The sequence below is a fragment of the Atractosteus spatula genome, chromosome 6 (genome assembly GCF_055471065.1).
Source record: "Atractosteus spatula isolate fAtrSpa1 chromosome 6, fAtrSpa1.hap1, whole genome shotgun sequence".
NCBI classification, from domain to species: Eukaryota; Metazoa; Chordata; class Actinopteri; order Semionotiformes; family Lepisosteidae; genus Atractosteus; species Atractosteus spatula.
Window position 1 is genome coordinate 29,590,490 of NC_142711.1, and position 72,089 is coordinate 29,662,578.

Consider the following 72,089-nt stretch of genomic DNA (forward strand, 5'->3'; position numbering starts at 1 on the left):
GAATTAGCATGATGGTATCCTGCATTACACCATATGGTGTATTCATTGGTTACAAATGTGCATGCCTATCTCTAAATCCATCCTGAGGCCATTAGTGAACTACTTTCGTATGATGAAGCATCACAACCATAAAATGAAGGGTTTCTGTAAATCAAAGGGGCAGAAAAGTCTGAAGATTGCAGCAACTTCTTTGAGGGTATAAAATCCATATCTTTCTCCTTATTCCATAGCCAAGGGACATTTTGCACAGGAGGAAATCTATTGGGGCAGCACAATTGTAGCATTTGGTAGGATCATGAGAAAAATTAATATCATTCCTAGGTAAGATTTTAATCCAGTTGAATCCCGTTGTGCAGGAATATAGGTGCATCATCAATATCAATCTTGTGCCCAAAGCACTTTTCTTTTGGAGCTCTGAAGACACATTTTTTATGTTTCAGTTTCATCTCAGATAATCTCTATACAACCCAGCTTTTGTAAATAAGCCTCTGCATTGAGACAGAAACATTATTATTTTTTTTGTCACCACCAATGGGAACAGAGCCATCAGCCTTTACTAAAAATTCAACTTCTGCAGCCAAGCATGAAGCCTGTACAAGTTCAAAGATGTCAGTGCTTCCAAATTATCCAGTTTCATTTAAACTTTTCTTTAAGGGAAACCACTTGTATAAAGAAGTGTACTATAGGCAAACATTAAAATATATGGTTTTGAATTATGAACTGTTATGAGCAGTTTATAATTGGATATGAATCAAATGTCAAAACAGCAATCTTTAATCTTGAAGGACCATAAAGTATGAAAATGGAAGAAATTAATATTTTCCTTTTTTCTCTCTTATTGAAATGTCTAGATAAACATCATTATTACAGTATGTTTTAAAAGGAAATCAGCATACAGAGAAGGTTAAATAATAAGAATCCAAACATAAACTATTTATGTAAAACATGTTGGAATAAGAATAGAATAATGAGTGAATAACATATATACAAAAATATGAATACGTCTGTTGAATTATCTATTGTTCACCCCACAAAATGTTTAATTATACATTTGTTTCCTGATGGGGTAAAAACAGTGGAATTAAGAGTTTGCAACATGTGTATTAAATACCTGTTTCACAAGAGGTTTGGGGCTTTGATAATGAGATAACAGATCAACTAGTATAGCTATTTACCCAGATATTTTTTTATCATTTCACACATTTTTTACAGTGATCAATAAATACAAGGTGAATTACTATTGTACATAAAGTGTAGAACACAATTCTAGTGCTCATTTTCTTTACTTTTTACAATTTTTTTCTTATTAGAAGCATTTTGAGGTCTCTATTGTTAACCATATAGAAAATGTTCTTTGGTAAAAACATATTTTTGAATTATACTAAATACAAAAGACATGACCCATCAAGCATGTCTGCAGTAATTATAAATTAATGGTGTATTATTAAAGCTGGGCAGTCTAACTTCTTCAATTATTAAACAATTCATTGGCTAAATTCCCAGTGGAAAAAATGTAATTGAAAGACTACACAATAGTTTCTTTCAAAATATTTGCTTGGTGCTTAAGTGTTACCAAGGTATCCACTTCAGATTTGTCAACTGTAAATTCCTTTTGTGCAATTATTATAACCTGTAAATGGTAAACAGACAATTAATAGGGTGTTAGTAGGAAGGAACAGATCACTACAGATCGGTTGATCAGTAACAGTAATTAATAACAAAGAATAATTGCTTTGTTATTAACAAAAGGCAGACAATTGCTCATAATTTGACAAATGTATGTTGTGCTACGATATTTTTCTTTGGCATCTCCAAAACCACATTAAAACTTTTCTTTTTATTGAATATCTTTTTAATGCCCATTTTTTTCAATATTTTTGAATTGTTAATACAACTCTGCAATAATTACAACAATTATGGACTTAAAATGTGTGAATATTACTAATTAGCATAATGAGTGGAATTACATTTTAATTTCCAGGTAAACTGCTGGCATTTACAATGACAGCTATTTAATTAAATTAATACTATGTCTTGTAAATGTATTGATCCCCATGTATTCATGTAAATCAGTTTATTTCACATAGGCAAGGATCATTGTTGATGTAGCCTTTGGCACATAAATTAATTTGGGTTTTCCATGGCAAAGGGAAGAATACTTATGCAAACAACATACTGTATTTTAGTTTTAGATAATTCCTTGCAGTTTCTGCTGACATTTAAGTTCTTTCACCATAAAATGTTTAGCCTAAACAATTAAATTTATATTCAAATATCTGCTTTAAAAAATGTTAATACATCATTGTAATTCAACAAATGGGACATCATTAGAAAGAAGTAAAGAAGTTTGTAAGAGTCCGTATCTGTATTATAAAGTCCAAAGTGAGCTCTATATTTTTACTGCAAAACAGTGAAATAATTTATCTGAATTTTAGCAGGGGGAATGCAGATACTGAAACATTTTAGGAAATCTAATTTGCATTTTATCCCTTATTTATAGTTTTACAGTGACATTGCATTGCTTTTGACCTGCCTTCAGAAATAAATACTAACTAAATAGTAACTTTCCAATCTTGTTCTTATCCATCCTTTTTCTAACCGTTTCATCCAATCCAGGGCTGTAGGGGAGCTGGAGTCTATCTGGGCAAGCAAAGGGTGCAAGGCAGGATATGCATGGGACAGGATGCCAGACCATCACAAGGCTGACATACAGACATGTACAGTACACACTTACAGTACACTAACGCCAAATATCCAAGAAGCCAATTAAACTACCGATATGTTTTAAACTATTGGAGGAAACCAGAGCACCCAGGGGCAACCCAAGCAATCACATGGAAAACACAAACTCCACACAGAGAGCACCCCGGGTCTGGAATTGAATCTAGGGCTCTAGTCCTGCAAGGTAGCAATGCTAACTGCCACACCACTGTACCACCCATCTCCATGTTATCTTTAAGTAGGAGATTTAGTTGGAGTTCCATACTTCAGATCCATATAAACTGGACCTAATGGCATTGCTCAGTAAAAGAGACAGAATCTGCCTTTGGAATTGTGGTGGAATGCTCCTTGCAACAAATGCAAATACCATTAAAATGCTTGTAATTGTGCACTTCCGTGCTGTGTTGCCAGTTCTAAGCTAAATCAAACATCTTTGGGACACTTTATACATGTAGGTCACAACTAAACATGATCAAATAACCTCACAGATCCGGTAGTTAGTCAACAGTTCGATTGCAGGAAGAACCCTTTGCCAAGCTATGTGATACCATTTGTTTACTTGTTTTTTGCCTAATGCAGGACACACCAGGGCTGATCACCAGGGTGTCTGATGTGCTATTGTACTACAGTATCTAGCACTTATCACAGTATACTTTAAGGTTTTTTAAAAGCTTTACACAGATGATGATCAGATGCCAAAGCAAAAACATATAAGATAATTTCATTTTTATCTAGTTTGTTTTTATCTGTGTTTCAATACAGTAAATGATCAAATAAAATTGGAGAATAAGAGTTCCTATTCTAAATTGATTCAAATTTGTGATGTATATATATTTAATTAATGTAAGCTATGTGGGCTATTATTAGCCGCAGTATATGAGTGTTGGGGTACTTTTTATCGATGAAATGTTTTTCTTAATCTGAATAAGGTCTTATACTGTATATCCTATTATGTGAAAAGCAATCACTAAATTGCAAAATTCGCACGGATTTCATCTTCCACTGTTTTTCAAACCAGACATATTCTGTATTGCCTCACAAACCTCTGATTCAGATACCAAATGTAATATTATTGTATGAATTGTTTAGTATATTCTTTCAATTGATGGCTTTCTATCAAGGATAAAGTAAAAAAAAAACAATATTAAAATGCAATTTTATCATACAGATGCAGCTAGAGCAGTTAGAATGCACAATATGTCAGTAGGTATAGCTTTGTATATACCACAGTGTCATGGACTCAAGTGTGTCACTGTTTTTTTTTCAAATAATCTGATGCAGGACTGCAAAACTGACAGGTGAATTCTTAAAGTACTACTGCTGCGTGGTTGTCATACAAGTCAGTACAGTGTTTTTATTATTAACCAATTTACTACACTAATCATATGTATGCATAATAGTGACGATTTCATTAAATACAGTGATTATTTTGTTGAGATAGAATGTAATTTCCAAGTTGCTACCACAACTTTAAATGAGATATGTCACAAAACTGTATAACAATAACAGAATTTCATTTTTAATTACAGTATATAGAATTTTTAGTAATTTTAGTAATTTTAGTAATTGTGTGTGAACTAGAACTAGAAAAATATTTTTTATGTTTTAATTTAATTATAAAAAAAATACTCCAAGGCTTTAAAAACATATCATATTTAAAAGAAAATAAATACAACAAAAAAGCCAGATGAAAATTAAAGCTTTGAGAAGGGATTTGAATGACTTTGTCTTGTACTGTAAGTTGCAAGTTGAAGTCTGCACTATATTTAGATCAATATATTTAAATTGTTAATATTGCAGTTTGCCATTTTAATGTTGAGGTATGCACCACATAAAATTAAAATTTTAATGATTACTTACAAAACAGTGTTGAAAATAATTAATCTAGATAAAGTCTGCAAGAATGTCATTTTTGATGTATGGATATCTACTGTATGGATATTACTTCATGAAAATCTTTAACTTGATAACATTCCTTATTTCGACATTTCTTTGCTCGAGCTGATTGATACTGTACAGTATGTGATCAATGGTTACTTTATTTGTGTGGGACTTTGGGAAATGTAGATTTTTGTATTTAATTTCCAGGTAAACTGCATGTATTTGGCTCACATGTATTTGCCTCACATGTTGGGTTTGATCAGGCATACAATTCCTGTTCTGTTTACATAGACCATTTAAAATAAATGTAAAAATCCAAAATTATTGTAAATGTTTGTATTTTGTCTTTATCCCTTCATGTTATAGCTGGGAGTCAAATTATATACAGTAATAAGTCCAAAGCAGAACCTGGAGGTCAGCATGGTTGAAAGTTAGATTAGCATGTCTGTGTGAAACATTATGTAACAATTTCTGAAATTCAGAAAACAAAAGCCATTGTCACTTGTGCTACTAATAACCAAAAGAGATTAGCAGCTGTCCAGCTCACAGAAGTGTTTCATACTCTTGTGCTCATCATTTGTGTTGGGGACATTTCAGATATTAAACTGATAAAAATATATGGTTTATTCAAATTCAAACTGGATTTAGAAAGCCAGGAGAATTGAGTACTGATTTCGGACACAGCACATATGCACTCATACTGAAGAGCAAAGACTATCAATAATAAAAGGGCAGTTTCTATTTGATGGAGAAGAAAGAACAAGAGACTCTGGTTGGAAACTATCATTTCCTTACTGATAGCTCTGGGGAAGCCATTAGTATTTCATGAAGTAACCAAAGAGCAGGGAGTACATCTGGGAACAATGTACAGGGAATGGGCCCAGGAAATCAGCCCTGAGTTCATTTACATCTGAAAAAACAGTGTACAGTAAGTCTAAGGGGTATGGCACTGAGGCCGGGCAGGATCTTCCCAGTCGGAGCAGTCAATACAGGACTGAACAGAACACACACTCAATTAGGGAGTCTCCTCCAGTGAACAGGCCAGGGTGCACCGTCAGGATGGACTGGGAACATAAGCTGAAGACCGGGCTGAGGGAGTCTTCTGCTGAGGTCCACAGCAGGTTCCTGAACTCGAATACATGGTAAGCAACCCTACACAGCACAGCCATGGACAGAGCCCAAGAGAAATGGAAATCAGGTAAAGCTCTGCTCAGACACTGAAGGTAACTCGATTTTGATGTGATCAACATCAATACCGGATCGCTGTGGAGCAGGATTTAAATACCCCAGAGCACATGGTATTGTGAGAGTTCTTACTGCAACCAGGTGCTCTGCCTAAGCTGTCTCCAAGGCAATCAGGGCAGAGCAGTGCATTGACTCCTACCACTGCTACTGTGACTTACACCACTGTGGCACTATAACATGCAGCAATCATTAGTTATTAATTTTACAGAATTCGGTATGTACTATTTTAATAACAAACAATTTGTAAACAAACTTGCAGTACGCAGGCAGTTGTCCATAAACATGTCTTATCAACTCTATTTCTTTCTAGCACCAACAAGGACTGCACTATATTTACTCTCAGAATATTGTGAGGTTAGTTCCAATAAGTCTAGTTATAACTTCTAGGTGCATTATATGGGAAGATGCTCAAATATAAATTCATGATTATGTGATAAACTAAAATACAGTTTTCATACAGTACATCCATAAACACTCTTTTCAGATACACGCAATGGACATATAGTATACTGTATGTTAGTGCTGCTGAGTAAGGACTATGATTCTCCACCAGCAAAGCAGGGACCACAGCATGTCAACATAAATTGGGGTTTGAACTGCATTAACCTTATAAAGTTGGCAACTCGCCAGCTTGCAGGGGGACTGCCTTGTAATAAGACTATACAATATATCCTGTAAGACTAATATGTTATGTTTTTGGAATTAAAACATTCATGTCAAAATCCTTAAACTAAGATGAGTGATGGCCCAGGGAATGGCAACCCCCATCTATCCCAACCATACATAACAGTTGGAAAGACTAAGTAAAAAAGTAAATAATTAGGTTACTACACTGTATTGCACAGATATGCTGTTCTGTATTGTATTATATTACTGTACGTTGAATGAATTATGAATTAAGCTTTATTGCCCCTAAGGGAATTTGTCTTCTATATCAGGAACTCATAAACATATAACATACAACAATATGACATACTGTATAACAATAAAATAACAATAAAATAATAAGAAGAAGAAGAAGAAAAAGAAGAAGAAGAAGAAATTAAGTAAATCTTGGATCTACTTCAAGATCCCTGCATGCCAAAACAATCAACTATTGAATGCTTTCGTTTTTTATAAAGGAAGTAAAAGCTCTCTTAGTCTTTAAACAGGGGAGCTGGTACCTCTCCCCAGAGGGTAGGAAAGTATATTATAAAAACAGTGGATGAGAGGGGTCATCCAAGATTTTATGTGTAAATTAATAAAATATTGCCCCATTAGACATTATTGACTCCAAGGATGCATTGATAATCTTGCCGCCAGTCCCAATCACTTTGTTCAACTTATTTCTGTTCTGGGAACAAGGCACCTCCCCAGTTCTGGATATTGGACTTATATGGTATTACAGTTATATTGAAACCATATTGTTTTATCCAGTACTGTACATCTTTGCTTTATAGCTTTATATTGCTAACATGCTTTATACTATACAGTATATATGACTCAACAAGTAATGGGCACAAGGCAGGATGCATCCTAATACAGGGCACACACCAATTAACCTAGCAGTATGTCTTTGGACTGCTGAACAGTCCTAGGTGAAAGAGGATGAAGTTAAAATCTGTTAAATAAGCACTTTATATAAAAATAAATCCACTGATACATTAATTCTAATAAATGCTTAAAATGAGGGCAAGCAATCTTTATTGATATTGTTTCCCACAGCAGCTAATCTCACTTAAGTCAAGTGATGTGTAGGAATGCAAAAACTGTGCCATGAATGGAGTACTACAAGTCACTGGGCTCTGTGTCACTTTAGCCCTTCCCTACTATCAAATACTTCAGTGTTCCATGTGTCTCAAAGTGTATCACATTACAACTAACATACACTTCACAAGTTCTCTGGGACAGAGTAGTTCAAACCCAGCTACTCCAGTCAAAACTTCAGGAGACAGAGGGCACTGGTTTAAAGAAGAAATATCCTGGACTTTAGAAGAGTTACAGTGAAAGAACGGGAGGACATTTTATTATCTCTCTATTTGCCTGCCATATCGTGGAACTGAGATTCATATTGAAGACTTTTGAATCTAATATTTTTGGCCTTGATACTGCGTTTTTTCTACTCATTCTCTTTAAAGAAAACAGATGATTGGGAGTCACTAACATCTATAAAACATACTGTATTAAACTGATGAAATTTAAAGTCTCTGTTATCTGTCACTGAACATAATAGTAACATCTTTCTAGGAATATTTCTATGTAACTCCAAAATCCAGAAGAAATTTATGACTGTAAGGCTGGATCCAGTGATGATCTGAAGTTTGTACCATTTTCTATTGTCCATGAAATGTTCAATTGACTGGAGTTATGATTGTCAATAAATGGATTATGGAGATATCAAATAGGCTAAGAGTTGCCTGGCTGACAACATGGATTTAAGAAAGATTATTTTCAGTCTTTTTGTGCTTTATGTAAGTATACGTTTTCATTAATTTTCTATTTTTTATGAAATGATGTCAAGATTACATACAGTATTTAATCATTGCATATAAATGATAAATGTACAGTATATACAGTAAAAATATAATGCAGTATATAATACTGCATGTAAATACATATAAACAATAACAGTAAGAATGTATACACCTGAAATGGTAATTAGGAAAGGGCAAAAGATATAATTAATTTAACATAATTTGTAATCGTTCTAACATAATCTAACAAATGTTAAAAGAGGTTACACAGCCATAAAGAGAGATCTAACTATTCAAAGAGTTCCACAACTTTTAATGCTCTTAAACAATAAAGTTCTGAGAGTCACATCTGAACTGCATAAGATATCTGAGTCAGAAAGCTTGTCTTTTTCAATTTTCAATACATGAATTATAAAGTTAGGCTTTTATTACTGCTCAAATGAAGACCTAAAGTCTTGTACTACAAGCCTGAAATATTGACAAATATTCTTATTATTGCAATAGTGCAAAGACAACAGTGCATGAAAATAGCTTAAATAATGCATTAAATAAAAAATGTTTGGATTTTGTACTAGAGGCACAATCTCTTAAAAACATTAAGTGCCATCTACCTTCATAAACAAACACTGAATTCAAATTTTAATTAAGTGTAAGTAAACAAACAAAATTGTTAAAGCAAATGGTCTTTGCCTTTAGTCATATTTTATCTCTTATTACTCATTTTCAGAGAGCAGAAAACAATTAATGTAATGTTAATGGTACTGTAGGTTAAATGTTCAGCAACACAGTAAAGCAAAATAAAAGTCCTCTTCTGAATATTTTTTTTTCTCAGAGCAAATTTGTTGCTATCATTATTCCTTTTTAAGGTTGTTCTTACAGTGTTTTGTTGCTATTTTTTCACAATAACTCTACAAACACATTTATGCAATGTGACTATTTTAAGTCACAGGAGTTTAAAACAACTCTTCTGGCAAAGTGTGGATCTACATAAAAGTACCTTTTTTATCAATGTAATATATTAAAAAGATGTGAAGGGATATTATAAAATGATTGCTGGAGGAAGCTGCTAGGATGTACAGTATTTGTAAGGTATGATCATACAGTTCTTCAAAGGTTGCTTTCTGCAGTGTGTTTCTTTAGTCCAAAAGAGTCTAAAAATATGATTTATTGTTTGCACATGGTAACATACACAACAATACACAGCAATACATAAAGTAAAAAAAATAAATACATAGAAAAACGTAAGAGGATATACAAATCATCAGCAAGTTAAAAGAGCGAGACAGGCACACATTAGAAGTGCAGTGCCGGTGCAATGTAGAGCAGAGTGAAAACAATGCCCATTGAGCAGTAAACAACAGCTGTAGGTACAGTATGGAAGTATGGAACCATTGATTTTAGTTTAGAAGGAATGCCACTGAGCAGAGGTTAATAACAGTTCACAGCAGTGTGAAAGAAATCACAGGTGCTGTCTAAACAGATGTGTTTTGAGGGGAAGATAAAAAATGATCAGGGACTAAGCAGTTCTGACTTCAAAGAAACATATTCCACTGCACATCGAGGGATGCAAATACAGTAGATGGACCCTGGAGGCTAGGAATCAGAGTGGAGGAATAGCTAGTTTGGCAAAAGAAGAGGAACACTGAGGTCATGAGAGGGTCTAGAAGGAGATACTGTGAGTTTTGTGCAGAGAGCCAATGTAGGAACCACTGTAGCACTGTAATAGACCAGGAGGAAGGAATAGATGTTAGTGTCAGAGAAGATAGAGGGAGTGGGAAGGTTTGAGAAAAAATGAGAAGGGAAAGAAAAGGGTTCTCCATTTATTCTTAGCTGTGCAGAAAGGTGAAGGAGAGCCAGGAAAGGGGATGGGAGCTCGGGGCAAAAGTCAAGTGGATAGAAGAAGTTAAGACATGAACTAAGCACTGAAAAATTGGAAGTGGCAGAACTTTTATTAAGTTTAGAGAAAGAAAAATTGTACAGTGGGAGTCAGTGGAGAAGGAAGACAATGTGAGATTGAGGAAAGGTGATGAAACAGTAATCAGAATAATCAAGAGGTGTGAACAGAAAAGGGAGGTGCAGTAAGTAGGGAAGATCAGACTGAGTTAACCACCTGCTTTGTATATAAAAAGAGACAGGGAAAGGTAGAAGTTTTTGCAACTAGAAAAATGACTTTGAAATATGTACTTCATAAAAGACGAAACCAAAACTAAGAATTTATTAGTTTACTTGTACATTGTCTACTGTTTATTTGTATATTGTCTTGATGCATTGTCTGCACTTTGTGTTTTTACACTTGTTTTAACAATCGAGAGACTTTCTGTAAGTAAGAATTCCATTGTACCAGTACATGTACCGGTTATATATGGCAATAAAGTTCAAGTTCAAGTTATTACATCTTTTACAATAACTTAATGGATTGAAGGGCCTTTAATGGGTCACTATTTCACTATCAGTCTTGGACAGCCACAGCTTCTCATATTTAAAAGGTAATCTAGGTTTCTGTTTAGTTAAAGCCATTGTGACAGTGGTAATTAAGATCTCATGAGGTGGATTTTAAACACTTTTTTGTGTTCAACAGACCCACTACATGAGATCTTAATTATCAATGTTTTGTGGTAACAAGATACAAAAATTAAAGCTTAAAAATGGGGGAATTAAGAATGAAGAATTTTGGAATTAAGTATGAAAAACATCTTAGCAATTAAGTCAACAAGCTGTTGAATTCAGCAGTTAAGCCTATAAGAGGTGGAATTAAAATCACACGATCCTGTGATTCTCAGGACTTGGAATGGTCATACAGAAGTATTATTATATGAAGGGCATCCCCATAGGCACATATTCTGTTTATTGGATTTGTCTGTATAATGCTCTTGTCTTTGACTTATGTGAATTGCTTTTCATTAAACTATATCTATTAGTCATTGTGTTCTGGTGTATGTATCATTAAGTGCCTTTAAAATAACTTAAATGAACAGGAGAAACGTTTGTTATAAGTAGTGTAGAAACTTAAAATTTTCAGATTAGATTTGACATAATATGAGTATAGTCTGGAAATTCACATTTTGTTTCATGTGTTGTTCATGGAATGCGCATAAAATAGAAACAGTTGAATGAAAATATTATGTACTGAGTATCAAGAGAAACATATCACTCTATCTATGTTTTTTAAATTTATACAGTTTTTAAATATTGATCAAATGTTTTAGAGTCATTTTGATTAATTGATCATTTGGTTAATGACTGTGATACTGAAGTGACTTGCTCAATGTGTTTTGCACTGTAAGAACTATATCACTTCATTGGTAAGCACATTAAGTACAGGCAATGAGGTGGATTGACCAGCTCAATCTCAAGCCTCATAAAATGGCTGGAAGGCACTGTTGCTCACAACTATTAACCTTTCAAGATATTAAATTCAAACAGTCTGTCAATGACTTTTAGTGATCAGCTGCTACCTTACTTCATGGCACTGCACTGATCAATTCCTAGGACCTCACTTGCTGCCCTTCCTGTGGGTTCGTCTGGATATGACAACTTTCCAACAGGACAAAACATACTAAAACATGGGTACATGTTGTCTGAGTAACAATGACTTTCTTGAGAGATAAGAATTTTGCGGTCAAGCAATGGATGTGCTACTTGCTTGACATGTGCCCCATTGAAATTTTTGCAGGATGATCTTAGATGATGTGATGAAAATACACACATCTAGAACTTAGGGACTAATGAAGAGGTATACAATTGTACTTGTGCAAGTGTGATAAGAATTGTTACAACTGGGGGAAGGGTCACAATATTTATTTTTAAAAAGTTTCATCTGAAGTGTTAACCTAGCCAAGACACAGATAGTCAAAGGGAGCTTTCTGGTGAATTACTCTGTTTGATCAAAATAATCATTCACCACACAAAAACACACCACAAAAATACAGGGGAAGAAAAAGAGGAGGGAAGGAACAAAAAGAATGACAGAGAGATGCAGATAAAAAAATATTTTTAATGCGAGAGGACATTATGATCTGTCTTGGAGACCAGATTCTGGCTAAGTAATTTGAACCTTGTTGTAGATAACTTATTTTTAAGAAATTCTGATTTTCTTTATTGTGGAATCCTCAGGCAAGACACATTCTCTCCTAATTGGGTGATGGATCTTTAGAATATAATAGAATCTCATTCGCTTTGAGGCATTTATGTTGTAGGAAGGGTGATTTAGAGCTGGGTCCTAATTCTTTCATTTAGGACTTAGAGTTTTGATCTCTCTTGTTGGCCTATCAAGGTACAAGGTATAGGATTTCCAGTTACAGTGTTAGTATTGTGGGTCTCCTGATGAGTCAATCAGAGGCCTCTGAGACTTATTGTTGTATATATAGTGTTACTGGTACAGGTATATGTTTTTTTTGTAATTACGTCATTTAATATGTGTTTTTGTTCATTGTTAATAAGTATTATTCTATCATGGTATGACTCTGATTTTATTGCTTTTCCCAAGAGCTGTGCCAGAGAATAAAGGACTTATGTATCTCAAATTATACCTACCACTTGGGTATTTTTTTAAATTGGTTTACTTCCAGCCTCTATTTGCCTGACCCCACAGTTTTTAACAGCAGAATGGATCAAAATCCCAAATCTCATGTATTATCGATATTTTGCACTGGTCCTATTTTTTTGTTATTCTCAAAGTAAAAACCCTGTAAATCAACCCTGTCGATGACACGTTAGTAAAAGACTACTTTACACATGAATGTTGTGGCTGTTTAATAAAATGCCATTACTTCCACTACATAAAACAAACAAACAAACAAACATTTTCTCAATGACAATTAGAAATTATAGGTTTCTTTTGATTTTCAGTATATATTATTAGAAATGGAAGCAATGTATTGCTGCAGCACCTTGGCATACCAAAGGGCATAGACTACTTGATAAAGTAAATATCTGAAAAGTACAGTATATCTCATTATTAAGCAGTGAAAAGCTAAAAACAATACTCCTTTTAGATATCCACAAGGCCAAAAGAAGGAATTTAAAAGAAAAAAAAATACTGTATATAGTATCCTAAATAAACATAAGAATCTGCAGAATAATCTGGAATATTGTGGATTTAATCCTTTTAATAACATGCAGAGAAGCTATTTGAAATGAACAATTTCATGAAAGATGACCTCATTAAATACCACAGAAAATGCCTTAAGACAAGTCATTTGAACTTTGCAAAACAACATTTTTATAACTTTATTTTTTCCCATAATGGTAAACTATGTTTCAGGGAAGCATGCACAAAATAACTCTTTGTGCCTATTGTCAAACATGTGGGTGGGTTGATCATTTAGTTTGACTTTAGCTGTACTTGATTGAAGATCAGTGAAATACAAGACACAAATTGTGATCTCATCTGCTCATAGGCAGTCTGTTCAGAATTTCTATTTCTAATCTGGCAATAACCTTAAGCCTATGACAAACCAGTAGTAGGGTGAGCATTTATCTACCTTGTAGTTCAGGGACAGCTGACGGAACTATGAAAAACATTGCAAATAGCATTCAATGGAAAATGGTGTAAAAATAGTGTGAAACTGCTGTATTAGTAACTACAGTACATATATAAAACAATATTTACAGTATGTTTATTTTTAAATTAGATGGATTTAATGGAGTGTTGTGATTCAGAAGTAGTACCTATATCTACTGTACTGTATATATTGGAATGCATGTATTCTTTCTTTCTGTAATGGTGTTTTTATCTGTTTTGATTGTATTTAATCCTTTCAGCAGTTGTCTCAACGTGTTATGCTAATTTTAAGCAGAAAAAAGCAGCTGTGACTGGGTGCATGATCAAATTAAGCTTCTGAATCATAAGTTTCATTTCTGTCTCCTTTGGTGCTAATCTGCTTTGTATTTACATCACCAGTCATTTTCTGCATTGATTTGGTAGAACACTGAGCTTTCACAGAAGGAAGAAAAATACTATTCCATTATCTATTTTATGGTATTATTTTTAAAGTAGTGTGCAATGGCTTCCACAGCTTGAAATAAAAACAAATAACTTCATAGATTTTATGAGTTATATACATTTTCAGAAATACAAGATTAGATGTAACTGAATGAACAGAAATATTATTAATCAAAAATAATTAATACACAGTACCTAATACAGTAATACTTTTTTAAAATTAATTTACACCTGAAATGTATTTTGAGAATACACCCTGACTTTATCATTTGAGCTCTGTACTCAAGTAGTGCCTTAGGAGATTCATCCTGAATCATCTGGCCTTGTACTGTATGTGTGTGGTTGATGGCTAATATGTGGTTGATTACTGAGCTGCTAGAAATTATGAAGCTATAGAAGCAGCACATAACTCACAGACTTTAAAAGAGTATGACAATATACTGTACAACCCACAGTGCATCTACTATACATGTATCTAAAAAGATATACTTAGGGTTTTCAGATCTATAATGAACTATACTAACAAATACTTTGTCTTCCTTTCTATAGCCTGTCATTCACTGTGAGGTCCCAGAACATCTCTCTTTATTCATACTTCTGAAAAAGTACTGTGAAGCTCTATCATCCTTCTCCAATGTCACAGGTACAGTAATGTTATTTTATCTTTTACATTTCTTTCAATTATAAAAGAGCTATTGATAAAATAGATTAAAAATCTATAAAAAAGTCATATTTTAGTGTACTGACACGGCTGGTGATTTGTCGGAACAGAAGCACAAGAGTGAAAAGTGAAACTTAAATAATAAATTACTGGCTGGCAGGGCTTAATCAAACCAGGCTGGTCAGTAATTTGGAGGTATGATCCCAGGAGAAGCCGAGATAACTGCAACCCTGGTGAAAAGCGGCTGCTAACCACATCCTGGTGGTTGGAAAAATAGAGTCTCGGGTATGGAAGAAACAAAATAGTGAGACCCCTGAAAAGTGAACCAAATGGGCTTAGGGCAGTCCTCATATGTGCCAGGGGTGCAGGGGTGCTGGTCGGCAAACTCAAGGGTCAACGTGGTAACCAGGGAAAAGAATAAGTGCGGAATGGAGTGCTGGCTAGAATCTGAGAGTGCTACAGTATGCCAGGCGACACAGAGAGCAGGCTAGGAGCTAAGGCTGCTGCACCGGGCAACACTGAGAGCTGAAGCTGCTGTGCAGTGCAAAGCACGGTCTTGAAACCTAAATAGCCACCAAAAAACTGTCCGCCAGTAGGAAGCAGGGAGTCTCGGGTACGGGAGAAACCAAATGGCAAGCCTCCTGGGAAATAAGCCTGATGGTCTTGAAGGGCAGACTTGAGGCCACCAAGACTGCTGGAGTGCAGACTTGAGGTAAAAAAAAATTAAAAAGACAGCACCAGATAGGGTAGAAACCAAATAGCAAGTCTCCTAAAAAAGGGGACCAAATGAGTTACAGAGTAAAGGCCGATGGAGACATGTGGAGGGTGAAAACAGTAGTGCTAGTGAAAACCTGGGGTGAGAGAGAAAAAAATGCAAAGTGCTGTCAAAGCTGTGGCTCGACTTCAAATAGAAGAGTGGGAATTGAATAATAAGGTAATTAACATGGATCACGAAAAGGTGATCCAGTCAGAGCAGAAAACCCTGGAAAACTGTGATCCCTCATGAGAATGTGACAGTTTCCCAGGGCAACCTCTAGCCGAAGGACACAGTCATGACAGTTAGGGTATGATTTCACGAAAAAACAGCATAAAAAAACAGGGGAAGAAGAAGGAGGAGGGGAGTAACAAGACAAATGACAGAGAGATGCAGAGAAAAAAAAATTCTCTACCTCTAAACGTCTGTTATGAGTTGAGATGAAGGACATATTGCATGAAATCTCAATGAAATAAATAGATAAATAATATGAAATTGTATATTTTAATAAGTAATTTAAAGTATAACATAATTATATTTATAATATAAAACTCTTTCCATGCTATTTATCCACCTGATTCCAATCCCTTAATTATGTTAAGTAAAACAGATGTTCACTTATTATTTCACATACACTAATTCTTAATTATTCATTTTTTCCTACTTCATACACTATTGCGTCTTAAAAAAACATTGAATTAGTATTTATAAACCTTTTTGTTATTTCACTAAATACTGGTTACAATGAAACAAGCATATCACAGTAAAAAAATGTAATTTCCATGATTATATTAGGGTTTCACAAGCTTTTCTCTCAGTACTGTATAGTACATGCTAAATTTAAAGTTGTTTTTTTTAATTGCAAAGTTGAACAAGTGTGAATACTTATTGGCTAAGTTGTATGATAATCACCACCATGCTTTTGAATTCTGCAGATGAAAACGAAAAAAAATATCACCCTGTTGATTCTCAGAGTCATGGCCCAGCAAAGGTTATTTTTCAGCACTTTGATATATCACTGGTATGATGGTGCCTAAGGACGTAGAAAAAAATAACTAAAAATATAGCAGCATTACCACTTTCTTGCGTGATCTTGTCAAATTTCAGAAACTCGGCAAGGCTGCACATGGATAGCATCAGGGTAAGGAACCAGAATTGACAACTAGGCTGTCACTGCGTTATTGAGGTACAGTATCACTACTGTATATGGCACTCTTGCTGCTGCAACAAAATACGCACCAAAATTAATCCAGTATGGTGACTGGGGTCATTGAGCTTTAGGTTTCCTGGGTCTCCTATATAAATTCCACTTTTTGCTTCCATATCTAAATATGCTTGAAGCAATTTCTCACTTTCTACCCAATCCACTGTGTAGAGGGGCTGTTGCACATTCTCTGGTGGGTGATGTACTTCATTAGTGGATGAACCTTGTCTTCTCCAGCATGTAAAGGACTTTGTGTGGAAGAGTACTATATACTGTAGATCTAATTAATTATTTTAAGGAAGAAATATAAAGTTTAAATACCATTAAAATATTTAAATCAATATTAGGGAATGATCCAAAAGAGAAATGCAGTGACCACAGTACTAGGTACAGCAACAGACATTGTTTGCTTCAGCTGGTCATGTGTATAAACATGAATTAATTTTGTTAAATTATATTTCTGGTTACTCACAAGCTACTGATATTGTGTTGTGTTTCTGTGTCTAAATAAAAAAAATAAAACTATAAACTATTATAAAACTGTTATAAAAATAAGTAGCTTGGCTACATTTAGTGTAAAAGAATTAGCAGTTTTGTCTTTTCTATTCTTAACAAAAAACACACACACCAATTTAGCACATAGTTCACCTACTAGATTTAATGGACACCCCTGGGCCCTGAGTGAGATTAAAAGAAAGCTGTGGTCATTAGGGAAAAAAATGGCAAAACATTCTGTGACAGAGAGATTTAGCAGCTCCTAAAACAAAGGTTCTCTTTATATAGAAAGCTTTAATCTCCAAGAATTCAAGTCAGGCAAGCACAGCAGGATGAAATAAAAATCCCAAATACCTGGCTATAATCTGTGGCTATATTTATATTGTCTATAAACAAAGTAGACTTTATTTAAAACGTTTTTATTTTTATTTCACAATGAAAATGTTTCCTTTGAAATAAGAAAAGAGTCTTCAAAACATATTTTAATTAATTTGTATTCTTTTAAACTACTGTACTACAAAAAATAAAGATAAAGGCACATTACATCCTCCTTAAATTTAAGAAAAAATCCTTGCAAATTTTAATTAAAAGTTAAATACAATCTTATTAAACTGGATTGATCATAGCTGTTCATCAAAATATTTCTCCATTTCTCAATGCAGACAACTTTGAATATATTCAAATCAATCCATTATCAGGCAAACCACTTTCGTTGTTTCATCAATCACAATTTGTGTCAGATGATTGCTCTGATTGGTACTGAAGTTTCAATCATTTAAATGTTTCTCTTTTCTGTTGTTGATCTGGTTGTATTCTTCACATTGTTGTGCTGAGCCATGACATTTTATACAAATTCTTATTTCAGTAGTTCTGTCAAATTCTCAATAACTTAACAAGGCAACAAATATAAAGCAATATTTATACTTCCATGCCTGGCTGAGGAAATCACAGTGTTCAACATAAGGTCAAGGCTGTCAAAACCTCCAAAAGGGATCAAAATAACTGCACATCACTGATGCAAATTTCTTCAGTGATGAAGCTATTGATCGAATTGGTTCAGAGCAAAGCTTTGGAGGAACACCAATCAGAGAGTGTGCAACCTGGTGTGAAGTGAATGAGAATTTTATATGATACAGGTGATGGAATGCAATTGAATGTACAGTGATACACTGCACTAGAAATTGTAGCCTGAGATAATCTGCTCTGACGTCGAATAGATTAGGAACCAGTGGTGAGTAATTACTTGCTGACTTTTGCTAAAACGTGTGAAGGATTTCACACATAACCCCATGGAAAAAGAAGAAAAAATAACAGCTAATGTAATGTTCTTAGTGTTTGTCCCAAAGAAAAAGAACAGTGGTCCAGAGGACAAACAGGTGTCAGGTGTGCTTTAGAGGCCAACTGGTGGTGGAGGGGGAAGAGTCAAGGGTTGTCATCACCCCAGCTGGATACTAGCACAAGGGAGTTGGAGACACATAGATATTTCAACGTGGGCTGCAATATGGGCCCTGGGAGTGGTGACAGTTGAGAATGAGGAACCTGAGCCTAGTGCAGACTAATGCCTTGCAATCACACCCTCAAGGAGCAGAGGGCATCCGCAACCAGGGTGACTCCTACAGGAACAGCAAAAGTGAGAACTGGGGAAGGGAGAATGATGAAAAAAGTGATGATAGGTTGTAGGTGTGGTGGGCTGGACTATCAACCAGAAAAGGAGAGAAATGGGGAAAGAGGATGAAAGCATAGTGAGCAGGATTGCAGAATGAGGGGAGGAGAGATGACATCAGGAAAAAATGGACCAGATGAAAGACATTGGTGCTGGGAGCTAGTTATTTTCTGTGAAGAGATTGAGGTTAGAGCAGCTTGCTCGAGAAGAAGCAAGAAAGCAACTTCTATCCCTTGGAGCCTTGACTTGGAGGAGCCAAATGTGGTTGGATTGCTGAGTTGCAAAACTGCCAAGCGTGAGGGGATGATGAGGTAAGAGAGGCACAGGAGTAATTAAGTTAAGGTCTAGCAATCCTGAGTGCAAGAGATGTCTGTGTCTGATGAATCTAAAAGGTTGTGCTAGAAAAGATGTACAATATTTATTAGAGAGCTTAAGTATGTTATTTCAATTTGACCTCCTTTCAAACTTCTTTCAACTTCATATCAGTCTTTTCAAGCTTGACCAGACCTAATGAAAATTTGGCACGGATTTAATCATTATCTCATGCATCTGTGGCATAAATTACTTAAGTTTTCTAAATATCCAACTAACATTATGACAGAAATATAGAGGAGTCATTTAATAATTATTTCATCATAATGATGGTAATGACAATGGTGCTTTGACTTTTTGCTATGGATGTGTATCATCACATACTGATACAGTATATCTGTCTTGCTTTAAGCTCCTGTTTGACAGCCCAGCTCATGTAGGCTGAAACATACAGTACAGTTGGGTTTATATGAAAAATATGCAATTCTTGCAGCAGTGAAAGTGTTGGTTCAACAAAAAATGCAGAATTTGGAAAGCAGAATTTTTTTCTTTCCAAATTGTTGAATGTCCATTTTCTATGGAAGCCTGTTTCTGCCAGGTAGTAAAAAAAACGCTCTATGGTATCTCGCAATTGCGACTTTGTATCTCAGAATTCCGACTTTATATCTCGCAATTGTGACTTTATTTCTCAGAATTGCAACTTCATATCTCAGAATTGCGACTTAAAAACTCAGAATTGCAACTTTATATCTTGCAATTGTGACTTTTTATCTCACATTTGTGACTTCAAAATAGCCCACATTTCATTGTCTGTCCTTCTTTTATTGTAACGGATTCAGGTCCTAGGGCTTGTGCCCCTTGCCGCTCCCACCCTAGTTCATGCCTCACTGCATTGGCTCGAACCCAGGTCTTGCCAGCTGAGCTAAAGAACACTTTCTTTAGCCCCGGCGGCCAGCATCTCTGTTATGCGCAGGGGAGGGCGGTGCCATCGCCACACTGCAACCAGATCGTACAACCTGTATGTCGGCTGTTCCGTTACACTATATTCATAAATCGTACAGGATCATAGGATCTATGGGCCTGAAGACCTGTCTTGTACAGTGCCCTGATAAACTCAAATTAATTACACTAATTTTTATGGAATACCATTTCCGCCAGTGAGGCTTCCGTAGTAACCCGAATGGAATAGTGGACGGTGGGCTTTTTAAAAAAGTTTTTATTTAAACACCAGAAATACAAAAAAGGAGAAAGATGAAAAAGATACAGAAGTAGACACTTCATATCCAGAGCAATTCACAATTATAAAAGCTGAAACTTTTTACATATTTCCATTGTATGTCCTTTTTACTTAAAAAAGAAGGTCTGAAGCTGGCAAGACCTGGGTTTGAGCCAATGCAGTGAGGCACGATCTAGGGTGGGAGCGGTGAGGGCACAAGCCCTAGAACCCGAAATCATTACAATAACAAAAGGACAATGAAATGTGGGCTTCGAAGTTGCAATTGTGACTTTATATCTGATATAAAGTCACAATTCTGAGATACTAAGTCGCAATTCTGAGATACCATAGCACGTTTTTTTTTATTCCCTGGCGGAAATGGGCTTCCATAATTTTCTGTAGTAAATGGTCTCAAAGTGTATGTTAATGGCTGATTGGTCAAAAAACTTCATTCCTGTGCTTGAACAGGAGGCTCTTCTTTATTCAGGGTTACCCAAAGGATTATAGGTATGTGGAACAAGCTACCCAGTCATGTGAACCCAATACCCTGGCATCTTTCAAGGAATGGCTGGATGAAATCCTTGGAACAATTAAGTATAACTACTAGATCATCTAGACGGTCTTAATGACCCCCTTGTTTGGTAACCTTTCTAATGTTCCTTTTCACTGTTTTGCCATTTTAAGGAGCATTAGGTCAATAAACGTTTGCTATTTTAATTCCAACAGTACCACATTTATTCAAGTGCAATTCCAAAAATAAACACAAAATCAGAACTAAAACAAATGAACTTAATTTTATCATTTTGAGTCTGTTTACACATATTTAGCAAGTTAAAGTATATTTAAAATAAAGTGAGTTTTTAACATAATCCTAACATTATGCATCACTTACAAAAGCCTCTTATAATGTTTAAGCATATGATAGTTTCAGAAAATGACATTTGTCTGCCCATATCTAAAATATCATATTCATTAGATTTGTAGTATATACAAAATGCCAGCAGCTATATCACCCTGCAGCTGTCAACTGGCTACCCACTGAAACTAAACAGGGTTGATCCTGGTCAGTACCTGGATGGGAGAACTCCTGGGAAGCTATGGTCGCTACTGGAAGTGGTGTTAGTGGAACAGAGAAGTGTACACATTGTTGCAATCTCCCCTGTACTGATGCAATTGTTTTTTTAGCAGTGAGCTGTGTAGATTCAGAAGTGGTATATCCATAGAATAACAGGGCTGGGTAGGGTGTGGAATGAATTTAAATAAACTAAATGAGTAAGTCTGAAATCAATTAAAGCAAATAACCCACCTGTTTACAAATTATTCCATATAGGTCACTTGATATCAGTTTTCTATCTATAATTAAATTTGAATTTTCATTAGAAATAAAATGCAGACGACACAGTCCAGGGAAAGTGAAGAAAACACGGGGAAAAAGGCATGCAGGAGATGGGAATGAAAACAGGGGGGCGTGTCCATGGAGTACTGGTGGTTGGGGGAGGTGTGGCCGAGGCAAACAATCCAGAGATGAGTCAACAAGGGAAATTCAAAACAGGGCAAAAGTCCAAAACCAGGCGATCCATCGAAGACAGATGATTAAAACCAGAACCAGGTCAGGACCCGTGGGGGAAATGGGAACAGGAACAGAAACTAAAACCTTAACGGGGCCAGGCGCATCCAGGCTTTAATATTTAAGTGGAATGGCACTATTAAAACGCTAGGACCAATCTATGTACAGTACATGAATGCATTCATGACCACAAGTTCAATTAGGATAGTAAAGAAAAAACAAGAAAACTTTGTTCTTGTTTACAACATGGCTGACTAACAGTACAGTATGTCCCATTCAGGGTGTGTCCCACCTTGCGCCCAGTGCTTCCAGGGATAGGCTCTGGGTCACAGTGACCCTGAATTGGATAAGTGGCTATTGAAAGTGACATGATGTGATGGTGTATAAAAACTCACTGGCTGCCCACAACTCTGCATGCGTCTTTTCTCAAACTGAGCATTTCAATCTCATCAGAGGCAAATGTCTCTTGCACTCAGCGTTGCTAGGACCTTATCTTAATCATGTCTGCTGCAGTGTTATGTACACTATCCCTTTATATTTGGCAGCTTGTTATGTCATTATTAGTATTTAACTGTACTACTGAAATGAATGTGCCAAGATTTATTTATATTGTATTTCACACAACCTTTTGAAAATAAATGCATTATATTGGAATTCAGGGGCACTGTGGTCCACATCACTGGAAGCACTGGGCGCAAGGTGGGACATACCCATGGATGGAACACCTGTCCATCGCAGGAGTACTTATATTAAGTAGAGCTAATAGGCAAGATTAAAATTTGATCTCCTCCTGAAGTTCTGTTAAATAACACCCATACCATAAGTGTGTTCCATTCATTCATCCATTTTCTAATTGCTTTTTTCCAGTACAGGGTCATAGGAGCTGTGTTCTATTTAGCTCTACAAATGTAGGAAACCGAGCTTTATTCACAGTTAAATAAAGTAGCTTATGTAAATCATACTTATTTGCTTTTATTTCTGGCAAGTTAAACTACTTTTCTAGCTGAACCAAGAGTAGCATTAGCAGAGGGAGTGATGCTTATGTGCATGGACATCAGAGACAAAAATTGGTGGTTCTAGTTATTAAAACACTGGAGCAGAAACTTCAGATGTGATTTTTTGTCTGCTGCACTATAGCATTTAAAGCAACTGAGAGGAGACAAGCTGAAGGACTGGAGAAGACCACAAACTGACATACAGTATAATATTGCTTTTGAGTTGGTATTCTACAGATACTATACCCATACAGAAACAAATAATCAATACAAATAAGTTTAAGGTCTAAGAGAAAAACTATTCTGTAAAAGGAGGAACCTTTAATGATATCAAAATATAAATACCTAGTGCCTACTTGTTTTCATTTAGTACTTTTTAATTTCCCAGTGTAGTCTCTTGGAAAAAAGGCAATAAGAATTTGGACTATATACAAAGACTTTTCACTGCTTCTGTTAAATCAATTGATTTCTCTAAAAGACTGTAAGAAAACAGCAAATGAAAAAAATATTACTTTAGTTTTTACATCAATTAAATAAGATTTTTTAAGAAGCAAACATAACATATAATTTCAGTGTTCTTTGTGCAGTCTGGAAAACCTAGTTATTATACTACCATGTTTTTTGTTTTTACTTTTCTTAAGCAGTAATTAACCTAAGATTAAATCAGCTACCTTTTGTGCCTCTTTCTTAATAATTCCTCTGTTGATTTAACAGAACAATAAGAGTTATCCTGTCCAGAATCCTTCCCTTACACCTGAAACAAAGTAGATCTTCCTACTTATCTTTTCATTTTCTTCTTCTTTTTAGAGAGCTGTGTTCAGCAGACTTCAATATTCAAGTCGATATTGCATGGCTCAGGCAGAGTTAGAAGAAAACATCTTTGGTTTCAGTCAGCAGGGTGTTTGCTGACTAGTGTTTCTCAGAAGATGACTGTCTTTGTGCCCCAGCTAGTTTTTCATTCATCAGATGAAATATCACCTGGCTGAGGATTTAACAAAGCTGAAAACAATAAAACATAATTTTAAAACTTAAAAAAAATAAGAAATTAAGATTAATCCACAACCACACATGTATTGCTCTTAAAAGATTTATATTGCTTTTCTTATAATGCTTAAATTCTTCTTTTGCAAGCATTTTGGATGCAAAAATCATAATAAATGTACATTTACTTCAGATTGCATTAAAATATTTATTGAGTGTAACACAAACTAGGGACCTCTTTAATACATAATACAAAAGGATGGGTTAAAGACTTATGATTAAAATGACATTTATGCAGGTTTTCTCTAATCCAGCACCACTCAACTAAGTAGGATACAAAAATCAAATGTTCTTAAGTTATTAGCATTCTGAATGTTATTAGCAGTGCATGAAGTCTTGGAGATGAATAAATTGGTAGACAACCAATATAAGCTATAATACACCTTCAAATGCTTAACCAATAAATTAAACACATAACAAAGGGTTTACATTATATTTTTCTTTTTCAACAGGTTTTTTTCATCTTATATATTTTCATTTACATATTTCATTAACTGCACTGTATTTTCTTGAGTTAGTTTAAATTTTATGGGTTAATTTAACTTGCCCTTATTCTGTGGATCTGCCAGTCCAGGGAGAGTAAAGTCATGTGCTTTCAGTCCCACCTTATTCCACCTGAAGCCATGGATGGACACTAGCTTACCGTGAACCTCAGCAGAATAACCTGTTTACTGGTGTACGACAGTTAATATTTATATAACTAATTTAAAACAAAGAATTTTACTTGCAATTGAATGTTGCCTTAACCTGTTTTCTGAACTGCCGTTTTCATTTTTATGTTTGTAGATATGTGTTGTAATCAGTCTAATTCAGACAGAAAACAAATTTTCTTATAAATACAATATTCCACACTTTTATTTTGAAAGTACCAGAATTGCTTCTTTATGGATTTCTTCACATGATGCAGTCACTATGGCTAATGACCTTGTCTCAAAGATTGATTGCTCATTTGTTCCCCACTCCTTCTGAAAATACCCCATGTTGAGAAATAAAATAATAACTTAAAAAAGAAGTAAAATAATAACTTAAAACATTGTGCTGCAGCAGACCTCTTTTCAAAATACTCCCTTTATATTTATCTTGATACAAACACAAATACAAGTTCACTACCACATAAAAACACTCTGGAAAACAACCATTCTACTGTTAACTGACCACATGAGCATGATCTGAATAGCAAACAAAGTTGATTTCCTACAAATTAATAAATCTTGGTTAAAAATATACCATATATGTGCTCTACACAGTATTGTTGAGCACTCTCCATTCCATATGTTAAAGCCTCCTCAGTGCCTTAGAGCAATTATGAAATACAGGGTTTTCCATTCATCTTTATATAATAGCACTAGCCTATAGGCACCTAAAAAGTCCCAGGTATTGCTGTTTTGTATAAAGCCAAGCAAACCCTGGCTGATTTGTGCATGGGCACTTGGAGAACTCCAATGAGAGTTTGCTTATGTCCTTGGTTTGAACCACTGATGTCTGGACTATAATAATAAACGTGATTTTATATAGCGCCTTTAAAGGTGGCTTTTCATAACACTTTACAGAAAGACAACAACAATACACAATATATGCACAATGAAAATACACAATGAGAGCAGAAAGTAGATGGAGGTACTGAATACAGTAGGAGCAAAGGGGTATGTAAAAAACAGTTACGGAAAGCCCCTTCTAAAGAAGAAGGTTCTGAGTCTAGATTTGAAAGAGTTTTGGAAAGGTGACTCTCTGATATCCTTAGGGAGAGAGTTCCAGTCACCCATAGAGTGTAGACGGGTTTGGGGGACAGACAGAAGACCAGAATTAGAAGAGCAAAGGTTGCAAGGTGGGAAGTAGGACAATAGTAGCTCAGACAGGTGCTGAGGTACAGTACCAAGCCATGCAAAGCCTTATGTACAGATGCAGCCATTCAAAATGAGCGGTAAAAACCCGCGGTACAGTAACCAACCCGCAGGGCACCGCGGTAAGTGATTGGCTGGCCAAAATGACCGACAGGGGCACTCGTGGTTCTGATTTAAATCGCAAACGCGTGTTTAATTATGTGTTTTTTAATCATAATCAGGCTAATGCATTTCTACATTTTCTGTATGAACCAGCTTAGAGGTTTATACAGAAAGACAGCTTGTGTTTAAATTGAGTGTAAGGTAATTTATGCTTCTAAAGTCATGGTCAGCATTTATTATTGTACTGTGCTGTAAACTTTTTCTGTGCCTAGTCACATTATTTTATAGTGTTTTTATTGCATTATTAAATCCGGTGGCGCTGTGTGTTAGTTTCCTGACTCCCATGTCACATGGTCTGTGATTGAATCCCATGGAACTATGACTTTATTTTTTAACAAACATTTCTTTGAAAAAATGAAACGTTTCCCTTGGTCAGAGATTAAATAAAACCTCACTCGCACCAAACAAATTTATATTTCTAAATATCACAAAATACGTTCATTGTCTTCCAATCGAGTCGAGTTGACATTGGAAGCCTGCCACACCCGGACTGTTAAACCAACGCATTAGCACGTCAAAGCCCATTGAGGGTATTGAGCCAGTATTGGCTTTAGTATTCCCCCCCTCTCCCCTCAATTCAATTCAATTCAAGGTGTTTTATTTGCATGACAGATGGGTACAAGCAGTGTTGGGTATGTATATTGTAACGCTTACGGCAGACAGGCACTGTGTAAGAGCCGGCGCACCAGAGCAGCGCACCGAGGGAGCGTCTGCATTTCTAACTTAGTTTTTAAAATTAGTCAAGCAATATGAAGCATCTCCTTTTACTTAGTGCCTGAGCATAAAAAGAATAGGAGCATACTGCAACGCGTGTGAAGTCCATAAACGATATTAATTTTGGAACTTAAACATACAGTATATGGCTGGTCTCGGTACTTTAAAGAAAACATACACACCAATATTCCATTTCTCCCTAAACATTTTAAGCATCGAAGTCTTTAACTAACGCGATACCGGAGTCAACAAGCATACTTTTAGAATTTGATTAAAAGGGAACATAATATGGAATCGCGTATCTCAGGAAATTAATAACTATATAATTATATTCATGTTGCAAAGGAACTGCAACGGACATAAGAACTCCCTTGCTTTTAACAGAGCGTTCCATAATTTCTAACTACGAAAATGCCAGGTGAAAGGATTTGTAAACATATTTTGTTAAAGCAAGTCAGTTTTTTCCGCAACACATAAAAGACATTTTTCCAAGAAAGTTTAGCCTTTGTCACTAATGAAACCACTAAATAAAGACATAAATATAGAAATCTTAAGATTTGTTTTATTTAATGTTGGTAGCAGGATGAACTGTCAGAGTGTATATTTTGTCGCAGAGTTGCTGCAAGATGTTAACAGTGAAAAAGGTATTTAGAAATGAGTTATTTCAAGATGAAAATTTTCAGAATAATTGCAAATCTAGCAGGATAGAGAAAGCACAGAAAACTGGCAGTTAGATTGATCAGATTAGTATGAAAAGTCATTTAGCAAAGGGAATGAGAAGAGTGACAAACTAGTATACTTTAGATCTTTATTTCTGAACCAGGGAAAATCTGATCATGTTTCCCTATAACAATAATAAAAAACTTTATTTGATATATCACCATTAAAGGTGGCATCTCAAAGCAATACAGTAGATGTAAAAACAGATAAAAGGACCACAGATTACAAAGTAAATGTATATAAGAAAGACAAGCAGTTAGAGGTGCTACCAAAATTAGAAAATGAAGCAGATACAGACACTAAGTCTTCTGAAAAGAAAGGTTCTGAGGTTAGATTTAAACTGGCCCTGGTGTGTGTGTGTTTGAGTCTGTCTGTCCTGTGATGGACTGGCGCTATGTCCAGGGTGTATTCTGCCTTGTGTCCGTCACTTACTGGGATAGGCTCCAAATCCTCTGTACTGGATAAAGAGATTAGAAATGGATGGAAGTAAAGGCACTGTGTGGATGGAACTATACACAGTGTTAGAAACCCACTATGAAATGGCAGCATCTCACTGAGAATAAAACATTTTATAGTGCTGGCTTAAGGAAACAGCCTTTCCACCTCTCTTGCACATCAGTATCCATACCTAGTTATTTAAACAAATTGCCTCTAATTATAAACATCTTAATATGCTGGCTCTGTGGATCCGCATCAGCTATGTTTGCCCATTCCTTCAATTCATGTGCATCCAACACACAGTTCAACGCTAGCAACTACACAAAATCTAAAATATGAGCTCTACTTGCCACTTACAATACCAACAGTACCAGCTAACTTTAGTAGTGACATTTTCATGGATCTTTTTAACAATAAAATTTACAACATCAGACTTCAGACACAATTAAACAGGCCTCAAAAAAGTCTGGTACAAACATTTTCAGCATGGAATAAACCGTTACTTTAATGGTATAAACCTTAAATGGATTCATATTCTCAATAAGATTTGGTGCTCAGTAACATGACTTAGAAAATGACAGAAGACATACGTATCATGCTTATCCTTCTATTTTTCATAATCGTAAACTCCTTAAGGCAGTTACATTTTCTCTGTTCTGACCTGGAGTTACAGAGAAATTTAAATTCTAATAAGAGATTTGTAATGAGGAAAGTCATACCAATCACTCATACAGTACCAGGATTTGCAATTACAATACAAATACTTTCTTTCTGTATGTGTTTATTTTGCAGTTTGAGTCTATGGCATTCCTTTGGGGGTCTATACTCCAAGGCATGACTTTTTTATGTATAAACATCAGTAATTACTGCTATTAATTACTGTACGATTTATAGTTGAAATCTGAGCCTAGATATAAAGTTAGATATAAAGTTAAAATCTCGACAAAGCAATGTAGGAAATACAGAGAAAATAAATCCTTTCTGACATCTAAAATCAGTTTCGATCAAGGTCTCTAAAACGAACAAGAAAAAGAGGATTTTCGGAGGGCAATTACGCTGTGTTTATATAGAATAAGTGATTTATGAGCAATCTAATTTCTTGTTCATTTAAAACAGTGAAATGTCAGCTGCAAAAGATCGCACCAGAAACAGCACTCTCTCTGCCTGTCATAGACGTTCAGGAAAGGCTGAATGAAGTCATGTCAAGTACAATAATTCGGTGATCAATAATAACAGTTGTAGGACAGTATATAAGGAGGATAAGGATTTTGAAGTTGACTCGAAATCTGATAGGTAACCAGTGCAAGGACTTGAAAACAGGTGTAATGCATCCCTGATAGGATTCTTGCTGTCATATTCTGAACATATTGAAGATTGCTCAGTGTGGATTTAATTTCCCCAGTGAACAGGATGTGCATTTATTAATTCTAGAAAAAAAGCCTTTCTTGATTTCTCTAGTTCTTAGTTTCTCTAGTTCCCTTTAAAATAAACTATTATTCCACAAGCAGCTTTTGGAGATTTAAGTGTTGGCTGAGTTATTGCAGGATAAAAGACTAGAGATGTTGGCAAGAAGAAGATAATTTGGGGAAAGCTGAGGAATACACTTATAACAAGAACACTTCCTAATGGGGTTAGGCATACTTTTGATGAAGATGATGAAGTTAACAGACTATATGTTTACATAGATACTGAAATAAGGATTGCATTTTAGATTATGTGTAGTTGCTGGCATTGAACTGTGTGTTGGATGCACATGAATTGAAGGAATGGGCAAACATAGCTGATGCGGATCCACAGAGCCAGCATATTAAGATGTTTATAATTAGAGGCAATTTGTTTAAATAACTAGGTATGGATACTGATGTGCAAGAGAGGTGGAAAGGCTGTTTCCTTAAGCCAGCACTATAAAATATTTTATTCTCAGTGAGATGCTGCCATTTCATAGTGGGTTTCTAACACTGTGTATAGTTCCATCCACACAGTGCCTTTACTTCCATTTCTAATCTCTTTATCCAGTACAGAGGATTTGGAGCCTATCCCAGTAAGCAACGGACACAAGGCAGAATACACCCTGGACATAGCGCCAGTCCATCACAGGACAGACAGACACAAACACACACACACCAGGGCCAGTTTTCCCATAAACCAATTAACTTACCAGTATGTTTTGGAGTGCGAGAGGGAGTCATATCACACATATGGAGAAAAACCATGTAACCCAGAGAGAACATGTAAACCCCACACACACAGGATGGCAGGAATTGAACCTAGGACCCCAGTGCTGCAAGATAGCAATGCTAACCACTTTGCCACCATTATAAATGGATGGATATCTTAGTTATCTTTCTAGTTCACAGGTTTGCATACATAATTTAATTTTGAAAGCCACTGAGACATCAGGTACTACTGTTGTATTTATGAAAAAGAAACAAAACAAAAAACATACTAACAACTGTGCCATCCTACTCCTTAGTTAATACATTTTATTATTCATAAACAGTTAACATTGTTAGCAAAATATTTTGAATTATATTTAACCCTATTTTTTCTTTAGTTTTGTATTTAACTTATTATATGATAGTCAGACTTAATGTATATTTGAACAATGAAAATATATTTTTACAAGATTTTACATTAAGCACTTAAAATTAATATGGTTAATAATAGTAAACTGTAACATGCTGTAACAAGATCGGTTAAACTGCGAAGAAAATGCTTTCAGAGAAAATGTTTCAGGTGTGAAGAACATAGATCTCCAATGCAATTTCAACCAAACCTGTTCCCACACACCCTGCCCCCACTACCATTAGAATATACACAAAGCACTCAAATCTTTCGAGCTAATGATCAGATGACCCGAGAGAGAGCGAGAGAAACACCAAGGGGTGCGGAACCAGGGAACTATTTACATGGAAAACGGGCGATCTCCCGAGACTGTCCGCCCGTTTCACTGTTACCTGGATACCTCTTTATTTAGAACTCACTAACACTGATTTTTAGTTTAGAAGGATTCAAGTAGGGTTTTAGATGAAAGGCAGCGACCTTAATCAAGCCCAAATCATAATTGAACCCATTCAGAGCCTACATTACATTTTAGCGTTTCATTCTGAGCAGAAGACCCTCACACCTGAAGAAGGGGGAGGTGTCTTTCGCTGGAAATCTCGCCTGCTTCTACTTTACAACCGGAGTGCTGGCTGTGACGAATTAAACCGGTTTCACAGGTTTCAATCACAGACCATGTGACATGGGAGTCAGGAAACTAACACACAGCGCCACCGGATTTGATAACACTATAAAAACGCTATAAAATAATGTGACTTGGCACAGAACAAGTTTACAGCACAGTACAATAATAAATGCTGACCATGACTTTAGAAGCATAAATTGCCTTACACTCAATTTAAACACAAGCTGTCTTTAGCCCTCTAAGCTGGTTCATACAGAAATGTAGAGATCCAGGCTCAGAACACACAGCTTCATTAGCGAATACATATGCAGGACAACTAGAGAAGACGTTTTACAGAGGATGGATTTTTAGAAACATCCCATCAGTGACATCACTGAAGTCAACTCCTAGGTACTGTAACTGTCGTGTGGATAGTTTCACAAGAATCAGACAAAGGTTTAAGCATCGCTTGTTCTAGATAAAACTGCAAAAAAAAAACAACAACCCATAATGTACTTCTTTGCGGCTCTGTTTGCCCAAATCATATATTCACAACGTGAAATCTAGAAAATAATATTACGTAACCAAAATCCGCAATATGGAAACAGAACCTGTGTAATTGTTGATAGATGATGTACTCGTAACATTTTTTCAAGACGAACTACAACATTTAAAAAATGACTTGTATGTACTTGATATCTCTAATCAATCCACGGGTCCCAGCACAAAACGAAACTAAAACGCATACCATTTCGCGCTTCTTATTAGTTGCTCAAAAGTAATTTGACCGTATGAAATGCATAATATAAACCTAGAAACATATACGTGAGCAGTACTTAAGCACTGTAGTATCGGTGTTAAGACATACCTCTCAAATACTGTAAATCAAGTTAAAAATATCTCAAGACCGATTCTGGTCATAATGAAACCATGTTTCGTGTATGTTTTCTTTAAAGTACCGAGACCAGCCATACACTGTATGTTTATGTTCCAAAATTAATATCGTTTATGGCCTTCACACGCGTTGCAGTATGCTCCTATTCTTTTTATGCTCAGCTACTAAGATTTCCCTTCAGTAGTAAAATTAGATATGAATATTCAATACTTAAACGGGCACAGTTAAGACATTAAATATACATATACATACTGTATACAGTACAGTTTGCATACGGTAATATGTTTATGTTCCTAAATCAATCTCTTTTATGAGCATGTGAAAGGCATGGTGAATCACTGTACTTTGCATGATTGGAAACAAATGCGTGATTGCGAAATGCTGTGGTGTTACTTTTACAAAGACGGTCAATGAAAAAAAGAATGTTGACCAGGGCAATACTTTGAGTTTACACTTACAGCTTGTCCAAGGTCATTCATTATTAATACTATTAGTAATATCTTCGTTAAAGACTTTGATGGCCACAGCTCAAACATGAGAGGTTGAGCTTTATTAGCTCCACCTTGCGGAAATTCCGGATACTATTATTTTGCTTGTCGTATTATAGGAGAATTTACGGTAACTCGCGGTATTTACCGGTAGCTTGCGTTAGACTGCGTACAGCGTACCGCAAAATAATGCGGTATCGCCCGCGCATTTTGAATGGCTGCATCTGTATGAGGTGAGCATGAGGAAGTTGACACAATGCCTGACAGGAAGCCAGTGCAAGAACTCCAGGATAGAAGTAATGTGATCATTTGCACTAGACCTGGTCAGGATTCTGGCTGCCAAATTTTGGACATATTGGAGTTTATTGAATGTGGATTTTGAAACCCCAACAAGTAGAGCGTTACATTAGTCAATTCAGGAGAAGACAAATGTGTTAAAATGAAAGAGATCTAAGGTTGTTGGTTGATCTTACAATTCTTTAATAACCACACTTATTATATCAGGTACAGCTTTGGATACTGTGTTACAAAAAGGGTCTCGATGTACTGGAAAGAGTTCAGAGAATGGTAACCAAGTTAATGTGTTTTAAAGAAATGCCAATATACAGTATGCATCCTTCGATTCATCCATCCTTATTCTAAACACGGAGCCTGTACCAGCAAGCAATGGACACATTGCAGGATACACCCAGGATTGCATGCCAGTCCATTACAGGGCACACAGACACAGACATGCACGCACTCACACCAGGGCCAAATTTTCCAGAAGTCAATTAACCTACTAGTATATTTTCAGACCGTGGGAGGAAACAAGAGAACCTAACGGAAACTCACGTGAATACAAAGAGAACATTAAAAGGCCACACAGATAGCATCCCAGGAATTGAACCCAGGGTCCCAGTGCTGTGAGGCAACAATGCTAACCGCTGAGACATCGTGTGACCCTATACAATTACAGATTATTCTCATTATAGTCACTTGATTTGGAATAGCCAATTACAGTTTTTTTTTCACAGCTCTTCCTGTAGCTAAAATCCTTATGCCCAGACAAGGAGGATTGAGAATGTGTAGGCAAACTGCTGGCCCACCCATCTACAGTACCTTTCAATCATTCATCTTTTAACACAGAAATGGAAATTAAGAGGCAGTACATTTAGAATTGAAAACAGTGAGAACTTCTCAATATAGTTGCTTAGGTCAAGCTAAATTCCTTAGGATTATTCATAAATTTATTCCTCAGCTCTTTTAGGGAATGATCCTTAGGATAAAGAATCCAAAATCAGATGACATTCTCAGATAAATGAACAACCAATAATCTGGTAAGCATGATTTCCACATACTGTGTTATTTGTATTGTTCTTATATTCTTATGACAAGAAATTGTAAATGTGAAATTGTTCTGATAAACTTTGCACTTATGTTCTGAATGATTACTTTTTTGAAGTGTTAGATTATATAAATTAAAGTATTTATTAATGGCTCACTGTGATTCATATCACATACAACATGATGATTAAGAGTTCATCATAATATTGAAACGCCCTTGCCCGGTGGTGAGGAGGAAGCGCACCTGGGCGCTCATAGTACCGCGGAGCAGGCTGGGAGTTGTAGCTGGGGAGAGTCTGAGGGTCAGCTCGATGACCAGCAGCTGACCCTGCATATATACAGTAAATAGTGTTGTAGTAGTTTTAGTGTCCTGTGTAGCCTTATAAGTGTATAGCCTGTTGTTAAGTAATTACCACCCTAAAGATGTGTACCGTATGTGTTCCATCAGTCTCCTCATGTGTGTGTACATCCTGTGTTTGGTTTTGTGTGGTTTTGATAAAAGAATAAAACAGTCACTTGGTTAAGTAATCACGTCTCCACTAGTCCTTTGTCCTGAAGGAACCTGAATACGCTACAATATACTGTACACATATTTCTTTTTAGTTTTTCAGTGGTTTCTTGGTTTTATTGAACAGAAGTACAGGTGGATGTCTAATTCTAACTTTGCACTTTTTCCCTGCGTGCATTGCTGGGACCTTACTTTCCTCATGTCCATCTAGAATCAGAGTCACTTTCTCCCCTTATCAACCCTCCATTGAAAACAAGCGACCCTTTTCTCCTATGCCATTTGTGTATTTCCTTCAGTTTTTCTGATGTCAGCAAGCCTTCCAGACACTCCCGCAGCTTGTCTTCCCCTTGCCTTCCCTTCTCTCTCTTCCTAATCCCGCTTTCTCTGCTCTCTACTTTCCCCTTTTTTCTCACCGTTTCTGGTCAAACATCCAATCCATCTCGTCTATGTCCACAGCCCACTGGATCCAACTGGTCGCTGACTGCCACTGTGACCCACTGTGAATGCAAACACACAGGAGTCAGTCTGCACTGGATCCAAGCACCCTCAGTAATCCCCACACTGTACCTATCACAGGCAACCTAGGCTGCTGCAGTGATAGGTCTCCCCTATCATTCCCCTATCTCCCCTGGAACCAAACTGGAGCCCAACATTTATAGCAGTAGAAATAAAAAGTGTAGTGCTATTATTATTTGAAGAAAGTATTGCAATTTGGAGAATATTAAAAGGAGAACCTAATGTCAGAAAATGCACCGTAAGAGTTGTATGAGCTGTTATATTATACAATAGTACAGAATTAACACAGGACGGACTACGGTTGAAAACTTCCCCATTTCCCTCGGGTAGTCCCAAAGAAAAACGTCTGACTTAGATGTCCGGGTGTCCCCCTTTGTGTATACTGTACATCATCTTAACAACTCATAAAGAAGTTCTTTTTTTATTTTCAAAAGTAAAGGACGCGTTGCATTTTTAGTCTGTACAATGCAGTACTACTGAATTACCTTATAAACAATAATAATAAGTAGTTCGAACGCTCTCACACAATCTACTGTATACTGTAGTGACATAAGTAACGTTTTCTGATTAGCCGTTATTTATATTTTCTATATTATTTGGATTACAATGTGCAAACTTTGTCTGTTACACATTAAAGACAATGACACGTAATTTAAAGACTGTGGTACCCAGTTTTACGAGTTTAACCAAATTTCACCAAAGCTGTCATATCATTTGAGAGACGGGGAATATAAAAGCATGGCGTCTTCACGAGACTCCCACAACCTGAACAGGATCTTAAATCGCTCTTGTTCTGACAATTTGTGAAGCCGCTACTATGAATGATAATAATGCCTAGTAGAACAGAACGGGTTCATGTGAAATTACATCAAATTCCTGGAGTGAATAAATGAAAGTAATGATGGGGCAAGGCAATAACCATTGCGTGTTTCTATTGGATGAAACATTTGTAGTGCTTACAGCTGAAGCACTTAGCAGTGTATATCTATAGTGACAAAAGAGACACTAAAGGGTTTTCTCAGCGGACAGAAACTATACGAAAACATCCTGGGTTTATAAAAAGAGTTTTTTTTCATATCATTTTAAATTTTACACTCCACTTTTAACTATGGATGCTTCAATTTTCCAAATGTTTATTGGTGAATTCGATCCTAACTGCAGCCTCATTGATGCCTTTCAGGACACTTTCTATGAAAACGCGTCTTTTTCCTTACCGGATTTTGATGGTAGGGGGGGGTAAAACCTTTTTTTTAAAGGTGTGTTTTTCCCCCTAGCTTTGTTAATTATAAGGACTGACGCAACATATATGTTTTTCTTTATTTCTCAAGGTCTCTATTGCAATGCGACGACTGATGAAATTGGAACTTGCTGGCCAAAGAGTAGTACGGGTCGAATCGTAGAAAGACCATGTCCGGAGTATATTAATGGGGTCAAATACAACACGACGAGTAAGTCTTCACTACGTTTCAAATTACCGTATCTGTTTATTTAGTCCTACATCGGTAGGACAGCTGCTTGTTTTGCGCAAACGTCTTAAATTATGGTATTGAAAATGGTTATAATTAAAAACAGATCTATATATTGTAATTTAAATTTTTAATGCTGACTTGAAACTTGCGAAGTTCATTTTTTGCTATTTTTAAAAGAATTTCAAATTCCTTAAAATGTTGAACTTATGTTCGATAACTAAACAATTTCAGACAACAGTAGATGTTAACTGGTAAATGTAACATCGTTGTGATTAATTTTGTTATCAAATGAAGTCAGGTATTGCCATTCGGCTTTGGAAAATACTTCAAGTGTACCATACACTTTGAATGCGATATTGTCAAATTTGTCTTCACGTGTTTACAGCTGCTTTAGACAGGAAAAAAAAAACACGAGGAGCTGTCCATTTTCCAGTACTTGGACCAAAACCCCTAAAAGGAGAGAGGAGACAGTTGAATGTATACCAATACCCTTTTTAAAAGGGTATTGGTATTTTTAAAAATACAAGACAGTCTTAATTGCATATTAGTGAGGTAACACGACTTCAAAGTTTTTCTTTATGTTTTTAAAATGCACTGCAACTTTTGTTTGAAAACCACCTTTTTTACATTTTACATTTAGTTTTTTGTAGCAACAACAAGGCAATTGCGTTCAACAGTGAGTGATTAAGTAACAGTGTAACTGTTCGTATGGAAAGTTCAAAAACCTTTAGAAAGGTAGGAAAAACAAGTTGCATTACACTTTTTTCCAGACGTGAATCAGACAATCCTTCCTGACTTCACTTTAAATTCCTAATACAAAATACTATTCAGTTTAAAGCAAGATCCCGTTGGTCATTCTAATAAATTGTGGTAAAAAACGTCCATTAAAGATAAACTTTCTAACTTGGAATAATTAAAAATTCTACAGAAGAAAGACAACAGGGGGACAAATGCTAATGTGCATTATAACATTCAGCATCACTGGAGGTGATTCACTTCACTATTTTGCAAAACAAAATAGGAATGATGTGGCATCTGTACATTACTAACCTGAAATCTAAATAGGCTAAGGTTTTGTATATATATATAAGAGATTAACCAGAAATGTAATCAGTTTTTTGTAATGATTTACAATAAATATATATGTCCACACTAATCTGACAGTTTTAAAGTCTTGTGTTGTGGTTGTCATACTGTATATCAGTCAGGTGTGAACTGTGTAGAAACCATATTTATTTCCTGCTAAATGAGTTCATTATGTAGAATGCACAGAATGCAAGTGTTACAAGTGTGAAAAGTGATGATGTCCTAAGTTTGTGGTGGTAACATAGTCCTATATCCATGGATTGCAATTAATGCCTTCAAATCTTCAAATCTTAGTACTTGAGTGTAGCATATAGTTTGAGGCCAATGTGAATGTTACTGGACTTTTATAAGAAAACTGCAAAGTTCAGTTTTTTTCAGATGCAGTAACTGAGAAAACATATACTGTAAGCAAGTTTTAATTAAAGGATTTTGTCCAGCAGATATTCTTTCCTACCTTCAGTATATTTTACTTGGAAATTTTCTTTTCATGTTTTACCATCTGTCCTGATAATTCTAGATGTGACGTTACCTACAGACATATGGTATACTGTTCTCAGCAAAAAAGAGAAGAGTACCAAATACTCAGCCTAAGATGAAATACTCTCTATTTTCTCCAGATTTTCTCAGAATTTAGTTTTTTTTTATTAAAACTGTAGAGTGTGTTTGCTAAATAAGGTTTTATGCAAATACTTTTAAGCTTTGTTTTTTAAACATGTGTTATAGCACTTCATTTGTATATAATTCATTTGTATATTTAATGATTTAATGTGCTGGGAGATTGTGAAATGCCCACATGCATTTTTAGACATCTGTTACTATGATAATATCTTTTTAGCATTGAGATACTAAATAAATGTCAGAAAACATATCAGCTTCTACAGCTGTGTCTTATAATGTCAGATATTGTGCACCATGTCTGTATATAATTATTTTTGTTTCTAAGGATCCACCTGTCATATACTGTAAAGTGTTGACATATACAGTAGTCTTGCTGTGGGAAAAGATGCATCTATTATGTTACATCCACTGAGACTGTTGTTTTTTTTTTTACATATCTGCTTTGGTCTCGTAAACTTGTTATGAAAAAGTACATTTACATTGGTTTATCTGCCATTAATGGACATTACACTGAGAACACAAAGCATGCATTTACAGAAAGGATTGTGGGAATATGTAACAAACTACAGTACCCAGCTACTGTTTGTTGTTGAAGTCAAAACTCTGGCTTCTTTCAAGAAATGTTTGGAAGAGGACATTAGATCAATAAGATACTAAGTACCAAATGGGCTACATCAGCCGAATGGCCTCCTCTTACAGTATGTGTACCCTTAATTATAGGCTTATATCCTTTACTCTAAAGTTAAAAAAAATGAAACAGTAGTCAGCCTAAGATTCATAGAGTACCACCTCTTTGCATTAAGCACCAAATATTAGGCCTATGTATTTACCCCGCCAGCACTACTTTTCAGCACAAAATGACAGACAAAAAGTTGTTTTCTATTAATTTAATGATTTTTTAAATGCCTTCAAATATACATTTATAAAAAATAATTAGTGTATAACTGGTTATGATGATGTACATTGCAGGAAAAAACTTAACATTCAAAGAAAGTATAGGTTGCCTTTCAATATACTCTCACTGCGTGACAGTTTTATTACAGGAAAGTACTACTGTATGTTTGAAATCTGAAAAAATGTTTTACTTAACAAGACTTCAGAATGTTACTTTCATTTTTTGTACAAATGAAAAATTAATGATTTATTTAAAAGCATACTTGTTATATTAAGCTAATATATGCACTGTAGAAGTACTGTTTTATATTAGGAAAATTGTAAGGGTTAATTCTTGAAATGTCACCTCAGAAAACTTTTTAGCAACTAAATAATACAGTTGGACAGTTTGACACCACCACTGAATGTCAATGGATATTCAGTGTAGCAGCTACAACCATGGGCTCCATAAAGCTGGAAAGCTACTTTTTGTAGTACAAAATTTGTTTTGTGCACAGATCTATCTTGATTAACTGTTAAATTAAAACAGCAGTGTTTGTGTCTATATACATAACATTATTTTGTTTTCACTTATGGAGTACTAAATCTGGGGACATCTAATTTCAAATACAAAATTCTAAATTGTACATGAATAGAATTTGAATTTAATTCTGAGATAAAAACAGTAATGATCAGAGTCTGTCCATATCATAACATTTGTCTTAGGTAAAAAAAAATAGTTAACATAACATGTTCAGGATAGCACCTGAAGTTTTACATAGTGTTTTTGTAGTGACAAGGAACGCAGTAGTGAGATTCTATCACTCCTCTGCCATGTAGCTGAGACTTACAGTATATGGTTGTCATGACAAAGATACAAGTCAGTTATTTGTTTTTATAATTTAGCACACTAACTTTTTTTTTTATTTGGATGACATTTTTATTCAAAGCAACTTACACTTGCAGTTGTGTGAACAGGACTCTAAGCACTGCCTCAAACACACTTAACTATATTATATGGAAAAAAATGACTCCAGGAGGTAAACCCCAATGTCTTACATTTTAAATGTTTGTTTTACTGAATGATTTGGATGTTAAATGATTGACAATGTACTAGAAGAATTTTCACATCAAATTAAATAAATCAGTCCATTTGTATTTTCAATCCAAAATGTTTTATGGTACGTCTTAAGATTTTCATTTCATATTCAAATGTGCATAAGTATGATAAACAAAAATGTATACATTTTATATAGTGGAACATAGCCTTCACAAACTGTCAGTTAAGATATTTAAATGCAGAAATATAATTGAAATATCAGTATCTTTTTAAATTATTTTTGTTGTGTTTAATGTAGTATTAAACTGAACTTTACAGGCTAATGTGGTTGTGGGCATCTGTCTTGTTTTTCAACCATTTCAAGAGGGTTTATCCCTGCCTGAAAATAAAAAAAACTTAATGCATAAAGCATATTTATTTCTATTCACACTTCCACTTATGTGTGAAAAGAAATAATGAGAACCTCTTTCTGACAGCTTTTTCATTTTTTGTGTCTGATGAAACTAATTCTTTTGCAGCAGAATTTGCTAAGCTATGGACAATGAAATGTCACATTGCATGGCAGAAGCATTCCATTCTACTGCAAAGCCTTAATCCTTTGGCTGTTTTCAAAGCAATATTTCATGTTAGATGAGGATAATAGATATATTATATCCACAACTTACTTCTATTTTTCTGTTGCCTTCTTATTAAGGCATTAAGACAAGCACATTTATTTTGCTTTAAGGCTAAAAGGCTTATTGCTAAGCAAACAATTACCCCTCTTATGCTGGATGGAATATTTCATTATTTTTAACATTTCTGTCACAGTCCTGATGAAGGAAAAATCTGATGGAGTAAAATCTATAAGATATCTCAATCATCAATTTTAGCACGGCTGGTTAAAAATCTTTTATTTTACTCCTGTGTCATCTGGAGCTCAGTTTTGGGAAGATTTACAATATAAGTAATCAGTCATGTCTACATCAACACACTTTAGTACTTCTTGTCTAATACTTAGGTATTTTTCGCGAGACCTAAGTTCACATTCACCTCTATATGCTTAAGTGAAAATTTTGAAACTTTTTGAATCTCTGCAACCATTTTCTACCTAAAGGCTTACAAAGCTATTTGTAATGAACTATCTATACTGTTGCTGGTGCTTAATATTAGTAGATTTCATTTTTGTTCTTAAAAATACTAAAACTAAATATGGCACTTACTGTAGTTCCTAAAAATTTCTAAATTACAAATTGCTATAGAAAAGGCAACACCTCCAGCTGGACTTAAAAAAACAACAACAATTATATAGCCAAGGTTGCTTTTGTATAGTCACTATTTAAACCCAAATGTTTATGTATGTACAGTACAGTATATAAACAACATTGGAGATCTTGAATTATTTGCACCTCTGACAATCACAATGAACAATCAGGTGAAGAAGGCACCATGGCCGAAACATTGTGTTTTCTTTCTTCCCTTTTCAGCATGGAATAAACCTATTACATGTGCCTTAGTTAAGGCTTATGCAAGTTAAATTTTCCATTTACTCTTCATTTTATAAACAAAATAGTATGGGTAATGGGCAGCTCCATTTTTTTCAGTGGTGTTCATTTCATTCAGAAAAGGTACTGTTCACAAAAAGTAGAATTAGAAAACAAATGCAGTGATTTGTTTTTCAGGTGGTGACCTATTTTTTAGCTATAACAACAATTTACTTAAGGCTATAATCTGAAATTGACTGCCACATAAATCTTTATAAAATGCATTTCACCTGTGGTAAACTGCTTTGTGTCATCATTTACTGCATAAATATTAATGGATGCAAAAAGCATTTCCATAGGGGGCTTATAAATTCTTAACACTCCAACTTCCTTTTATGTTGGTGTCTTTCACATTTTTTATTTAAAACTTGAGAATGTGTGTTTTATCTCTTACCAGGCTTTTATTCTTATAAAACATTGGCCAACGATGCCATTCTGTGCCCATTATAAAGGTTTAACAGATACTCTATGAGTGAGTGAAGAGTGTCTATGGTTATGGCTCTGTCTATGGAGTAACTACAGGCATTCCATTCCAGAGAGAGCATACTGTATTTACTTATGTACTAAAGATGCATGCTTGCATTTTTAAAAATACTTTAAAGATCATACAGTAAATAATAGAGGGTATGGTACTTTTGATGATTGTATGTTTAGATGTGGGTGGCATGATAGTGCAGTGTTTAGCTTTGCTGCCTTGCAGTGCTGGGGCCCTGGGTTTAATATCTGGCTGATATTTGCATGGAGTTTGTATGTTCTACCCATGTTCATAAGGGTTTCCTTTGGATTTCCAAAGACATGCTGGTAGGTTAATTGGCTTCTGGGAAAACTAGCCCTGGTGTGATTGTGTGTGTTTGTGTCTGTGTGGGCCCTGTGATGGACTAGTATCCCATCCAGGTGTATCCTGCCCTGCTCCTGTTGCTTACCGGGATAAGTTCCAGCTCCCCTGTGACCTTTTATTGGCTTGAGCAGTTAGAAAATGGATGGGTGGAAGTTTAGATGTGGTTTTATAGTAATATATCATATGAAACCACTTGCCTTCATAATAACCATTTGCTTACAGCTATTAAAATGAATAAACCATTGAATAAAAGCTGGGAGAATAGCTGTCTGCAGTTGTGGATAATTTTTTGTCTACATTTAAAGCCTGTTATAGAGTTTATATTTCTTAAATTGGCAGAGAGTGAATTCCATAACTGTGTAGCAAGATAGCTAAAAGCACATGCCCAAGATGCTTTTACTTCTAAATGTATGAGTAAAAGGTGTGCCCCATTATCGAGCATAAAACCCTGCTTGGTACATAGGAAGTCATGAGAGATGCTAAGTATTGCAGGGATTTGGTGTGAAGAGTATTAAAAGCTACAAGTAAAATTTTGAACTGAATGTGCTGGAAGACACATTAGGACTGAGCTGATGTGGTCATGGAGCCATGCAGTGGGTAGGGAGACCACTGTAAAGACTATTCCAGTAATCCAGCTGAGATGTGATGAAGGCATGAACTAGGGGTTCTAAAGCAGCAATATTAAGAAAAGACTGAATGTAGACGTGTTTCTAAGGAGAAAGTAAAAGACTTTAGAAATGTCTTTTATTTGTGCATCAAATCAGAGCTCAAGACCAAACAAAGGTCCCCAGATTTCCTATAATAAGGTATAATTGTTGGCTACTGTTTCCAAGTTGTACTAAATGTAATAAATTAGATCCATGGGATTTATGTGTACAATACCTCCTCAGTTTTAATCATACTTAATTAAGGAAATTTGAGTTCCACTTGATCTGAGTTTTGCACACACCATTTGACAGACTTGAAAGGATTAGACAAAATAGAGATGTAAATCTGAATGATTTCAGCATAAAAATGAAAGTGTACACACACACACACACTTTTTTTGCATAATTTTCTTCCTAGTTGGAATAAAATATTAAATATTATAAATATAAATATATATTTATTATAAATATAAAATAATAAATATTGAAATACAAAATAGGTTCTAGGATAGAGTATTGAGGGACTCCTTTATCTGTTCTGTTTATCTTGTCTGTTTAGGCCAGATTATTATTCTATGTGATAAATAATTCTCAATAATACCTGAGTTTAGGGGGTTGACATATTAATCTTTATTGTTTGCATGCATGTCAAACTGGCACCAGTAAATGATTTAGTTATTGATATGATAACCTCTCCAATTTAAGCTAACCAGCAGCCATATCACCCTGCAACTCACAACTGCCAACCCACTAAAGCTAAGCAAGTGTGAGCCTGGTCAGTACCTGGATGGGAGACCTCCTGGGGAAAAACTAAGGTTTTGCTGGAAGAGGTGTTAGTGGGGCCAGCAGGGGGCGCTCTCCCTGCGGTCCATGTGGGTCCTAATGCCCCAGTATAGTGACAGGGACACTATACTGTAAAAAGGCGCCGTCCTTTGGATGAGACGTAAAACCGATGTCCTGGCTCTCTGTGGTCATTAAAAATCCCAGGGCGTTTCTCGAAAAGAGTAGGGGTGTAACCCTGGCATCCTGGCCAAATTTTCAATTGGCCCTTACCAATCATGGCCTCCTAATAATCCTAATAATAATAACATACCAGTATATCCTGTTGTGTATTTTCTTTTAATTTTATGGCAAAACCTGACCTCTCCTGCATAATAAGTAACAATTGACAGTCTGTAATGAGAGTATGTAATGAGAGGAATAGCTGTCTACAAAAAAGAAATGCTTAGTCCCTTAAAAATACAATTTATATGACAAAATGAGCCACTTAATTTCCTCTTATTTTCCAGTGTACATATAGTACAGTATAAATCCCCTTATTAGTAGGCTACATATAGTTCTTGTCTTTTCTTGTGTGAAATTGAATATTGGCAGGTTTTAGGTAAAGGGATCCAGAAAACATTTTAAAAAGGATGATCTGGGATGCCAACTCATTAATCTGTGGAATGGTCCTATTTTTTCTAAAGCTACTTAAATACTTTGTGTTCCTTTACAGAGTGAATACATTTTTTAAACTAAGTCAATTAGATAAATAAAAATTCTTCAAAAATCAATCTTTGTTATATTTGAACACCACCTCTTAAATGAATCTTTCAACTTGATAGTTTCTCTTGATAATTCACATACTGTATATGTTATACACAAAAGAACAAATGATACAGAAAATATGGTAAATATGAAGAGATTACCAAAACAGTTAAAACAAATTTAAAACAACAAATATCGAATGTTTTCTGTGTGGTAGTTAAATCATTGATCACTTCCTTCATAGAATTTAATCTAATGTCTAAACCAGTGCTATTTGTAACCAGTCATCTTCTGCATATAACTTGAATTTCATCACCTTACATCCAGTAAAATGGGTTAATCCTTTGGTGATTGGTGATTCCCAAAGAGAAGCTAAATTCATGAAATGATAGTGTGGAATATTTTGCCACTATTATGTGTTATGTTTAAATATAGTTATAAACTTAATTTGTGAGTCTCAATCTGTGTCTCTATCTAAATTGTGAATATACAGTAAACAGATTTGAACAATTTTTAAAACTTAGTGTAATGTTCTTGTAACTCTCAAATACTCATCAAATATAATCTATTAATTATTAAGTCTCCAGAGGTGAATGACATCTATGACTCTATACATATGGGATAATCCAGAAATGGTAGGCAAGAATAGTTTTGAATTGGATGAATCTTGGAAATGCAAAGAATAGAAAAGACAAGTTAAGACACAGAATTTTCCTTGATCTGGAGTACAGGGACTCCAAACAAGAAGGAGGTAGGCTAGGTCTGAACAAGGAATTGTGTGACAGTGGGTAATGTGGATAAGACTTTTAAATATGCTTTAATGAATAGAAGAAAAAAACAAAATTGGAAACATAATAAATAAGGAAAAACAAAACAACAAAAAACATTGTAACCTCTGTATACAAATCCCTACACCCAAGAAAAAAATAATCGAACATACTGTAAATGAACCAAACACCTTCCCAACAAAAACACTCTGCACAGTATTTATAGATTAAAAAAAACACTATATTTAGTACTTTCTCTATATAAGATAATGTGCCCTTACCAACAGAACAGTTGGGCAGGATGAGGTAGATTCTGTGAGTGTTACACAAGAAGGAATGGGTCAGGTAATAAATGTGTTGAGAGTAGGTGAGGGAGGGTGCAGAAGTGACACAAAGGTTTAGCATAGGATGAGGGAGAAATACGTCTTTGAAGGCAGAATAAGATAAAGAGTGAAAAGGAGGTAATGTGTTGAGAGGTTGAGTTTAAATTGATAAGACACTTGTGAATGGCTGTGAGATAGGAGATGATCTATGGATATCAGAGGGAGGAAAAGAGGAAAAGGGGGTGGGTGTAAAAAGAGCACAGTATTTTATCTGCAGCAACTGAGGGATGTTATAGAAAAATCTGGAAAAAAGTTTGATACAGAATTGGCTGTTTTCAGCTCTTTCAACTTTTCTAAAATACAGTCAAAGTTGCCAGTTTTACATTCACTATAAGATTGGCTAACAAAATAACTTAATGATCATTCCATGGTACATGACAACATTTATCATTAAATGACAATAGTCTCTGCCCCTGGACAAAAAAAAAAATGTTTTATAAGTTTAACGTGTCATATCTTTATTTTTTAATAGATATCATGAAATATAGCAATATGAACTCCTGTTTATATTACTTAATTTCTCAAATTTAAAATAAGGCTTCTTATACAGTATAGTTAATGCCAGCAGCCATATCACCCTGCAGCACTCAACTGGCTACCCACTGAAGTAAAGTAGGGTTGAGGCTGGTCAGTACCTGGATTTACCAGTACCTCCTGGGAAGCTATGGTTGCTGCTGGAAGTGGCAGCAGCAACCATAGTGGGACTAGTGTGGGGAGCCCACCCTGCGGTCTGTGTGGGTCCTAATATCCTGGTATAGTGGCAGGGACACTATACTGTAATGGTTGCCATCTTTCAGTTGAGACATTAAACAGGTCCCGACTCTCAGTGGTCATTAAAGATCCTCAGGCATTTCTCAATAAGAGTAGGTAATTAGGTACTGTAGGTAGTTATCCTGGTGTTGAGGCCAAATTTCACCCCTCGGCCTTTACTGTGGCCTCCAAACTGTCCCAATGTATGCACCCCATCCAAGATGTACCCTGCCTTGTGCTCATTGCTTGCTGGGTAGGCTCCAGCTTCCCGCAACACTGTATGGTATAAAGCGGTTTGGCAAATGACATGACATGACATATAGTGAATACTATAAAGAGTGATGCTTATAAAAAATAATATTTTCTTTTGAATGTAATTTTAGAATGTTTGTCACACACAGGTTTAGAGGTCAAAGTCAGCAGCATTTTCCTTTACTTAGCTGTTGGACTTTTATTTATTTTAGAGGTTTATGGAATGTGACAGCTTTAGCCTTTGAGGTATTCAGAATGCGTAAAAGTGAACAAACAAGGTTTGTTAGTGCCATTCAAAATGAAATAAGGTAATGTGGATTCATTACTATGGAATCTAAACATTCTGCTGGTGTGTACTCTATATACAGTGAATTACAGTGCAATTAGCAAGTTGAGTTACCAGTTTTATAATTAAAAATTTAAATATGAAGAAAAAGATTTATGGTTTCCCTATAAATTTGAGCCCCATTGTGTTTTTTGAGTGTGTACAAGTACATGTGCAACACTTCAAGCTGCCAAAAAATAGATTTGTGTGAAAAACTATGGAGAAGATTTTCTAAACAATGGATAATTAACACTATAGTAGTTTTGCTTCAGTCTTACTGTCGTGCTACATAACTGTAATTTTCAATCTGCTTGTATTGTTATACAGTTTCATTTTAATGCAGTGGAAATTGAGTTGTTATGGATAAAATATTTGTGAACATTTCAGATTTATTTTACACATCATAACAGTTTTTAAAAAATCTTAAATCTGCCATAGAAGTACAACATAAGGCATCATCTAAATTATGGAGTTATTTTTTTAAAGGATCAAAAACACAGATCTTTGAAAAAATAACTGCTGGACATATTTGCTTGTTTACACAAACTTAATGCACTATACCTGTAGAATAAGGATGGTACACAGTCCCACACTGAGCAATACATTTTTCAGCATGTACAGATGCCTTTCAGCATGTACAGATGCAACTATTCAAAATGCACGGTACAACCCCGTACCATGCGAAATTACCCACAGTTCACTGCGGTGTACAGCGGTATGTGATTTGGCTGGCCAAAATGACTGACAGGGGCACTCGTGGTGCATTAGTCATTAGTGAAAAGATTTAATCATTTAATCTCTTTACTGTACATGTTTTAATCTGCTTAGTATTGAATATTAATATGGATTTATACAACTAAAGGGACATTTTAGTAGCTGAGCATAAAAAGAAGAGGAGCAAAACGTGTCTGAAGGTCATAAACGATATTAATTTAGGAACATAAACATATTATGTAAACTGTATATGGCTGGTATTGGTACACACCAGTATCCCACTTTCTTCTTAAACATTTTAAGCAAAGTCTTTCATTCGGTTAAATACTGTGGTTATTTTGGAAAAGTTTTTACGTGCTCCTTCTTACTATATTAAGTTTATATACTTTGTAAAAAGTTATAATGTTTTAACTTTTTCTGTGAATACTTACGCTTGCAATCTCAGTAAAAAAACGCATATTTTTTAGAATTTGATTATAGGGAATATAATATGAAATCGCGTATCTAAAGAAATTAATAACAATACAATTATATTCATGAAGCTCAAATATTTATATAATAATTATTAATATGTTAATATGTTTATGTTCCTGAATTAATATAGTTTATGAGAAATCTCCGGGAAACCATTATAGGCATGGTGAATCGGACATTCTCAAAACTTACTTTGTATGATTGGAAACAAATACGTGATCAGATCAATGAAATGCTTAGAAGAAAGAAGCGCTCTTTTCCTCTGGTTTAACAGTCTGTGCAGCAACAAAACAATCCGTTTAAACAAGAGAGTGGTGTTACTTTTTGTCTTCTTGTGTCATAACAGTTAAACTTATGCAGACGGTTACAAAGAAAGTGAACCACGATAATACTTTGAGCTTACAACCTGTCCAAGGTCATTCAATATTAATACTATTAGTAATATCTTCTGTAAAGACTTTGATGCATAAAATATTTCTGCATAATTATAATATTTATGATGAAGGTAGAAGGTTGTGTACTTTTGTCCATCTGAGCAATCTTTTTTTTAATAAAATATACTGACTTTTTAATATATAATGATTAACATGCTGTAATACACAGTTTAAATTATTAAAAGTCTAAAGAATATACAACTTCAATTCTTAATTGGAAAAAGATTGTTCCTCAGCAGTGACCGGGATCCGAAACTGGGCATTTTCTAATGACAGCTCAAATGCTGTACATGAGACGTTAAGCTTTATTAGCTCCATCTGGCGGTTTTACAAGGTAATTCTGGATACTATTATCATAACTGTGGTATGAAATTGTATGGTGCGTTATGATGTGTTATGACGCAGCACGCCTACCGCTTTTTAACGCAGCGTACTCTGCATTTTTTGAATGGCTGGATCTGTAATAACCACATACCAAAATGACGTAAGGGAGGGTTTAGTGCTGATTGGAGGATAGATATCCCACATTTGAACTTGCAGTGATATCTATGCAGGAGTCACTGTTTTATGAACACAAAATCCAGAAAGCAGTTTTTTTTTTTCACACAGACTGGGTATCCCAGTCACAACTAGCTAAATGAACCAAAATCAAACTCATATTATTTATATTAATTTATCAATGATTTATTTAGAGTTCAGCCCATGCTTGGAGTATGTGCCTTTATGAGTTGAGATCAGCATAAACATTTTAAAATTCTTCCTTATAACATATTGAGATGTCTGTTTAGAAACATTACATAATGAGATAAAATGCCAAATTACTATAATACATTTTGATGCTCCAGGAATCTGGGCACCACTTTGGGCATGGAACAGGCACTCACAGTCTGTTGAGGAAACATTTTGCTACAGTTTTACTGCAGTTTTCCCTCTCACACTCAGAGAATTGTGTAGTTGTTCAGCCCCCTCGATGGTGCAACTAGGACTTGAGACATAAACTCACTTATTTTTAATACTCAATCTGTTTGAGCTTGTCTACTCTCAACATTCTCTGAGCCTCAGTCTTAGAGCCTCGTACTTCTAACATAACTCCCTCCTTGACATTATCTCTTGCACTGATTCTCCTAAAACACTCAAACATTCTCCCCGGCACACCCCTTAGTCCTTTCTGTGACCTCATCCAAGGTCATGTCACTCAAGGTCCGAGTCCTTGGCTTGCAGACTCTTAGATTCAGCAAATCTTGCATCCCTGGTTCTCACTCTCACCAGCTTGTCCATTTCTGAGAGTCACAGTGGTAGATCCTGAACTTGGTCTTTCCAGTTTGGCAGGACTGACTCTACTACCTTCTTTACCTTACCAGTGGGCCGACATGGCAACAACCAGCGCTGCTACTCATCGTGAATCTTCCCTGCATCTCAATGTTGTGCCTAGGGGTTTCCCGTTATGGTTCCAGTACCTCGCCACCAGAAGCACTGATTGAGAGCGGGACTTCACAAGAGACACATCCCACACAGACAGCTTTGTGAAGCCTTAGCCAATTGCAGAGTGACGAGTGTACAGTACCTAGGACTCCACTCCTCATTTCCTCAGCTCTATACTGTATACTCAGTGCTCCTATTCACTTCAGTGCACAATCGTGTGACCTCTTATTTGAACTCTGGAATATTACTTTCCTGATTACTTTTCCTGATTCTTGTATCCTGTTTCTTGCTTTTTTCCTTACTCTTGTTCCTGTTTCAACTCATTGTCCTATTTATGTTCTTTTTCCTTCCATTGTCGTTTCCAGGTTTCTCTGTGTTTCCGTTTTCCTATTTTTCTCTTAAATTGCTTTCCTGGTTTGCAGGACTTTCTCTCTCTTGGTCCCATTCTCTCTCTGCATCTCCTCTATCTCCTGGAGCCTATCCTGTTTCTTGTTCTCAGATATGGCCCTTTCATGTTCCTCGATCTCACACCTGAGTCAACATATGGTCTCTCTTGGACTCCCACTCCTGGAGCCTTCAGCTCCGTGACTGCTGGCTTGCTCACTTTCTGCCAGTCAGTCCTCAGATTTGGTGTACACCTCCAGCTGTTGATTTCTCCACATGCACCACCAATTTTAACAATAACTCATGCATCATGAGTTATGAGCTCATCACTTATGAGCCTTAGCTGTTTCACTCACAACTCTTGACTAAATCAGTGGTGTCCTCATTTCTGCTGCCATTTCATGCTTTGAGCACCAGTAACACCCTTGCGTAGGACATCTACCTTCCTTGAAGTCAACTAAAGACCGGTAGAGAGAGAGTGTCCTTTCCATCACTCTGTCCTCCACACAGAGTGAAGGCCTCTCTGCTACACCCTGTAATCTGTTCTTACACAGACTCACATTTAATGCTCACAGATCTTATATAATTCAAAAACCACTCTCCCTGCAGACATCTCTCTACTCAGACAGCCCTGTTCTTTCTCACTCTAGAACAGGTTGTTCGCTTTATCTTTTAAATTCTCCTTTGGAATTTACTCACTGCACCTTCTGGGGGAAGATCTTTCAACCTCGCACAGACAGCCCTGTTCCCTCTCCACTTTTGATCAGGCTGTTTCTTTAAATATAATGGATTTCTATAAATCCTTAGTCTTCTCTGCAGCTCTCACCAGTTACCTCAGGGAGGTAGTCACACAATGGTGCACACATTTAATATGCTTCCAGTTCCTTCCGGAATTGTCACTCTCATCTGTCCCCTCACGGCAGTTTTGAACTGCATCGTTTGTTGAATATCTTTTTCAGCTCTTGCACACACCCGCTAGCCTTCTGTTTTAAGTCCATCTTAAAAGCGGTTATTACTCAAATACTTACAGTACAGCTGCCTGCTTTTCAGGAAAGATCAGCCCATTTGCAATATATAGTTTGCAGTCTGCTGATATAAAACAACTGTTGTATTTACACAGAGACTCCCAGGTCATTCACAACACATTCTCCTATTCTCTCAATACACACAACAGCAGCATCTCAAACCTGCTGCTACCATACAGGCAGACAGTGACCTGTTTTTTGTCTATTTCACAGTCCTCTCTTCTGTCCCTCAGCATGAGTAGCCAGATGGCTGCATTTATATGACTACACCACATATGCTCTGGTTCGGCTAGCTCTCCTGCCTAACCCCGCTGTGCCGGGTCTAGTGCTCACTACTATGCATATTAAATGGAAGCATCTCAGTTTTACTACCTTTCAGTACTGAGACTAGCCCAGGATTGACTACTAGTAGGGGCATATCCATTTTGGTCTTATTAACCCTCCCACAGTTGTGTCTTATCAGAATAGAGATTGCCTTCAGCTGTGGTCACTGCTCAGAAGCCCAATGTTCCCAAACCCTGGATGACATTATAACATATAATACCAAAGCTGTAATACATCAGATTGGTATTTATCTTAATATTTAGCTTAGTTTTGTATTTATTCCTTTGTGAAACAATTTTAAAAGAATACATTTTAGTTTATTTCTTCTTCATTCAGAGCAAGAGGGTTTCTAGATTAATCCAGATGACACCGGCACTATATTTCAACGAGTACACAATTATAGTTGCCTTTTTTCTAACACAACTGTGTCAGTCACGTGTGGAAATGCTACTCAAACCAGGATTGATTTTAGAAGATGTTAAGTGATTTACTGTATATCTCAATGGATTTCAGCTATGTGTTGTTCCTGGAGTCTTCTTTTTTCCACTTTATGACAGTCCCTCTGATAAATCCATGCAATCAATAATTTGTATTTTCTGCTCCAAAAATCTGTGCAAAAAGTAGAATTACCAGATCAGAAAAGGAATGAGAAAAATGTCACAGTAGTTTTCTCCAGTAATATTCTAAGACATTTGGGATAGTAACAGACAAATGATCCAGGTCTTGTTTATTTGTATTATACAAGAAGGATGTTAGGCAGTATTTGAGGTTTTTTTAATTTAATAAGTAGAGTTTTGAAACTCCAGGATAGCAATGATACCATATAGTGTAATTTAACTATACGTTTGACTGGTTTGTAAAACTGTTAAGATCCAAACATTGTGCAGCTTACACGATTTTAATTTTATAGTTGAAAGAAAATGAAATGGTCATTAGCATATGTACTGTATAAAGCTCTTTAGTGTTCTTCAAATTTTAAGGTATTTGTGTATTATTTTTGCATAGCACACTGCACTTCTAATCTCTTCTTCACATGATTAGAAAATTTGATGTGGTATACACTGCACACACAAATTAAATAATGCAATCAGCTAACAAAGCAGAAACAGATGAGAAATCATTTGAATAATTTTTTACTTTATGATTTGCAAGACTATTGGTGGGTTACAGATTATACTTTACTTGAACAGTTTCAGTGAAGGAACAAAATTATCAAAAGTTTATATAATTTAAATAAGATTAATTTGCTAATATGGTGGCCAATGACTGAATTGTTGGTTTATATTGAATGATAAAATATTCAGTCCTAGATTTTTAAAGGTTGTCACAATTATTTTACATGAAAAAAATATTAAATTGAATGCTTTCTACAGTATATTAATATACCCTGTCTAGCATTTTGTGTAGAAACTCTTTAAGACAAAGGAAGGCTACAATTTGTAAAAAATATTTTTTTTTGTATTAATCACTATATTAACTATGCAAATACTTATATCAATTTACAAATTTACATATACTATGGTGTGAAAGATGACCATTTCAGCACTAAGTTTTTTTTATGAATAGCACCAAACGATATAAAAGATCACAGTTTTCACTGGAATTCTAGATTAAAAATAGTAATTCCATGTAATTAAAGTATTTATTTCTATGCTTATGGTTATGACTTCATTAACAAAACAATACCCAGTAACTTAATTTTCTTTTAAACGCCAAGATATGCAATGAGGCTTTTGAACTGTCAAAATAAAATTATGTAATATTTGGTGTTTGAATCCCTGTGTGTCTTTAAAATCACAGGAGAATATGGGTCAGATAGCCTTACCAGATAACCACTCATCATGTAATGGAGTTTTTAATGAAAGTTCGGGAGGAATAAAGGCAGCCGAGCTCATTCGACACAGCTGCTGCAATTCCCACTAATTCTGACGTAAGCAACCGGTTTCCATATATATCAAACGTCACCCTCTCTTCTTCCTCATTCATTTTCTGCAACCCTCATCCACCCCCTCTCCACCTTTGCAGCTGCCCAATTGGTCACATGGGGGTCCTATCCTCCCCGTCCCACGGCTGGGAGGTTGGCCTTCAGCCAAGAGGGTTAAGCCAAGTTTTCGCATCCCAATAAACAATTCTATTTTCTCCCAACCTTTCGGCTGATGTCATTCCTCGTGAACTGGCCCTTAGAATGTGTTAATAATAATGTTAATTATATATATATATTATGTTATGATGATGATGATAATAATAACAATAATCATAATAATAATAATAAAGTCTGTCAAATACTCAAGACACAGCTGAGCTCAAAGAACAAAATCACAGCTATCAACACCTTGGCTGTGCCAGTCGTAGCTTACAGCTTTGGAATAGTCAACTGGTTGAGGACAGACATTGAGAAGATGGATCGGAAGACAAGAAAGCTCCTTACAATCGGAGGCATCCATCACCCAAACATTGATGTTGAAAAACTTTACATCAAGAGACAAAACGGTTGGCGCGGACTAGTTGAACTAGAATCCGCTTACAACTCAGCAATCGTCGGCCTAAGTGACTACATCAAATGTTGTCAACACCACCAATATCAACATCATGTGGGACGTGCCTATAGTCACAGATCAAAAAATACTAGCAATACTAGCATTGTGTTGCATGACAAGAAAGAGAAAACATGCCTGTTGATCAATATAGCCATTCCAGACAACTCGAATATCATGATGAAAGAAAATGAGAAACTGAGCAAATACAAGGACTTGGAAATTGAAATCAGCAGGATGTGTAATGTGAAGACAAGAGTTGTGCCAGTCATAGTTGGAGCGCTAGGGACACTCAACAATGGATTTGATCATAACCTTTTGTTGCTCCCAGGCCATCCATCAGCAGGCAAAGATCGCACTAATGGGCACTGCACACATCCTTCATAAGGTGCTAGAGTAAATCGCTTCAATCTCTTGTTGAGGTCTAGATTTAAAAGATACATCCAAAAAATATCCGGTGAGAGGAAGAAATTATAATAATAAAAATAATAATTAAATGAATTAAAGACAAATTAAGAAAGAATTGAGTTTTCTAAAACTCGGTGTAAGCACTTGTAAACTGAGTATATATTTTATCTAGCTAAAATTCTTCCCATACAAATAATTGTAATATATTTCATTATAACTGACAATTTGAATAGACACTCCATTCATTGTGGTCATGTAATAGTTAGTGTTTTACAGTACTATTGCAATAAAGTTGGTAGACATGGACTAAAGAGGCCATTATGTAATAGTTAATTGTTTTAAAATAAAGTCAGTCTTCAGACCAGCTTAAATACAGAAGGTTATAAAACCTCACTTTTCAGATAATATTGAGAAAGTAAACGAGGTTTCTTTAATCTGTTTTTTTAAACAGTTTTTAAGTTAGACGGTGGTCAAGGTAGGCTGTACTGTAGGTTGTACCTTGCTTGCTTTCTTGTTTTCTCTCTTCTCTTTCTTGTTGTCTTTACTTGTTATATAACTTGGTCACATGAGGTGACATTTTCGAAGTTCTGGAAATGGAAAGTTCCAGCCTGATATGGTCCAGCCACCTGTTTCCCAGATGGATCTGACAGATATCACTTCAGTTCTGCAAACATCTTATAGTCCTTTTATCTAGCTGTCCCAGACATACTGGAATCCGAACTCGGGGGGTTAAAAATAGGGACAATATTTTTTTATAAACATATTTAGTACCCTCTTATACACAACATCATTAGCAACCCTGTTAGCTACACATTAGAACATTTGTTACTAGTTCCAGCTACTATTACATTGAATGTAGCAGATGCATATTATACATTTACGTTTGTATGATTGCTTGATTTTTAGAATGAAAATGTTTCACTGTTCAGCAAGTTACTATGAACATGTCTGTTGCACCAACATTTCATATTACTCTAAACATGCTACTATTTATCATTAACAGAATTGGAAGGGACCACTACAGCATTTGGAACATTGAAAATAATTAGGTCATTTAAAATACTATTAAGTGTGACAAGAATATTTCATGGTCTACTGTCTCCCTACTCACATTACTAAATTAATTTTAAAAATCATCAAAATAATAAATTGAATATATAAATATCAACATGTTTCATATACTGTATAAAATAGACTTTGCCTTTAAGTGATCCCCATGACTTCTGAAATATGTTTGAATGTTTCAGTTTTTGCTTTAACATTGACTGGTTTCAAAATTCTTTTGGTTTTTCTTTTATTGAATGTATTTCACTTTTTAATGACATGTAACAGATTTTTTCAAGTTGAATTATCTGGATGCCTTTGTCCTGATATTTCTTTTCTTAAGTAAAAGCATGAGTCACCCTATGCATTATGCTTTAAGTGTAAGTCCTGTTCTTTTTTACAATCTTCTCCAGGGTAATAGTAGATTATTTTAACAGAAAACACCCACTATGGTTTGTATTAGGAGCCATACATGCCTCTTGCCATTTACATGGGAAGCTTTTTTTGAAAGAACCTTTGTCATACAACATTCAAATCTAGGATGATTTCATATGCTTGCTTTGTAATGGTACTATTAATTAATCACATATTTGTAAACATTAGTATTGACAAATATGGAAATGGTCAACACTTGACAAGAGTTTTATGCAGATTAAATGTGAATGTAGGTGAGCCATATTTCTAAGTGATAATATATTAATTTAGGGAGAAAATCCAAATACCACTCTAAGGAGGAAAACATAGGCAGATGTAGTACTGAAACAGAATCAGATTGCATGTTCTTGAAACAATTGTATCAAGGGTCATGCTGTGTCCCAGAAGGTTGTTGACATAAGACAGACTTTAGCTAAACCTTGAGATCAGTGACAAGACTAATGTATTCCACTTTAATAATGTCAGATAATGTTCAGTGCTGTATTAAGCTCACTAAGGTGGCATGGTGGCAAAGTGGTTAGCATTGCTGCCTTGCAGCACTGGGGTCCTGTGTAAAATTCCTGGTGAACTGTCTGTATGGAGTTTGTAAGTTCACTTCCTGTTTGAGTGGGTTTCTGCAAGGGTCCTCCGGTTTACTTCCACCATCCAAAGACATACTAAAAGGTTAATTGGCTTTTTTGGAAAATTAGCCCCGGTTTTAGAGTGTATGTGTCTTTGTCTGAGTGTGTTCCCTGCAATGGACTGGCATCCTGTCCAGGTTGTATCCTGCCTTGCACCCGTTGCTTGCTGAGATATTGTCTGGCTACCCCACTTTATTGGTTAAAGCGGTTAGAAAATGGATGGATTATGCTTACTACTTTATTTAAGGCAGCAAAGTGGAGTAGTGATTAGGTCTCTAGGCTTATAAAGTGGAAAATTGTGGGCCCAAATCCCCTGGGGGGCATTGCTGTTAAACCCTTGTGTGAGGTACTTCACTTAGATTGCTTCAGTAGAATGGGCACACAAGAAATGAATGATAAAACATCAGCCAAATAAATTTAAATCATGTTATTTTGTATGCCCCTTCACTGTTGGTTTAAAGATTTAAGATGGGCTCTTCTACACAGGACATGTATTTTGTAATGGATTGAAACAGATTATTGGTTTAATAGCTTTTCATTAAGAACAATTAGTGGCATTGGTTGTTTTACGAGACAGGTGATGAAATGTTATAGGTAAAAAAAAGCAATTCTGAAACTTGTGAAACTAAAGTATGAAGAAGGTGAAACAGGTTTTAGCGTGATGCAACCTGACAAGTTTCAAGTTAATTGGTGCAGCAGTTTCACAGACAATGACAGTTTGAATTCTGTGGACAGATTGGTGGTCAGATGGCCATTGGGGTTTACTGTACACAGGAACCCTTTTTTCATTTATTAGCTTTATTGTAACTAGACTGATACTTACCAAGCCTGGAGTTAATTAGCCAAAGAAAAATTAAGAAGAGCAGCCAGCATTATGGGATGTGTTTTGCCAAGCAGGTGGAAGCATGGAACATGGAATGCGTGAGGCAAAGATCTGTAGCAAGTCTGTGTATAATAAAACCTGACAAGTTTCACACCAAAGTGATTTTTGTGATTATTTAATTCAAGTCAATTAATTATGAAAGAGGGCGTGAATACCTATTTCTAAAACTCAGTTACCAATAGTTAGAATGAATGACCGTTAATAAACCCAGAAGAGATATTGTTATCATATTGCAATTAGTTTCAGCAAACAAATGACAGATAAGCACTTAAAAATGTTCTTAAGACGTTACAAACACATAAAGAAATGGTATTTTAAAAAAGATAAAAACTACCATAGGTCAGAATTACAAAATTATAATAATAATAATAATAATTTCTTACACTTGTATAGTGCTTTTCTGGACGCTTTACAGGTAATGGGGACTCCCCTCCACCACCACCAATGTACAGCATCCACCTGGATGATGCGACAGCAGCCATAGTGCACCAGAACGCTCACCACACATCAGCTATTAGTGGGGAGGAGAGCAGAGTAATGAAGCCAATTCATAGATGGGGATTATTAGGAGGCCAAGATTGGTAAGGGCCACTGGGAAATTTGGCCAGGACTATCAGTCATAGAGAGTTCTGTGATATACACTGAGATAAATATTCTGGGGATGGAAGTGAATTTAGATCTATACAAATACATATAATTAAACAGGACATCACACAAAAAAAAGTGTGCTCAGTCACATCTGGGTGTCACTTGAGTATTTATTGTGCTATTTATCAAGAAGGGAATCCACACTGATTGTTCTTAGAGGGCAGCAGGGATATTGAGGAACAGGAGTATAGCAGGTACAATGTGCTATTTCATGTAGTTTAATTAAGGGGTATATAAAGTAAGATCCTTTGGATCATAGTTGAGGCTCCAGTAGTTTATTGTTTAGAAAATCAGGCTTATCTAATTAATCACGAATTATCAAATTTGTAGAAAACCAGCTACTCCGAATGGTCAAGATCCAAAGGCGAAGTCCACCCAAAACCCAAACTGCAAAACGTAGTCTTTCTCTCTCATCTGCTGGCTCTGTGTGCTTGTCTGTGAGCCTGCCTGTCTGCATTCTCCCATAGGCTTGTTGCCTCATTCCATATTCCCTGCACAATCTCAGAACAATCATTTTTGTGCAAAAGGACCACTACCCCCTATAGATGTGTTCAGGGGTTCATTACAGTTAAGACCAAGCCAAGTACCCATGCACACAAGCAGCCATGGAGCTGTGGCTAGCTAGGGACCCAAAGGGTGGTTCAAGCAAACACCGTCCAGGGTTGAAATCCAAACCAAGGAAGGGTTGTAACCAAGGAGACACTATAGTAATGCACAAAGTGATGTCCCGGATATAGGTCAAGGTCCAGTCCAAGTTCAAAGCCACGGTTGAAGCTGAGAGACACACAGTTAACAAAGCCAGGGGCTGATCCGAGAACACCGTTAGGAGATAAAGAATTTAATGGCTTACTGTAGGTGCACAGACAGAACAAGCTCATTCAGCCATACTATTCAACCTGTTTTGTGGCATAAAAGCATAAACAGCAGACTAGCATCTATTGAATGTAAGGCACAAAAGGAGGGTGACAAAAATAACCCTTAGATACAGTTGGATAAGGTAATATAATGCTTTGTAAGTTAAATGTAAAATCCTGAAATCCATTCTGTATTTTACTATAAACAAGTACCCCTGTATAATGATTTCTCAGAAGTGAGAAACTTAACTTATTCTTAGGTGGATACATTATTGTTTTATACAAACTGATGTATTTCAATGAATTTTTTGGAGATGCTGACCACCAAAACATAATAATGTACTCAATCATAGAAAAAAAAACAATTTCTTGGACAATTTTTTAACATTTAACATTGAAAAAAGATCTGATTCAAACAATATTGTGGAAATGAAAAAGGGAAAGTACTCTTAATGGTACTCTTAAGTATATTTGCTTTACTTAAGATTACATTATTTATTAATGCACTCTTACAAGCCCAATCAAAAAGCACTCCAAAGTTTCTAAGTGAAGCATCTGGACTTTAGTTCAACTTACAAGATCAGACTTCTGTACTGAATTCTCCTAGGCAATGTGGGTATCTGGTGGAGAAAGAGTTAAAGTATTTCTCCGAGGCATCTCAAATTCTGTTGAAGCAAATGATGTCTACATATGTACTGTAATTAATTTGTTGTTACCATGTGATGAATGCCACACAGAGAATACTGCTGATTAAACAGCTCCAAGTGGAAATTGTGAGTAATGATCAGGGAAGCATATAGAAGAGATTCTAAAAGCCAGGCGAGCAGGCTACCAAAGTGGGAAGTTACGAAAGACATCAGAATAATGTGCCTGCAGGATGCCTACACAAATTCCTCATCAGCTCTTTCATGCAAATAAATGAGATTGTAGAGTAATGACATCTGATTAGCATTTCATTTCTTGATGGTTTCCAAGTAAATACTTCCCTAGCAAGTCCAATCAAAATTCAAAATTGATATAAATTATTAATGTGAATGTTATAACTTTATCATATTCATTAACAATTGTGGTTGCAGTTTTAAAATATGACGATAACAAGAATGCAGATCATAAAGCCAAGAGTATTGTGAATACATACACAAAACAAAACCATTAATTTATAAAGTAATAATTAAGATAGAGGTGTTTTGTTGTCCTTTACTAATATGGTATTGCAGGAATGGATATTTTTCAGCATCATTTGTTGTAACATTCCAAAAAATAGTATTGAATGGTAAATTGGGTTGATCTCTCCCTATTATGGTGTATTCAATTTTAGAATGTACTATTGTAACAAAATTAAGTAATCATCTTACTACAAATAACCTCTTCAAATCATTCCAGATAGTTAAACAATACAGCCCTGGCTAATGTCACTAATATTTTTCTTATGGCTTCTGATTCCTGTTCTCTATCTATTCTTATAGAATAGACCTCATCTATTCTTATCGACTTCAGTGCTCCTTTTGACACTAACAAGAATTTGACATCTTTCCCATCTTGAGACTGTGTTTAGGCTATCTGCTCTTAAACGGTTCAACTCTTACCTAACCGATCACGGACACTCCCTTTGGAGTTTCAGTTCTGAAGTTGAGTTTGTTAAGTCTGCTGCTCCTCAGGGCTTGATACTGGGCCCCCTACTATTCAGCTACTATTTACATGTTCCCACTTGGTCAGCTATTAAGGGCACATGGTCTGAATTATCATTTCAAAGCTGATTATACTCAAACCTAGATCCATACTAAACCTGACACTAAGGTGGCTGTCTCTGCACTCTGATTGTATATCTGACATATAAACCTGGATGACTCAAAATTTCCTTCATTTATATTGTAATAAGACTAAAATCATCCTTCTTGGCACCTCTTATCAACTCTGTAAAGCCAATGTACTGTAATAACCCATTCTGTACATGGCACTGTAGTTGAATGTCAGTCAAAATTGAAGAACTTGTGGGTGATATTTGATTCAGGCTTAAAGTCTGACCCACATGTAAAAACATAATTCTTCCATTTCAAAAATATTGCAAGACTACATCCTATATTGTCTCTGACTATAGCTGATCAACACTTCTTTAGAAAAGATTACTGCAATACCCTTCTCCACTCTAAAAAAACTTCAGTATGTCCAGAATTCAGCAGCCAGAATCCTGACCAGGTCATGTGCAAATGATCACATTAGTCCTGTCTTGGAGTCCTTGGACTGGATTTTTATCAGGTTTTGTGTTGACTTCAAAATCCTCATGTTCACCTTTAAGGCTCTACATCGCTTGGACCTCAGTACCTGTCTGACTTCTTATCTTTTTCCTCCCCTCCTGTCAGCCTTCATTTTCTTGCTATGTCTCAAAGTTCTGGAATACTATCCCCAAGGATTTCAGATGTGTATCTTGTACAGTATATTTGCTGATGTTTTTCATTTTCCACACTTTTTTATTATTTTTATTATTATTATTCTGTCCTACACTTCCTGTGGTATTGAGACAGTTGTAGTGACCTCTCTACAAACTCCTGCGTAGCACAAGTTTTCAAGTACAACACATTACTAGTGGCTTGAACAGTAAATATGTTTAGCAATGTGTAACACCACTTTTATTTTTTCAAATAATCTGATGCAGGGCTTCACTTCTCTGTAAAACTACAAGGTGGTGCAGTTAAACCTTAGTGGACCATGTGGCTGTCACACAAAGTTTACTTTAATAATAAAAAATAAATGTTTATCAACCCATTAGTGCTTTCCTGTACTTATCATACTGTACAGTAACAGAGTTTTTTATTACATAAAGTATACAAATTATTAGTAATTGTGTATAAATAGCAATTACTGTAGAAAACAAATAATTTTATTATAGATTTTGATTGTTAAAAATATATAGTGGGTTTAAAAACATTGTATTCAAAAGCAAAAAAAGCATGTAAAAACAAATAAAAAGGTTAGAACTGACTTAAATAACTTTCAAGGAATGACATCTAATATGACTCTAAAAACTATGAAGTTTTTGCTTGGCATTTTATATTAATATCAAACACTTTATATTCATATCAAAATTAATATTTATATTCACATCAAATCTTAAAATACCAAATGCCAAAATACTACATATTTTACATTCCAATACATTGGTTGCAAATGCAATTTCCATATCAGCAAGGTGTATTAGCCAAGGTTTTGTGTTAATAGTGTACACTTAAGTTAATAGTCTGCAGCAATCCCATTTCCATCCATCTATTTTCTAACTGCTTTTTCACCACGGGCAAGGGGGGAGCCAGATCTTATCCCGGCAAATTCAATCCCATTTTCACAAGAAGGTACACAGGACTTTAAAATAATTTGTGAAGTAACTAGGACAGGGATATGTCAAACAATGATACATCTCATAATGCACTTCCCTGATTAAAGTCCTCAGTAAATTGAATGCTTATGTCCTTATTAGCATTTTGAAAACAATCTTCTTTTGCCCATATTGATTTACAATATAATTTCTGTGCCTTTTAACATGTAAAAAAGGATGCCATAAAACAAAACATTTTTACGGTTATTTACTTTTCAGTATTTCATCCAAACCTTAATTTAAAGTATAGCAGATGCATGATTTGAATTGGTATCATTACTTGGCATAACAACCCTGGCTGAAGAGAAGAGCGATGTGATTGTGAGGAACCCTTTATAATGTATGAGCCAAAGAATTGCTACAAGGGTGAAGGAAGGCAAATTAAATATGCAAGCATACTAGGTAGAAACATGATATTTACTTGAAGTAGAAAGATAAGGGTTTGGCCTCTTCCTAAACTAATGTTTAAAAGTTCATATACCTGTACAGTGATGTGCAAAAGAAAGTACACCCTCTTAAGATTCTATGGTTTTGCACATAAAGACATATCTGACATTCATCTAGTCCTCACCAAGTCCTAACAGTAGGTAAATCTAACCTCATGTGACAAATTAAACACACACATTTTACTTTGTCGTTATTCATTAAAAAATCAGCCGGCATTCAGAAAATCAGCTTCTTCGTTGCATTGCTGTCTTACACATCTAATCATTTAATATACTGTACTGTCATTGTCTGCAATTGTTTTGCCACATGCACTACTTTAGTTAGATTTTACAGGGACAAGTATGAGTCTATTTTGTTCTCTTTATTCTGTTTTTTGCTGGAAAGACAACTTGATTTAAAAACATGAAAAACTGCACTAATTAAAATCAATATTTATTAGCATATATTAGCATATATCTATTGATTGAAAAGGGATCTTTAAAGCATGTTCATCCTATTTGTATTATGCACTGTAAATGCATTATTGGTTTACCTGAGAAAGAGAAAACTTTTTTTGAGTTAAGCTTCAAAGATTCAAAGTCAAAATATACAGTATGTTTACTCGTAACTGGTATATAGCTGGAAGTCAATAATAAATTAGATACGTTTAAAAGAAAGAATACCTACCTAATTTTAGATTTGGACTTCTGTGGTAATGGAGCATTTTAGCTCCACATTATGGATCATTTTGTCAGTCAAGCTGCAATGTTTAGTACTTCAACAAATGTAGTGAGCCACATTCTTATGCTTTTCTTAAACCAGAATATCTTCTGACATTGAAATATTGAATTACAAGTCTGACTGTGTTCGAATTTGATCTGTCAAGTTTTCTGCCAAAACACCGAAAGCTTAAAAATATACAGTACCTATTTGTGTTTTACCCTCACATTTGTCTTAATACCCATTTTCACTGTCTTCTGGGGTTGACAATACCACATCGGCACTGAAATCTACGCACAATATCTTCATTTTACTGATAACAATTCACATGGCAAAATAGTTTGGTAGTGCTAATTGGATCTGAACAAAAACAGCACAAAAACAATGTTTTTAAATTTGTTGAGATTATTTTTGTTACAGCTCATTACTTAGTAAATTGAATATTTTTCATATTTTTTTGACAATGTGCATGAAATACCTAAAGCACCTAAATGTGCAATCAAGTGCAACAAAAATGTTTATATCCAGTGATTCCCCTATTAGTATCATAGTGTGTTTGGGATTGAAAACCCTTCTATTGTATTACGTTATTAACAACATTGAACCTATTGAGCTGATTTTTTAGCTTTCTACATGTAATGGTGATGAATATTGTGTGTTGACACTTCGAAATCATGCAAAAATCCAATTGAGAAACTTAGTTCAAACAGTTGATTAGTGTTATAAGATGAAATATTGGCATTTTACTTCGGTTACTACCAGGACTTGAAAATGCATTCAGGGTTCCTAAATTGATGTGGATGTCTCTAACAATTCCAATCAAAGCACAGTGAAAACCTAAATTTATCCTTTTAAAAAATATTCCATCTTTGATCAATTCCTTACATATAATATTTGCATTTAACTACTGTAAAATAGGTGAATAAAATGGGTCTCTACTTTTACAGAATGTTGTAATAGGCTGATCCAATTTAAGAACAGGCACAGGAGATAAAACAGAGGATACTGTGTTATTTTATTAGTTAATTGCAGAGTGTTTTGTTTGACATTTAAACCACTAACAAAAACTCATTCTGTCAGATAACTAACTTATTTCTTCAATAAAACTCTAACAGCAGGACAATTAGAAATTGTTTACCAACAAGCAAACACAGAAGACTTAGAAAAAACAAGAATCAAAGCCCAACGTCAAATCTCCTAAATGTATTTTGCATTTGGATTTTAGGCAATATACAGTACTGTACCATCTTACTGTGCAGTTTATGAGCCTTTTACACGAAATGTCCCTACCAAAAAATAAACAACTATTGATTTTTTGTATGAGCATCCATTTTTATAAAAATGAGAAAGTAGCTCAGAATAGAAGTAAATCCTTAGCAGAACCCATGCCTTTTCCTATACTTCAAATATACAGTATTTAAAAACCCAACTAGTCAGTTTTCTTTTTTTATTACAGACATGGCCATGAAAAATGTGTTTTTTTTCATATTTAGTTTTCCTCCATCAAGTGTGATTATGCACAATACAATAGACAGTTTAAATTGATTTGATCAAAGTTTTAGATCTTCAAGCACAATTCATTTATTAAACTTGTTATACTGTAGGTTAACAGAGCACAGATTCAGAAGGGATACAGGTATGTAAAGCAACTGCCATAGAGTTATAATGATATCTCCCATATGTATATTTAATTTTGTGGTGAAATGCTTGCTTTACTGATGCATATAAATTTATCTGTAACAAAATTTGAGAAAAATCAGCATTTTCAAGTCTGCAATTTCATAACTTCATAAAATTTCATAATTTCATAATATTTTACAGAATGTAGTTCAGGTGGGTAGCTGGTCAGCATAGCCTGTAAAGGAACAAGTAATAGGTTTATTCCATGCTGAAAAGAGAAGAAAAAACACATAACCACACCTGAAGAAGGCTCCACAGCCGAAACGTTGCGTTTTCTTTATTTTCTTTTCAGCATGTAATAAACCTATTGTTATTTTTCAGAAATATGAGAAAGTGTCTGGTATATATCTGTGATATTTGGTGATAGTTTATACTTGTCCTGTTGCCTTCTTTGATTTCCCCTCCACCGTGTTCATCTTCTCTGAAATTGGGTTTAGCACGCCATAATGATCATAACTGCTTGCTTGAGATTAAGGCTCTTGGTTTTAAAGAGGTTCAAACTGGGATTGTACAGACATGAATTATTGATTATAGCAAAAGGAGATACAGTATGTTTAATTGATCACAGTTAATTAAAAAACAAGAGTCTGTTCTCAAGAGTTTTTGTTTTTTCTTAAGGGTGAGGAGAATGTACCCCATTTTTTGTCCCCCTAATGAGCAATCCAATTCAAGAACTGTTTTACGCAAAACAGATATCAGCAAATCCCCATCTAGAAGGCTCTATCTTTTGTTGGCCCAAGTATTCTTCCTCATTCCCACAGTCTCTGCAAATTCTCCTCTCCCATTTGCTGTATCACTATGCCCTGTTCCTGCAAATGCCATTTCACATACAGTATCTACTATCCCCAGTCGGTCTTCTATGCTTTCATCTTCTGCTCTTCCTAGGTCATAAAAGTTCATACCTGCTGCCATTGTGGCTGTCATTCCTCCCTTCTACTTCTACTGTGTCTGTTATGTACTATTTCTATAGTGTTGGTGGTTACTTTCCCTTAGACTTTATCAAGGACCTTAAAGGTGTGAAAAAAGTGTGCGTGTGTGTTTAATTACACCAAAAGCAAATACATTTGTTACTGTACATTACTGTACTTACTGTAGGTATGGTTAATGATGTCTAACGAGGTCAGCAGTGTTTTTATTATTAAAAAACACAAACCATAGTATAAATGTTATTTTTTGTGTGTTTCTTTTGTCATTTTTTGAAAAATGTTAAAGTAGAGGTGACATTTTTGGGGTCCGAAAAAGATTTTGTTTTGGAAAATGTTTTTTCTTTTTACAAATTTTCGCTATACAGTACAAATGGGTTTCTTTAAACAAATTACGTTTGTAAAAAGGGGTACAGGTGTACTGAGTGCTGTTATATACAGCTGTCCTCGCTTTAATTTCTTAAAATCCATCTACTCAAAGTGACGGTTGGGGCTGGGGGGTGGGGTGGGGATTTGGACACCTCATTTTATATAGCCAGGTAGTCATTATGCAGTGATTAGGTCACAAGATCTGTGAGGTTTTTCACACAGAAGGTTGCACAAAAGTTGATAAGAAAATGTTTTTTCACTGTTTGACATTAAACATAACATAAAAATTGTTGACATAGACATTGTACGGCAACTAATACACAAGGAATGAAAATTCTAATGAAACTCTGATGGCAACAGCAGCTGCAGACTGCAACTCCAGATAACTGTCTGCACTTTTGTATATATTGTAACACATATGTCCGACATTACAGGTTGTGGAACCCAGCTTGCCAGCGCGGCGACATCACTGCCCTTCCCTGTGAATAGCAGGGACCTCAGCCGTTGCGCTGAAGGGAGATCTCCCTTTAGCTCAGCTGGCTGGTTCCCTGTTGAGTGACGCTGGAGGCCCAGGTTTGAGTCCCCAGTGGTGGGGGACCGAACTGAAGCAGCAGCGGCAAGGGCACATACCCACGTGAACCCGAAAGCGCTACAATATTCTCATTTCTGTGCATTATATGCATTTACCCATGACTTAATTTAGATATATGATATAGCAAAGTCAATGCAATGGACTTCTTTGAGATACATAGTGAAGCAGAAAGCAGAGGACATAAGTTGAAACTAAATGGAAGTGCCTTTATAAACAAGACTAGTAGGTACTTCTTTACCCAGTGGATTGTGTACATATAAGAAAAAGCTACCCAACCACATGGTGAAAGTGGATACTTTGGATGCCCTTTCAGAAACAGCTGATTGATCCTTGGATCAATAAGCTACTAACTACTAAATTAGCCAGGTGGGTTGAATGGCTTCTTGTTCTAATTATTTCTTATAGAAACAAATAATTACCTCGTTCTGTATGTTCATCCAAGATATTTTGAACCAATGTACACTTACCTCAAACTTTATTGCTAAATGGCATTGAATTGTGTGCTTGTTCCCTCTCTAGTTCAATTCTCACAAATAAGATTTTGCACATTGAATAGAGTGACTTCATGGAACTAAGTATAACAATATGTTAATGTCCATGAAAAATCTCACTTTTTTCTGTCTCCTTATCTACTGTACCTTAACATTTTAGCAGCTTTTTTAGAAATGGTCTTTTTCTAATATGCATGTTCTGATGATGCTGAAAATCATTTTTCTTCCTTAATTGTATCTGGCAGTACTTGTGATCAGCAGCCATCAATCTTCAAGTTATCACAAACATTCTAATGCTACAGTAAGTCAATTTCCTTCTCCATTTTAATTTTCCATCTCTATCACAATCCCTCCAATTTCAGTAGTACAGTTGGTGCAGGAAGCTTAATAATCAAAACTATTTGGTTGCTGATTTATTTGTGCTTCAATGTTCCAAAGTATCTTCAAACTTACAAACTTGTATGAAAATCCCTAGTTTATTGTTCAGCTTGTTTGTGTCTTTATTATTTCCATTTGAAACCTGTAATTTCTTATTTTAAACATTCCCTTTCAAAACATAACATAACATCACTTTATCAGCCCTATACAATTTCTTGCATTAGGAATTCGTCTTTTTGCATACCCCAGCTTGCTCTTCATGAGACACAGACAGGGAGAAAGACACTTGGGGTCAGAGCAAAGGGTCAGCCATTGTACAGCACCCCTGGAACAGTTGGGGTTAAGGGCCTTGCTCAGGGGCCCAACAGAGTAGGATTCCTCTGCCAGCTGCAGGATTTGAACCAGCGACCTTCCAGCCACAGCCCCAAACACAGATTTCTGTTCTTCAATAGATGCTCTAGCTATATATGCAGTTGTGAGAAAAAGTTTGTGAACCCTTTGGAATTATATGAATTATATAATATATAGAATTATATTATATTCTGCATGGATGGCTCCTAAAATGTGATAGTCATAATGATAAATAAAGACCGTCTTATTTCACAAACAAGACATTTACATTGTCATATCTTTATTGAACAAATGGTTTAAACAATCAAGGTTATTGATGGAAAACGTACTGTATGTGAACCCTTATATTTAGAAACTAGCTGTAAATTAGTGTTTACTAAATCCTAAGGGTTCACAAACTTTTTCTCACAACTGTAAAATGTCTGTAATTTGTAAGGCATGATATTGAAAATGGTTATCTCTGCATCTAAGATACTGTAATCACATGCGTTTCACAAGTTTTAGAATTTTCTGGTGGTAACATAACTGTATGCAAGTGCACTTACTGTACTTTGGCATGAAAGTTTTACCCAAATCTTTTTTTTTCCAGCTCCTCCACAGGAAAAGAAAATCACTTAAAGATACCAATGTTTGACAAAATATTGTGCATATATCTTTAGGTCCATATCCAGAGGCTTTGATGAGGAAATTAATGCATGCCAAAATGGCACATACCATATTTTCTACATTTTCAGGATAACTCAAACATTTAATTAGAGCACAGCCTTTCAAACTCAGTCCCTGGAAACGTATGCTATTTCTAATCCTATTCAGCCCCCAGTTACCTAATTGAAGCCTTAATTGATATAAATTGTGTCATAAAAAGGATTTATAATTGCTTTTAACCCTTAAATAGTATGGAGTATCAAAGTTAAAGAAATAACTATAATTCTGTACACAATATCTCAGAAAGTTCTATGTATTGTACAGAGTGGTCATATCTGGGATACAGTATTTACTTTCTTCTGACACCAATGGATTTCATTAGTAAATTACTTTAGATCACGCTAAAATATTTTGTGGTATTTTAGCAAGATCTACTGGAAATATAAATTGTTATAGAGTAAGTAGATAACTTATTCTGAAAATTTCTATTCCCAATTGTTGCCAAGAATAAAAATGTGGCATGATGTGATGCACATGAGAATACACTTCTACAAATGTGCTTGTCTTGAAAACCAAATAAATTTCTCATATACAGTAGTAAAAGTTTTTTTACTACTAAAGACTAAAGTCTTTCAAAATAACTGTCAGCAGACCAATCTAATTTTCCATAATTCAACTAAATTTAAAATGATAATGTAGTGAATCAATCATGACAGATATAACATTATTCAACCTATATCCCTGAACTGATAATAAAATAAAAAGGAGCAAAAATAACTTATGATTGAAGCTTGTGAAACAAGGAATGAGGGGTGCTGACTTCAACCTTGTACACTGAAAAAGAAAAAAATATCTATTTTATGACTTAAACAGCTTGAGCAACATGTTGGGTACTGTAGCACCATATTTTTCACCAACTTTAAAATCAAGTTGTAAAGTTTTTGATGCATATTAAACAACATCATTTAATTTTCCATTTTTTGGACCATAGACCATAAAAGGAATTTGGAATAATACGATTTCTTTTAAGGAAGGCCTTTTATGATGTATTCTCAATATTTTACCCTTATTCAGATGGTGTTACTCAAAGCAAAATCATGTTTTTTTCTGGCTCTAAGAAAAACAGATTGTCTGACATTACTGGAATCACATACTGTATACTGTATATCATTAAAGGAAGATAACCCAAAAATAATTCTTAATTATACTAAAGAGTAATTTCAGGTAGTGACTGGGATAACAGGAAGTTTTTAGTGTGAGATTAATTTGCATATTTTTTGTACATCGAGTTAAAAATGGCAAGAAAAATTTCACATAAAGTACTTCAGCAAATTAGAGGCTTTGAATGTATTCGACAGAGTTTAGAATGTTGCCCATTACTTCAATTTATTCAAGTTAGTTCAATGACAGAACCCAATAGAATTATTTTCTAAAAGATTACAATCACATTCTTTTTTGATAATTTTATGGTGTACTCTACAGTGCAGTATATGCATCTTGTAAAAGATCCCCTGAGCATAAGATGACATAAATGTAGCTAAGCAGCTGTGGCTATTTAAGGAGGCAGATCATTACAAAAGGAAACAGCATTAGATGATGTATTTCCTCGTCATAAATTGCAATAAATAAGAAGGCTTCTCAGCTAGCTTTTAAGTGCAAAACGTTTGAACTTCTTACAACCACACCAGTATACTGGGAGCTCAATTTTAAATATCAAATTACATCTAGTGGAACTTCCAAATAATTATTTAGCAGCAAGCACAGGTTCACTCACACTACTGTATTAAGAATTACTGTTTAATAAATATTAATATATTTTATTTCTCATAGAATAATAGAAAATGATCCAGATCATTGAATGGGGACAACCATTATTTACACTGTGTGGCTTATACAGTAGGTTGCTGAAAGTTTAAAGATGTTTAGAAATGTTTGTAAAAGTTGTTCTGTAATGAATGGATATGTGGGGGGTTTGGTGAGATTATTATCTAAAAAACTGAAAGATTATTGTATTAAATTACATTTAGCTCCTTTTAGGTATGAAAATATATTAGTGGCCTAGGCTTCCAAAAGATGGGATATAGTGTGAAAATGTGTTGCAACTTCCACTTCTTTGTGCTTGAGTGCGTTATAAAAAAAATTAATTGCTTCTATTTTAAAAGCACTAGTTACATTACATGTAACACTTTTGGGTTATAATCAATAGCACAAATTTCTTATTTTTACTGTTTCCAGGGAATAATGCTCTATCTATGGATATTTCATTTTTATTCAATTAAAATTCCTGCAAAGATGCTAATTAATAACTGATGTAGGTTTTCAGGCTATGTGTTACAAAGATTAATTTAACTACTTCTTCTGAGTGAATATGTTAGAATCCCATAATTCAAGCAGTGTTTTAGTAGTCTGTTTTTTTTCAAACATATAATGTTTTATGAAATAGAAAAAACTTAACACACGAGTTAATACAGACTTACATGTATGTAATCTAGATTTTTTTTTACAGAAGTTTCCCTTTCCTTTATTTCCACTGAAATCATGGAATATATTGATTAATAGAGCTGAAGTGGTCTATTTCTGGTATTTGACGCACACATAACCGTAACTTTGCTTGAAAAAGAATTCTCATAAAGCTTAAGTCAGAACTCATAATGATATGAATAGCTCTACACAAACGATTATTTCTAATCATATTCCTTTAAGTACAGCTTCCAAAATTTATAAGATTAATTTGGGAGTAGCTTTAAGTTTTGTATAACTGTAGGTTAAAATTGTGAGAAAACCTGGAATTTTACATTTTACAGCCAAATATTACAAAATATTTGCAAAAACTATTGAGCATTGATATTCTTGCAGGGCACAACAGAAGCATACTTTGCTGTTATTTTATTGCAGGCTTT

The 72,089-nt window shown here is 35.3% G+C and overlaps 1 protein-coding gene across 1 annotated transcript; it reads left to right on the forward strand.

Moving 5' to 3' along the window:
- The first annotated feature begins 36,034 nt into the window (after positions 1–36,034).
- Positions 36,035–50,147, forward strand: LOC148832736 (corticotropin-releasing hormone receptor 2-like). Its single transcript, XM_088918139.1, has 3 exons — positions 36,035–36,152; positions 36,255–36,374; positions 49,936–50,147. The coding sequence occupies exons 1-3, from the start codon at positions 36,035–36,037 to the stop codon at positions 50,145–50,147; spliced, it is 450 nt and encodes a 149-aa protein (XP_088774265.1).
- The last annotated feature ends 21,942 nt before the right edge of the window (positions 50,148–72,089 follow it).

What these genes read in the sequence shown, in the direction of transcription:
- LOC148832736 (XM_088918139.1), top strand. Translation starts at nt 36,035, where the DNA reads ATGGATGCTTCAATTTTCCAAATGTTTATTGGTGAATTCGATCCTAAC. An exon ending in TTCCTTACCGGATTTTGATG is followed by an intron (nt 36,153 to 36,254) that starts GTAGGGGGGGGT and finishes TTATTTCTCAAG; the next exon opens with GTCTCTATTGCAATGCGACG. An exon ending in GGTCAAATACAACACGACGA is followed by an intron (nt 36,375 to 49,935) that starts GTAAGTCTTCAC and finishes CACTCTCACCAG; the next exon opens with CTTGTCCATTTCTGAGAGTC.